This window comes from Panicum virgatum, chromosome 5N, assembly GCF_016808335.1.
Source record: "Panicum virgatum strain AP13 chromosome 5N, P.virgatum_v5, whole genome shotgun sequence".
Lineage (NCBI taxonomy): Eukaryota > Viridiplantae > Streptophyta > Magnoliopsida > Poales > Poaceae > Panicum > Panicum virgatum.
The window spans coordinates 47,787,531-47,859,619 of record NC_053149.1 but is presented as its reverse complement, the minus strand read 5'-3'; the positions used below and the strand labels follow the sequence as shown (position 1 = coordinate 47,859,619).

The 72,089-nt window shown below is 44.9% G+C and overlaps 3 protein-coding genes and 1 pseudogene across 3 annotated transcripts in view; 1 reads left to right on the top strand and 3 right to left on the bottom strand.

Moving 5' to 3' along the window:
* Nucleotides 1–15,618: 15,618 nt before the first annotated feature.
* LOC120675722 (transcription factor PAR1-like) lies at nucleotides 15,619–16,607 on the top strand. The gene has a single exon (XM_039956930.1). It carries the CDS (start codon nucleotides 15,729–15,731, stop codon nucleotides 16,248–16,250), a length of 522 nt encoding a protein of 173 aa, XP_039812864.1. The 5' UTR covers nucleotides 15,619–15,728; the 3' UTR covers nucleotides 16,251–16,607.
* A 2,493-nt stretch (nucleotides 16,608–19,100) lies between these two features.
* LOC120674873 (oligopeptide transporter 4-like) lies at nucleotides 19,101–21,739 on the bottom strand. Its single transcript, XM_039955976.1, has 2 exons — nucleotides 21,687–21,739; nucleotides 19,101–21,547 (listed from the first exon to the last, which is right to left on the bottom strand). Exons 1-2 carry the CDS (start codon nucleotides 21,737–21,739, stop codon nucleotides 19,201–19,203), a joined length of 2,400 nt encoding a protein of 799 aa, XP_039811910.1. The 3' UTR covers nucleotides 19,101–19,200.
* A 3,383-nt stretch (nucleotides 21,740–25,122) lies between these two features.
* Nucleotides 25,123–36,799, bottom strand: LOC120673595 (annotated as a pseudogene).
* A 33,901-nt stretch (nucleotides 36,800–70,700) lies between these two features.
* The window catches only part of LOC120674872 (ABC transporter G family member 28-like), a 9,171-nt gene continuing 7,782 nt past the window's right edge, over nucleotides 70,701–72,089 (bottom strand). The window contains exons 11-14 of the mRNA XM_039955974.1: nucleotides 71,921–72,089; nucleotides 71,681–71,829; nucleotides 71,111–71,400; nucleotides 70,701–70,979 (exon numbers count right to left, since the gene is read on the bottom strand). The exon at nucleotides 71,921–72,089 is cut by the window's right edge and continues 311 nt beyond it. Coding sequence (XP_039811908.1) covers nucleotides 70,701–70,979; nucleotides 71,111–71,400; nucleotides 71,681–71,829; nucleotides 71,921–72,089 — 887 coding nt within the window. The remainder of the gene's footprint in view (nucleotides 70,980–71,110; nucleotides 71,401–71,680; nucleotides 71,830–71,920) is intronic.

Genomic DNA, 72,089 nt, shown 5'->3' with positions numbered 1-72,089 from the left:
GAACAATCCCTATCAAGGCTAAGATAAAGCATCTACTACACCACTGGATCGTCCAACCCGTTTGCAAGGCCTAACCTAACAGATATTGCGCCAACTCTTAAGAATAAGAGCAAACCATAACAGATCAGATCTACTAGACATAAAAGAAGCAGGGTGTTGCCTTTACGCAGCTAGCTCTATGCAACAAGAACTAGTATAAGATGATGACATGATTGCGTAAAGACAACATGATATTCGTAGAAGATAAACAACAAAGTACAATAGATCTACTAAAAGCCATGCTACGAACATCAAGATAACTAATACTACTCGCCATAAAAAACGCTTCAGTACGAGTAATACCAAGGTAAAAGCGAGAACAACGCTGCCCTGATCTCGAGAAGCGATCAGGGCAGCATGGCGCTTACTTGGATGAAAACCCTAGGATTAGGGGTGGCGATGCGCCGAGAGTTGTTGTTTGCGAGACGTGATGACACTCTCCTTTATGAATAACATAGGGTACATATTTATAGTCCGGAGACTTGAGAAACAATTTAAACTAATCTTGTCCCGATTGGACTCTATCTCTAATCTTAAACTAAATCTAAGATACATGGCCCATGTGGCCCAAATGCTCATGCAGGAGCCGATTTACAAGTTTTCTTCAATCTTCTGCTTCAAGCCCATCTTGCTTTCGGCCCATAAATTAATCCTGTTAATTTATGACGATAACACATGCCTCCTGGTTTTGGCAATGATAGTTCCAAAACCAATCCGTCGCTTCATCTTCCCGTTAATGCTCTAAACACACTGCAACCACCAAGGAAGACGCAACGTCTCTGCAACTGGCTCCTCATAGAACGTGTAACTGCCGATCCGTCTTCCATCTTTTCGCTATTTAATCTCACCCCGAATCGGCTCTTCTTCACAGCGAACTGCTTCTTCCTCCCAAAGCCAGTAGCACAGAAAACCCCAATCCTTCACCAGCCATGGCCATCTCTTCTTCCTCTGGCTCCAACTCTTTTGGAGATTCCTCTTCTTCCTCTTCCCCCTCTTCTTCTTCCCTTTCCGCCTCCTCCATCGATCCTATCTCAGAGAGCCGAGAGCCGACTCCCGAATGGGACCCAACAGCAACCTATGAGGCATTGGCTCCTCTGCACTGGGATGTAGAGGAGTTCGACTTCGGGATTGCCTCCGAGGTGGACGAGCCCGAAACTGAAGGAGAGGAAGACCTCCTGTTCCTTTTCCAAGGGGAACTGGAGAGCAGCGAAGACGACGCCTTCTCCTGGGAGGGAGCCGACTCCTCCGAAGAAATCGGCTCCTCCTCCAGGGACGACACGGCGGCAGGAGAAAACCCCCACCAATTCCTCAAAGCCCCCATAGAGGGGAGCGAAGAAGGAAGCAGCGGCAGCGGCGGGCGAAGCAGCAGCAGTGCCGAGGACGACGGCAACAGCAGCAACGACGACGGCGATGACGACGACGATGACGACGGTGGAGACGCACTGTCGCGAAGCCCGAAGCGCCGTAGGCATTCAGATACCTACGACTGGTAGATGTAGGTAGCATCGTAGGGGTAGGATCACATAGCCGAAGGATTAATTCCTTTGTAAAATCGGCTTTCCTTGTAATGAACTTTCCATTAATGAAATTGACTTCCCTAAATTATGTGTGTCTGATATTTACTTTCCAAAAAGCCGATGGCAACGCATCAGGCTTCTATAAATATTCAAGAGCCGACGGAATTCAAATTAGAAGCAACCAGCATAAGAGTAGAATATCACTTCCACCTTGAACCGAACTCTTGAATCCGAGCACAATTCGAAAACTAAGCTCTACAAATCCGAGCAAGAACTCCCCAAGCAGTCGGAATTTGAATCAGAACCCACAGCAAACAAACCCCAAGTCAACGGATCTAAGCCATGGCAAATTCTGCAGCTCAGACAACAAATTCTACTGTCGATGATGCGGCAATCTGCGGCCTGAAGGTAATGTTCGGCCAAATCCTTTAGTTTTCTTTAGCTTATTAAGCTTCTGAAACTTAAACTCTGAAACATGACACCATATGCATACTTCTTAATTTTTGAACCTCAGGTGTCAGACATCCTTCTGCCACATTCCTCCAATCCAAAATCTTTATGTCTTGGCCCACGTACCCATGAAAACCCCATAGATCTGATCTCTTGTGAAGCAAATAGGATCCCTTTCGTGAGTCAAAACATTGATTTGAACCTCTGGGCCGACTGCTTAAGAGCCTGGCCTAACCCCCCTGAGAGTTGGATTACATGGTACAGCAGAGTAGCAAAAGCTCACATGCCCTTGTGGCAGGATTTGAACATAGCCGATGCACTTAGCTTATCATTGTCTCCACTTGACAAGGATGAAAATCTTCTGAAAACCATCGGCTATTTTTGGTCTGATGCTTTGAACTGTTTCTTCTTTGGTCATGGAACCATGACCCCTACTCTGCTGGATGTCACCATGATCACTGGCCTAGACATTAGTTCTCTTAATCCTGCTGCTCACAAAATGGCAGAAGTCCCCTTCAAACTTTCTTCCAAGGTTAACTGCACAAACTGGGGCACTTACATGAATCAGCACAAGAAAACAAAATGTCCAGTGACTGAGAAGGAACACACAGCCTTCTTAAATATTTGGCTAGAGCATTTCATCTTCTGTGGTCTTTCTTTAGCTCCAACTAAGAACTATCTTCCCTTGGCCTATCACCTGGCCCATGGTAATCACATCGACCTAGGTAAACTCTTCCTTGGAGAAACCTACAGATATCTCCATTTGATGACATCTAACCTGCTTAACCACAAGAAACTGAGAACTGGAGGCCCTTGGTGGTTTATTCAGTTGTGGGCACAACTATACTTTCAGCACCATATCCCCGACTTCCAAGGCCTGACCAAGAACTCTTTTCCTGATGAGAATGGCAAACCAATTAGATGTACTAGCTACGGCCAAGGTTTATTTAGTCTCCCTGGCAGTAAACTAAATTCAGCAGATGTAGCAAATTGGTTCAGAATCTTCTACAAAGGACTAGATAATCCTCTCTTTTTCCCATTTACTGAATCTGAATCATTTGAAAACCCAACTGCCCTCAGATTAGATAACTTTGCCGATGACAACAGCACTCGGCATCTGTATTCTTTGATGATTCGACCTGGCTTCCTCCCTGTTGGCATCAGCACTTTCAATAGAATTATCAAGCCAGGTTATGAATCTTACCAACCAGTTATAGCAGCTCGATAATTTGGCTTAGGACAGGTCCCTCCCCACTTCCATGTTCACCACTTGGTGGAGAGCAGAGCCGATCTGTCTGATGGTCTCACCAGCTCAAGATGCTACAGTATGTTCGATGACCTGCACATTCCAATACCAGCCGATCTGTCCTTCACCTCCTCATCAATCGGCTTCAGCACATGGTGGGGAATGTGGAAAACACATGTATTCAGGAAAGCTCTAGGTCCTCGACTGCAGCAGATTGATCCTGAATATATAATCCCCGAGAAAGAGGTACTGGATTTATGCATTTTGCTCTTTCTAGATCATCCATCCTTCCACTTGTCTAATTCTTACTCACCCTGTTTGCAGCAACAAGATGGTCCAGAACCTATGACCAGCAACGGGGAGCCATTCCACTTTCTTCCAACTGCTCCTAATGTACTCTTCTGCAAAGGATCACCAACAATGAAGAAAGTGATAATGACTGTTCAGCCAGACTTACTTCAGTCGGCTTCCAAATGAAGACAAACTTCTGCAAGCGTTGCCCCCCGAGTATTGACCAAGAAACAGAAGATGATCACGAGGCGAGTGATCAAGAAACCAGTACCAGCTTCTCCGAGTCCATCAGAGTCCAACACCAACCAGGCAACTCATCTTTCTCAAACTTCTTCTTTATTTCATACATATGTACTCTGGTTGACTGTAATTCTATTTCCAGGACGCAGCTGAAGAAATCCCCAATGTAGAAAGCCTGGAACAACATGAGATGGCTGCAACTCCTGATGCACTGATGGAGGCAAACGAGGAACAAGCCGATACAGTCGATGTTCTTGATGTCAACACAAGCTCTAACAGGACGATTGCTCCTGAACCGCCCAACGCTTCCTCTTCAGAACAGGTAACATTACAAAACCAATTCTGAACCAGCCGATAGCTCCATAAATGCATCTTGCTCTAACTCCAGATATGTCCATAGAGCTTTGATATTTCAGGTTTGCTTTCCTTCGACCCGGCATCAATGGGTCTGACTGTCCTTGGAGCAGAAACACCATCTTCGCAGCAATCGGCTAATTTGGCACATCAGCTTCAACTTATCAAGGATCTACTATCTGCCCCACTCACTGCTCTAGTTGGCGATTCCAGTGAAATAAAGAACATCTTCGAGCAAAGAGAATCCCAACTCCCGGAGCCATTGCAAATCAAGCTTTGGCCAGCCAGCAACCTTCCATTCTTTCGGATAGAAGTGAATAAAGTACAACAAACGATGGAAGCACGTCGCTCTCAAACTTCTCTGAAAGCTGACATTACCCAAAAGTGCAAGGCCCTCAATCAGAAGAAGGCAACTCTAGATATCAAAGCTGATGTGTCTGCCAACATGAACCGACTCGACCTCCTGAAGAAAGAACTGGCGGAACTCGAAGAAAAGGTTCGTACCACCAAGAAACTCATCCAGGCCGAGGAAGCTTTGATTGCAAACTTCAAATAAGAAACCCAGGAAATAGCCGAGCAGATACAAGTAGAGTTTGCAGAGATAAGCACCTTGAGTCGGCAGATAGTAACAGGCGATGACAAGGATGACGAAGCAATCATAGCACGAGCACATACTGTCCGCACAGAAGCCATCCACGCCATAGAAGAATTCCTGAACCAGTAGATAGGCTCAAGAAACAATTAGTACTGCCTGTTAACCTGAAACTTGTAACTGTTTTTAAAAATATCTTAAGTCGATGGTTACACATCGGCTGTTCGCTTCACATATATATTTTTACTAGCCAACTCAAAGTGTTGGCTTCTTCTCTTTTTTTTATTATTAATGTTATTGGCCAACTCAACGTGTTGGCCTGTCATGATCACAGCCAGATGGATCTCATCGGCTCTTGTTACTCGCCTTCCCACATGCTCGGGAAATACTTCTTGAGATGTTGACCATTGACAGCAACAGGAAACTTGACGCCGTCCAATTCCTCGAGCATGTATGCATTCCCAGGCAAAACCTGATCAACCTTGTACGGCCCGTGCCAAGTTGGAGACCACTTGCCATACTTTTTATCTTTAGTCCCCAATGGCAATACTGCCTCCCAAACCAAATCTCCAACCTGGAAATTCTTTGGCTTGACCTTCTTGTTGTATGCGCGAGCAACTTTAGCCTTATTTTCCTTGATCTTCTCCAGTGACCAAAGGCTTAGCTCTGTCAAGTCCTCCACGTTATCGTTCATCAAGGCTGCATACTGTTCAGCAAATAAATCATTCTGAAACTCAACACGCCTTGATCTAGTCGTAACCTCCCATGGTAGCACAGCATCTTGGCCGTAGACTAAATGGTACGGCGATGTCTTGGTGGATCCGTGACTTGAAATACGATATGCCCACAAAGCTTCTGACAACACCTCATGCCAGCGCCTAGGATATTCATCGATCTTTCTCTTTATGAGCTTGATGATGCTCTGGTTGGATGCTTCAGCCTGTCCATTAGCTTGGGCATAATATGGAGATGATCTGATCAGCTTAATCCCCATGTCATCGGCAAACTTCCTGAACTCCTCCGATATGAAGACCGATCCTCCATCGGTCATAATGGTTTGAGGAATTCCAAATCTGTGGATGATGTGCTCTTTGACAAAGCTGATCACATCTCTTGACGCTACTGACCTCATGGGCACTGCCTCTACCCACTTTGTGAAATAATATGTAGCAGCTAAGACCCATTAGTGACCCTTGCTAGATGACGGGTTGATCTGACCAATCATGTCCATGGGCCAACCCCTGAATGGCCACGGCTTAATGATAGGATTCATTACTGATGCTGGCACTATCTGAATTCTGCCAAACCTCTGACATGCCTGACATCCCTTGTAATATTTGAAACAATCTTCAAGCATAGTGGGCCAGTAATAACCCGATCGCCTAATCAGCCACTTCATCTTATGAGCCGATTGATGAGTACCGCAAGCTCCTTCATGAACCTCATGCAAGAGCCGATTTGATTCTGAAGGTCCCAGACATTTAAACAGTAGTCCTTCCAAGGTCCTATAGAACATGTCATCCCCTATCAGAACATACTTCATGGCCTTGAGTCTTATCCTTCTGGGTGCCCCCCGAGCCGAATCCTTCAAGTAATTGAAGATATCGGCTCTCGAGTCTCCGGGTTCTAGAAACTGAACCTCCACGTCGACTCCATCGGCTGTCTCCCTGTTGCCAGAAGCCATCTGTGCCAAATCATTGGCTTCTTTGTTCAGAGTCCTGCGTATCCAGTGGAAATTGATGTACCTGAATTGTGACATCAACTCATGGCACTGCATCCATATCGGAAAAAGAGCCTCGCTCTCACATCTATATTCCTCTGTGAGCTGAGAAATCACCAGCTTTGAATCTCCAAAAATTTCCACTGCTTCTTCACCAGCTTCGAGGAGTAGTTCCATCCCTTTGCGAACGGCTTCATATTCCACCAAATTATTGGTGCATGGGGCAGTCATTCTGATGGAAAAGGAGTAAGTCGCCCCACGAGGCGAGACCAACAGAATTCCCACACCGCATCCATCATCACAAGCCGATCCGTCAAAAAACATAGCCCAAGCATGAATAAATAATGCATCAATATCAGTGCTGATCCTGTCTGCAACAAGATCCGCCAGTGCTTGTCCTTTGACCGCTTTTGCAGGCTGATACCGAATATCGAACTCTCACAATGCAAACATCCATTTTCCAAGCCGGCCTTTCAGGACAGGAGCCGACAGCATGTGATTTATGACATCCGATTTGCATATGACAATAGTTTCCGCCGAGAGTAAAATATGACGAAGCTTTGTACATGTAAAGTATAAGCAAAGGCAAATCTTTTCGATTTCAGGATATCTGGTTTCGGCATCTAACATGCGTCTGCTGAGGTAGAAAACCACCCTTTCCTGGTCGTCGTGCTTCTGTACTAACAACGAAGCAATGGAAGTGTCACCCACAGACAGGTACACGTAGAACGGCCTATCTTGCTGAGGAGGAACCAATATTGGAGGCTTTGACAAATATTCTTTGATTTCATCGAAAGCTTGCTGCTATTCTGCCCCCCAGCGAAACTCATCATCGGATTTGATCTTCACTAAACCCATGAACGGTTCGATGCGTCCAGACAGATTAGAAATAAATCGTCTGACAAAGTTAATTTTACCGATGAGCTTCTGCAACTCTTTCTTCATAGTAGGTGGCTTCATCGTGACTCTTCAGGCCGATCTCGATTCCCCGTTCATGCACCAGGAATCCCAGAAATTGACCGGCCGATACTCCAAAGGCACATTTCTTTGGGTTCATTCTGAGCCCAAATCTTCGAGTCCGTTCCAAAACTTGACGCAAATCTTCTAGATGCCCCCCGGCTGACTTGGATTTGACCACGACATCATCAATATAAATTTCTACCAGTTTGCCGATGAGATCATGAAAAATATAATTCATGGCACGTTGGTACGTGACATCGGCATTTTTCTGTCCAAAGGTCATAACCAAGTACTCGAACAAGCCGACCACGCCTGGTACTCTGAATGTGGTCTTGTTCACGTCTTCTGGGGTCATGAAGATCTGGTTGTAGCCGGCATTACCGTCCATAAAACTCATCATTTTGTGTCCGGCAGCTGGGTTAATCAATGTCTCTGCAACAGGCATCGGGTATTCGTCCTTCGGCGTCGCTCTGTTGAGATCTCTAAAATCGATGCAGACACGCCATCGGCCATCCCTCTTTTGTACCGGTACCACGCTAGAGATCCATTCTGCATACCGGCACGGCCTGATGAACCCAGCATCCAGCATCTTCTCCACCTCTTTCTTGACTTCTTCTAGGACTTCGGCCTGCATCTGACGTGCTCGTTGCTGAAACGGCCGAAACCCCTTCTTGAGCGGGAGCCGATGCTCGACGATGCTTCTGTCTAGACCGGGCATCTCAGTGTAGTCCCATGCGAAACAATCCCGGTACTCTTTCAGCAATGTAATCATCTCCTCACGCAAGACCGGATCCAATTTCTTGCTGATAAATGTCGGCCGTGGCTTATCCCCAGGACCGATGTCAACTTCTTCCAAATCATCAGCTGACGTGAACCCGTATCCGAGCTTGCCGTCATCTGAAAAACCAGCTGCGAACGCAGGCGAGTCCTCGTTATCCTCAAGATCAGCGACAAACATAGGGAGATGACAAGAAAAATTATTTGGCCAACCGCACGGGCTGGCCGCTTTTATGACTCCATTACCATTTGAAACCAAATAGTCGATGAGTGGCCAACTGCCAGAGTAAGCCATCGTGTGTACATGACGTAACAATTCCGAACCCACACAGGATTTTTCTATTTTTTGGGGCCGGTCGCTGGGACCGGCCTCTCTATCTCTATTACACCCCGTAGCATGCCAGGATATGTCTACTCTGTGAGGCTAGTGGATAAGACCAGCCTCAGTCCGTTTTTTGTGGCCTCGATCCGATCACAGTCTTCCAGGATGATCTCTGAAATCGGCTCTTGTCCTTCTGTGTCCCAAGCGTTCTTGTCTGCGAGCGAGACCTCACTGGAGTCGTCTGCAGGGACCACCTCAACTTCATCGCCATCCCATTGGACGAGATACTGATGCATTGTGGAAGGGATACAACAGTTGGCGTGAATCCAATCCCTCCCGAGCAATACCGTGTACGTACTTTTGCTGTTGACGATAAAGAACGAAGTCGGGATCGTCTTGCGGCCCACTGTCAACTCCACATTAAGAACCCCTATTGCCTCTGATGGTTGTCCATTGAAGTCGTTGAGCATCACATTGGTCTTGATCAGATCGGCAGAAGAACGACCCAATCGGCGCAGCACAGAATACGACATCAGGTTGACTGCGGCGCCAGTGTCGACTAACATCCTGTTCACAGGCTTGCCATTGATGAAGCCCTTGAGATACAATCCCTTCAAGTGCTTGTAGCTCTTCTCCTTGGGCTTCTCGAAGATGATCGGCTGTGGGCCCAGATCCAGCTGTGCGATGGCCGATTCTTCCGGTTGGGGTGCCCGAAACTCCGATGGGAGCACGAACATCATGTTCACATCAGCCGATGGCTTCTCATCGGCTTTTGTCTGCTTGGGGCGCCACTCTTTTCTGGGAGGGCGCCTTTCCTCCCTTCGCAGTTGCCTGACTTGCTCCGCGAGATCCGAACGCGCCTTCCTCAGCACGTCAAGGTACTTTGCTTCTGCCTCCTCCAGATTGTGCAAGCGCTGCACTCTGCGCTTTTGCGAGCGATTAAGCCCGTCAGGACACCACCGTGGACGATGGTACCTGTCTTTTTCTTCTGGCTCGGAATCACCCCTGGTTGGCCGCCTCACACAGTCATCATGATGTGTTCTGGGCCCTAAGCGCCAGAACACCGATGTCTCATCCTGCTGGTGTCCTTGAGGCCTGCACTCCAAGCAATCATCTATAGTAGGCAATCGGCTCATGCCGGAATTCCAACAGTACCTGAAGAACGGGCAATGCCAGTGGTCGCGTATAGACTGGCGTCTCCCCAGTGTCCTTCCTGTGCGGTGCTCGTACTCATCCTCTTCTGATTCGTATCGGCGGCGCAACTTGTACTGGTACTGGTACTTTTCTAGAAGCCGATTAGAAGCTGGAAGCTGGTTGCGGATGTGACGCACTTGCTCTTCTGTCACATGCTGCTATTCCAGTTCGCGTTGATCCTGCGGCTGTTTGCCAGAAGCGGCCTCTCTCCTCTGCTTGTCATGGCGGCGTATGGGTCCCACCATGTTGATCTGGAATGCCAAATCTTGGCCCTCGGATCCGAAATCTGACAGCTCTACCACGTTAGCTTGTGGGAAGGGCTTTTTGTCAACCTTCATCGTGTGTTGAGCCAGGATTAATCAGCCTTGCTCGATAGCCGATTGGATCTGACGACGCAGCTCCTTACATTCACCCGTGGAATGAGTGAACGAGTGGTGCCATTTGCAATACAGCCTTCCTTGCAGCTCTTGTGCCGTCGGTAGCTTGTGATTCTCTAGGAGCTTCAGCTGTTTTTCATTGAGGAGCAGATCAAATATCTACTCTGCTTTGGTCACGTCGAAGTCGAAGCCCTTCACAAGCCCCTGCTATTTGACCCACTTGCACGGGACAGGATTTGCCCCCCGAGTCCACTCTGCCACGGCCACTACTTGTTCCTCGCCAGAGTCATCAGATTCATCCACCTGGGCCATGTTTACATGGCGCTTGAACTTGTCCTGGTACAGCTCAGGATGGTAGTGTTCATATGCCGTAAGCTTCTGCACCAGGTGCGCTAGAGATGTGAACTCCAACTGAAAAGCCGCATCCTTGATCGGCTTAGCGAGCCCCAGGACAGCCAGATCGACTGCCTCCTTCTCTGTGATGCGCGATGAGTAGCATCGGTTCTTGACCTCTCTGAAGCGCTATATGTACTCTGACACAGTCTCTCCTTGCTTCTGCCTGACTTGGGCGAGGTCAGCAATTCCAGCTTCAGCAGCCTCTGAGTGGTACTGGGTATGGAACTGATCTTCAAGCTGCCTCCAAGTTCAAATCGAATCCGGAGCCAATGATGCATACCATCCAAAAGCTGGGCCTGTAAGAGATTGGCCGAAGAACCGGACCCTCAGAGGATCCGATACTGAGATCATCCCAAGCTGGGTTAAGTATCGGCTCACATGCTCTATGGAGCTGGCTCCTTCTGACCCGTTGAATTTGGTGAACTCAGGGAGCCGATACTTGGGTGGCAATGGGATTAAGTCATAGTCACTTGGATACGGCTTGGAATAGCCGATCGCTTTCCTTTTGGGCAGGATGCCGAACTGGTCTCTCAGTATTGCATTGACCTGCTCCACACTAAGAACTCCTGGGGCCGATGGCTCAGCACTCGGCCCAGTAGCGTACTTTGCCAGCCACGCCTGTTTCTCCGCGTCCGTTCCAGAAGCTCCTGGGTTTACCATCTGCACCGAGCGTGTTGGATTGACGCTCTCAGGGATGTAGGCGTACGTGTAGCCGTGCGGGATCTCCTTGGGTGGCTCGGTGAGGAATTGGCCTTCTCCAGGATCACCGTCGATCATGTAGACGACGTAGATCGGCGAATTTTGTGGTTTTGGAGCCGCAAATGAGAACGGCAATACCGGTCTAGAATGCAGTGCAGCTTCCTCTGTGTGACTCCCCAGGGTTGGTCCCGATGGAGAGTATTGGTTCTTGATTATCTCCTGGATGACGCGATGCGCCATGCGCTCGAGCTCGAGCTCGTTCATCAGGCTCTGAGAGTGCCGATGAGGCGTATGGGCCACCATGTAGTTCACCTCCTGACGCAGGGCTCTGGTGCGCTCTTCTGATGGCACAGACAGATCTACGTTGTCGAGAGCGCCTTCTGGTGAGAACCCCTTCCACCTGATGCCATGGTTGCGGGTCCTCTCAAAAGAGCCGATGAGATCGGCTTCCAGCAGAGCTTTGATCTCATCATACTTCCTCTTGTGTTCAGGAGAGAGCTCTTCATACGTGACGGGCTTGGGAGCGGGTTCTTAATCTGGAGCCCCAGGCATTGTTGCAGTGGACGTTGTTGCCGAGAAGGGTCCCACCGGGCGTGCCAGAATGTGTTATCGGTCGAAACCCACCGGCGAGCAGCGACAGGCAACACGAAGAGCCGGGAGGTCGCCGGGGCGCTGGCAGGCACTGCTCCCTCGTCGACGGCCCGCAATTCCGTCATGCGCCCGGAGATTCCGTGGAAAGCCGGGCGTGCCACCTGACCTATGCCCGATCAGGAGGGTGCGGACGTGCTCCAAACAGTTTCCTGCATACAAAGACACGTATAAACGTAAGTCCGAGCCGTGGTCGGCTCCCCGGGACGACTCTTGCATCGGCTTTAAAGAGCCGATCGAGTCCCGGTGTCGGATTGGATCTGTATCTATCCGGATATTGATGAATAAAGCAAATAACTATAAAGCTGCTTCAATTAAATCTAATTAATCTAATCCACGATGGTAACAGCTTCACTGCAAGACCAGAACATCCTACACGTGACTGGGCCTAAAGAATATAACAGACAACTAAACCATAACCCAAAACAGAGGCCTAAGAACTAGCAAGAGCCGATTCCCGGAACAATCCCTATCAAGGCTAAGATAAAGCATCTACTACACCACCGGATCGTCCAACCCGTTTGCAAGGCCTAACCTAACAGATATTGCGCCAACTCTTAAGAATAAGAGCAAACCATAACAGATCAGATCTACTAGACATAAAAGAAGCAGGGTGTTGCCTTTACGCAGCTAGCTCTATGCAACAAGAACTAGTATAAGATGATGACATGATTGCGTAAAGACAACATGATATTCGTAGAAGATAAACAACAAAGCACAATAGATCTACTAAAAGCCATGCTACGAACAACGCTTCAATACGAGTAATACCAAGGTAAAAGCAAGAACAACGCTGCCCTGATCGCGAGAAGCGATCAGGGCAGCATGGCGCTTACTTGGATGAAAACCGTAGGATTAGGGGTGGCGATGCGCCGAGAGTTGTTGTTTGCGAGACGTGATGACACTCTCCTTTATGAATAACATAGGGTACATATTTATAGTCCGGAGACTTGGGAAACAATCTAAACTAATCTTGTCCCGATTGGACTCTATCTCTAATCTTAAACTAAATCTAAGATACATGGCCCATGTGGCCCAAATGCTCATGCAGGAGCCGATTTACAAGTCTTCTTCAATCTTCTGCTTTAAGCCCATCTTGCTTTCGGCCCATAAATTAATCCTGTTAATTTATGGCGATAACATATGGAAACCTTGGTAAAAAAAATCACTAACCCCTTTATGCTTTCTCACAATAACCACAAGGACTAACTGGAGTTGGTGAGCAAAACAATGAACATAATAAGCTGAACTATTTTCTCTCATGATCAATGATTGCAAGCCATTAAACTCACCTCTCATATTGCTAGCACCATCATATGCTTGGCCTCTAACTTGCTTCAAACTTAAGTTAAGCTCAGCAAATAGTGCATCAATGGAAGACTTGAGATGGGCTGAAATTGTTTCACTTACATGAACAAGTCCAACAAATCTTTCTTTCACAATTCCATATTTATCTACATATCTCAAGACCACAGCCATTTGTTCTTTCCAAGAAACATCTCTTGACTCATCAACTAGCAAGCAAAAAACATCATTCCCAATTTCTTCTAGAATAGCATGTAACACCTCCTTTGCAAAACAATGCACAATGTGCCTTTGTATTTCAGGAGAAACCAAAAGACTATTTTCTGATTTTCCTTTACCTGTTGCCTTTTTTAAGACTGGATTTTGCTCCGCTGCAAAATCACGAAATTCCCTCTATTTAGAGAATCCTTTGACTCATCATGGCCTCGGAAAGGCAAGCCTTGCTTTGCTAACATTCTAGCGACATCAATAGGACCCATTCAGTCGAATCATATAGTCCCTCTTAGCACTTTCATTTACACCACGGAAAGCCACATTAATGTGTTGTCTTGTTTGCAATAAATCATCACACTTCTTCATTGCTAGATAGTGCGAGCCACCAACATCACCCACATGTTCTCTGAGCCTTTGTTTTCTGTGAAAACCATTCCAACCATTTTTCACAAAAGCTTCATATCCACCATCCTTCTTTCCTCTGAATAGGAAACTAGAAAAAACAAAACGCTCTACCTGTAGATTCACTGTATTCAAGCCAACTTCCAAACTCATCGAACCAATCTGGAATAAACTTTCTTGGCCCTCCTCCAATATTTGTTACAGGAAAACTATATGTACGAGGTTGACAAGGCCCTTTTTCCAAGTACTTTCTTCTCACCATTTCTCTGAGATTAGGATGGTAGTCATCAATTTGTTTCCGCAAACCTGGATCATATTTAATCTCCTCTTCCCAGTTGATATCATCCAAACACAGATTGCTAGCAATGTTGGCACTATCTGTCTCTGGCACTTTTCTTTTGAAAAATCTTTCCATCGATTAATCTGTATATACACTGTCCAGTAAATAACTTGAGAAAGAAAGAGGCAAATATCTACAAGAAATAAATAGAGATTAAATAACTTGAGAAAGAAAGAGGCAAATATCTACAAGAAATAAATAGATAACAGCTTTATGTACCTCTGCAACTTCAAGCAGCGCTCGTACGAGATGCAGGCATGCAGCTAGCCGCTGGCGGCTGGATTGCAGAGGTGCTCCATAGCTCCGTTGGCTGAGGCACAGGAGTCGCCGACTCGCCGTCTCGCCGGATCGCAGAAAGCAGAGGCACAGTGCACAGGCACGGATGGGATGGGAAGAGAGACCGTCGGCCGCCGCCATGACGGATGCGCGCCTCGAGGGAAAACGCGTATACGCACTGTACTTTTCATCTTGCTGGCTTCCTGTGATGGGCTCAAGTTAACTGGGCTTGCTGCTTGAGCTGGGCTGTGGGGGTGCAGCATATTGGCCTAAGGGGGGGTGCATATAGGGTCAAAATCTGATGGTAATAACTTGTTTTTGGATTTGGTGGGGGGGGCGTGAATCCTATACATCTTCCACAAGATTTTTTCTTATCCAACTTCCAGTGTTTGAGATTCGTGCAAACAGCTATAGCCCTTGATCCAACTAAACCCTAACTTCTTCTCCCTCCCTCCCTCCTCCTTTCTCTCTCTCCCCAGCTCCTCCCGCGCGCCGCGCGGCACCGGCGCCCTGCAGCAACGCTGGCCGTGCTCCACGCACAGACGCCTTGCGTGCCCCGCAGGCCCGCGCGCCTCCGCGTGCTCCGCCGGCCATGCGCCGCGGCGGCCTTGCGCGTCGCACGCGCCCCCGCCGACCGCCGCGGGCCACGCGCGCTGCTGCGGGCCCCGCGCGCCTCACGCACCCCCGCGGCTGCCGCGGGCCACGCACGCCGCCCGCACCCCGCGCCGCCGCCATCCGCTGGCACCGGAGAAGAAGACGGAGAAAAAAAATATTTGTGCAATATTTTTAAAATTGGTTCAACATTTTTGAAATACTAGTTCAACATTTTTGAGATGTTGGTTCAACATTTTTAAGATGTTGGTTCGACATTTTTTTCAGTAAAATATTAAATGAGTCATCAGTTATATTTTAATAGACTTTATAGATAAATTGTTTATTTATCTTCCGGGGGTGCATCCGCATCCACAGGCCAATACGTGGCTTCGCCACTGGGGCGATCGGTGGTGCATATTGGCAAATCCTAGTACGATACCATACCATCTCCCGGCTACACGTAGCCGGTTGACTAGGCAATAACAGGCTAGCGCCGGGTTGGCAGTGGCAGCTAGATGCGCGGAACGAGGTCGCCGCGGCACCCACATGCCCCCGTTCCCATCCCCAGCAAAACGCCGTCAAGCCATTAACCCAAGCCGCTCTCGCCTCTGAGCTGGTGCTAGTGCTACTGCTAGTAGCAAAACTCTCCCTTTCGCCTCGCGCCCTCGCAAGCTATCGCGGATATATAAAGCGGATCGAGGCATCTCACCTAGTCATCGTGTCACCACCACACACCCGTGCGTCGATCCGTAGCTGCCCACGGGCGGTTAACGGTCATGGAGCACCACGCTGCGATCTTGGAGGCCGGCGGCCAGGAAGGGGTGGAGCGGCGGAAGCAGCAGCAGCAGCAGCTCGTGCGCGAGCGCGGCCGGCGCATCAAGGCGGCCGCGGAGCTGGGGCTGGCGCGCTCGTCGCGGGGCCGGCAGTGGGGCCGCGCGCTGGGCCGCCGCGTGGGCCCGGAGGACGATGCCTCCTCCCCCTTCGAGGTGACCTCGTCGTCGACGATGGGCAAGCGCGAGGCGCAGAGGAAGGCAGCCTCGGCGGCGGCGGAGGAGGAGGAGGTGGAGGAGGTGGCGGTGGAGGAGAAGGTGGCGCTGCTGCGGCGGCTGGTGCCCGGCGGCGAGGGCATGGCGGTGGAGGGCCTGCTGGAGGAGACGGCCGACTACATCGCCGCGCTCAAGGCGCAGGTCGGCGTCATGCGGGCGCTCGCATGCCTGCTCTCCGGCTCCGGCCTCGACGCGCTGACGGTCCCGGAGAAGGCTGCCGGCGGCCTCCTCAGGCCGGAGAAGCATCAGTGAGAAGGAACAGCAGCAAGCGTGTCCTTCCTGGCCTCTTCTTCCGGCTAGTGAGTAGTGACCCGAGCTTCGTCGTCAGGTTCGTCTCCGCGCGTTTGGGCACCTGCCGTTTGGAGCAGCCAGCGCAGCTAAGCTCTTGCGGTGTGGGTGCTTCAATTCGTCGTGTTCCTACTACCTGAAAATGTCACGGCATTTTTGTTTGAGAATTGAGAGGATGGAGAGAATCAGAGAAAGGAGCAGTGGATCCAGCACGCTGGTCCTAGCGAACTAGGCTGCATCAGTTGATCAGTTGATGGGAGCATAGCATGTGGGCTGTGGCTCGTGTAAAATACTATGAATTGCAGGAGTACCTTTTCTTCATGCTCGGTGTTTTCGAGGTACTTTTCCCATGTGGAGGATATAGAGTACTAGGTTGGATCTTTTCGAGAGAAAAAAAAAAGAGTAGTCTATGGTTGGCACCAGGGATCCGTCTCTTTTTAATTCAAATCGGATAGGTTTTTCTTTCTTTTGAAACGATATTTAATTCAGATAGCTCAAATGTGAAAGAGAAATTAGCACCAGTGACCCGTGTAGTGCTTCTAGCAGCAGCTCTAGCAAGGTGTACATGATAAGCCTCTTCCTTTCGGGGGGAAAAAAAAGCAAGCCCGTTTAATTTCAGCATCGTTTTGCAAACGTGTCGAGTGAAGCAGCGTTGGGTGACGGCAACGCTTGCTCATTCACAGAACGAACTGTAGGTCGGTACAGACAGATGCTGCTGCGATTCACGCTGTGAAATCCCTGTAGCAGCCCAATCGGCAAGTTGCCTCTAAAAACGTTACGGTGGTTCCAAAAAGATCCCTTGCCGGTCAAAGTCATACATCATTCTTAATCTTCTTTGACTTTTTTAGTGGGTAATCTTCTGTCTCGATTTCTAAGAAAGAACAAACAAAAATCGTTTCCAAAAAAAAAAAATTCTCAAGTAGTCCAGCATGCCAGCAGGCCCAACACGCACTGGCACAAGAGCCCAGCCCGTGCTTAGCCTAGGTGTGTTTGGTTTTTTAAGTTTAAGTCACTCGTCCCGTCATATCGCATGTTTAAACACTAATAAGAAGCATTAAACATAGACTTATTATAAATCTGATTTCATAAGTCGTGACTTAATCACGAGATGAATCTATTAAGCATAATTAGTCCATAATTTGATCACTAATTGCTATAGTAACCATTCACTAATTGTGCATTAATTAAACTTAGTAGATTCATCTAGAGTTAAGTTTGCAACTTATGCAATTACTTTTATATTAAGTTGACATCTGAACATTCGAATTTACATCCGAACATTCGATGTGACAGCGACTTAAAAAACCAAAACAATGCACGCCTTTACACATTGAAACTGACTCTAGATCATGTATTTGTGATCCAACAGGTAGCTCTGTTATCGTCGCACGCATAACTGCTTTCGCGAGGCTTGTTTTCCCCCACGCTACAGTAAGGAGCGGGCGGACTCCTCGGTGACTCGCCTCCGGGGGCGGATCCTGTGCTTCGCCCCGCCTCTCCGGTGGCTCTTTAGCACTCGAGAGGAGGGGGAAGCAGGATTTACTTGCCAGTATAGATAGTAGGGTAGCTAGTTTCTAGTGTGCTGCCATTAGAGTTGCTTGCCAGCTTTAATGGCGGCAGAGCTTAGGCTTGCAATGGAGGTAGCGCGGCCACTTTATCAGCGAATAAGTGTCCTCCAGAGCTTCCGCGTCTTCTACGGCGACGTTTCTGGAGGATCTGATGGCTTTTTTGTTTCCTATTCTCTTCTCAAGCAGCGGTGGCGGTGACAGCACCGTCTCGGTGGAGGGGTCAAGGAGGTTCTTGCCTTGTGTCTTTGCTGCGTTGGAGCTGTTGTGCTTCCCCAGGGGGAGCTCTCTTTTCCGGGTTGGCGAGTTCTTCGCCAATCGCAGATTTTTCTTCCGATGGGGTCGTCTGGGTTGTTCATGGTGGCTTCATGCGGATGGAGGAGGGTTTCCCTACGGGAGACCTCTGTACGTGAGTCATCGGCCGGCTGCACATCGATCCGAATGGAAGGTGTGTCTTCTGGCCTTTTGGTTCGAGGATAAAGGGGCAGCTTTGGGTCGTGTGGATGGAGTGGATAAGGCTCGAATATCTCACGACAGCATCCATCGTCGTCGACGAGTCCCTATCCATGGGCGATGGAGCTTGGGGCGCGTCCCCTGCCAATGCAGTCTCAGTGGTTGCTTGATCTTACTATTGCTACTTCCAGAAATTCGTGGAGATAGGGCTTCTTTTGACTTGGGGTTGGTGGCGAAGATCCTCCGGCGATGGTTGGCGATAGCAAAGTCTGGAGGATTCGACCGACATAGGTTTTAGGGCTTAATTTGTATTTTCTTTTTTCTTTAGGGACCTCTGTGCAAAATGATCGACACAGCTGTCTTCTATGTCCTTCTCAAATTCTCGAATGTACTTTAACTTATAATACAGGTATGTTTGATAAAAAAGGTTCATATATTTGTGCACATATTCATGCACAATAGCAGTAGGTATCTGTAAGGATTCGATGTTTATTAAGTGGAGTATTTCGAAAATTTCTTTACAACAAACTAAAGAGTAATAAACCAACCTGGTAGCTCGATGCAAGTATCCACCCAGGCTATGAAGAAGGTAAAAAGAAAACAAACTGAAGTACTCCCTCCGTCCAAAAAAAAATGCAAATCTCGCTTCCCAAGAAGTCAAACACTTTTAATTTTGACTAAACTTATAAAAAAATTACTAACATTTGTGTCTCCGAATTGATATAGTATAAAAATATATTACATGATTAATCTAAAAATACTTATGTTGTAATTTATATATATTAGTACTATTTTGTATAAATTCAGTCAAAGTTGGAATTGTTTGGCTCCTTCGGAAATGAAATTTACATTATTTTTTTTGGAACAGAGGGAGTAAAGCAGTAAAGCTACGCTGGTTACAGGACGACAGGGCAAACGCTGTCAGGGCCGAGATCCACCCCTCTCGCCGTGTGGCACGACGCGAGCGGGCAGTGCTCCCCGGCCGTCCCCCACCAGCTGATGTTCCGGTTCTCCATCGACAGCGCGAAGTAGAGCAGCACCCCCATGAAGGCCACGCCCGCGTCCAGCGCCGCCGACAGGATGTAGTTGTACCGCTCCCACCACCGCTTCCGGTACCGGAACACGAAGAAGTTGAAGGCGACGCCGATCAGCAGCCACGAGTTGTAGTTCACGGCGGTCGCCGGGGGCATGCTAGCCGTCGCGCCGATGAGCACCGGCAGGTTGACCATCCGGATCCAGCGCCGCGCCGGGAACGCCCGGTGCAGCGCGTACACGACGGCGGGGCCCGCGGCGCCGGCGAGGAAGAACCAGTTGAGCGCGCCGTAGTTGCCGAGCGGCCCGAAGATGCGGCGCGGCCCGACGAGGCCCCAGATCACGGACGCGTCGAAGAAGACCCGGTCGCTCGGGCACGTCCCCGGGCTGTCGGCCGGGAGCAGCGTGTCCTGGCAGATGTTGGGGACGGAGCCCAGCAGCCAGTACGCCACCCCGAGGTTCACCGTGCCGGCCACGACCGTCCCCACCAGCTGCACCAGGAACGTGGACTTTGGGGGTATCTTCATGTAGTGCCCGAGTTTGAAGTCGGCGAGGAACGACACGGCCTGCGACATGCTCATGTACCCGTACACCTTGAAGCAGACGTTGGCGATCGGCTTGCCCGGGAGTATCAGCCCGATGACGTACTCCGACAGGACGTTGAGCCCCGGCGTCTGGTTCGTCGTCGCCGTGATGACGCTGATGGGCAGCGGGAACACGAAGGCCATGGCGCAGGCGAAGAGGAGCCCCCACCAGGGGAGCTGCACCTCCTTCTTGAGCACGGTGCAGAGGACGAGCGAGACGGCGGTGGACAGCGCGAGCAGCGAGTGGAACCACCAGCCCGGCGCGTCCTCGTACTTGGTCATCAGCCTCGTGTGCACGTCGGGCTTGTCGTTCTTCTCCTTCCGCGAGGCGCGGAACCGGCGGTAGATCTCCTTGCCGTGGAACAGCGCGACGTGCGTGACGGTGGCCGCGATCGCCGCGAAGCTGAGCCCGTACGAGAGCGCGAAGAAGGTGCTCATGTGGATCCGCCCCTGCCGCTGGTACGCGTCCATGTCGATCTCGAACCGGTCGTTCACGATCGCGTTGATGTCGTAGCCCTCCCCGCTGAACGCGAACATGTGCGACGAGAAGATGGGGAATCGGCGGGCGTTGTACAGGTCGAGGCCCCAGTAGGCCGCCGGCACGGCCACGTACATGAAGAGCAGGAAGCCGGCGAGGATGTTGGCGGTGGCGAAGAACGGCGACACCAGCGGGCTGAAGAGGAACGACGACACGGCCGTCCAGTCGAGGGTGAAGGCGCCGAGGCCGAGGCCCCTCATGCCGGAGCCCAGCTGCTGCGCCGTGACCGACTTGGAGAAGATCCAGCATACCCAGGACACGGACGTCAGCGTCGGGGCGAGGTACCCCGGCACGGCGTACCACAGGAAGCTGCCGGCGAGCGCCACCAGGAAGAACTTTGCCCGCGACGTCCTGCGCGACGACGAGCCGCTCTCGGGCGCCAGATGGTCGTCGTCCTCTTTCTCGTGCAGCGCCCGGAACAGGGACACCTGCACGAGGGTGCCCGGCCACCACATGTGCGCCGGCTCCACGACGTACCTGCGCATGAGCCCCGCCCAGCCGTACCCGAGCACCTGCGTGGTGGTGATGAGCAGCCACGCGGCGAAGAAGGAGATGGAGCGGCGGTAGAAGGCGCGGATGATGTCGACGATCATGACGGCGTAGGCGGAGCCGTTGCCGAAGGCGCAGCCGGCGTTGGCGAAGATGGAGATGAGCACGTGCTCCTTCATGTTGAAGGGCCCCGGGTTGAGGGAGAACTCCCCGCCGCCGAGGAGCGCGGGGGCCCGGAACCTGCGGGCCGGCAGCACGCGCGCGAGCAGGTGGCCCAGCGGGAGCGAGGCCACCTGCACGGTGATCTGGGTCACGACGATGGGCTCGGTGCGGTAGGAGAAGAACTGGTTGAGGAAGCTCATGAGCACGCAGGAGAGGAGCCCCAGGGTCCACATCCGGAACGTCCACACCGGCAGCGTCGGGTCGTCGGTGGGCGTGGTCATGCGGACCTCCTCGATCCGTCGCCGTCCTCCGCCCCGCCACCGGGGACGATCATCCCGGTCCCGGGGCCACGCTCGACGTCGTCGGCTACTATCTTGACCATCGTGGACGTGTGCGCCGTTGGTTGCGGAGGGTCTGGACGAGACGACGTGGCCATATCTATATATATATAGGCGCTGGCGGTGGCGCAGAGTGTCGGATTGAACCCGAGACGGACTTGGGGTGTCGGCATCGCCTACTCCTCTGAATCCGAGATGACAACGCGGCAACCTGCATAGCGTGCAGTGTCCGAGCTGACCTGAATACCTGATCGTTGGGAGTTGGGACCGGTATCCCAACTCTCTCCTCCATGGATTGCAGTACAAACGTACTAGAATCTGCCAGCCAGGTTCTCGCAATGGAGTTTGTTTTTCTAATCACATTGAGTCCGATCCATTTATCTATTTGCTTCACTACAATTGTTGGTATCATTTTTTTCCCAATGATAATTTTAGAGTAAATTGCACTCACCCTACAACAACTTGGCAGGTGGGTGCAAATTGGTCCAACAACTTGTAAAATACTCAATTTAGTACAATAAGTTGACAACTAGGTGCAGATTAATCCAACAACTTATAAAATATTTAATTTAGAGCGATAACTTGGTAAATTGGTGCATTCACAGTCCAAATCTTACACGACAATGTATTTGCTAACGTTAGGTCACAATAAACAGTAAACAGTATATTCACGTGAGAATGTATTATTTGACCGGCAATGGATGCCAATAATTTTATTCTCAGAATAAATTAATTATAGTTTTATTAAAAATAATACATTATTTAACCGCCATTACAACAGCAACATATTAAGCACAGTAAATGAACGTCAATAATTCTTAAATTTAATAAATGGAAAATATTGATGGTGTAATTCTAAATTTTTTTATTAGTTCAAATTCAATCAAATTTTAACGAAACACTGAAACACCATTAGCATCACTGAAACACCGAAGTCGATAAGAGAGACCCTGAAACCTTAGGTTTCTCCTGCGCTTCTGCGCTCATATATTCAACTATGCTTTTGTTTGTTTCTGTTTATTACTTTATTTAGCTCATTTTCCATTCTAACCAATATAGGAGGCTTTAAGAATATATGTACCAAGCTCATAAAAGGTATCAATAGTTTGTATCAATATATTGATTTTCTAGCTTAATCGTGCATATAATCAAACATATCGAAAACAGTGAGGTGATTTTTTTCCAAAATTGAATATCAAATTAAATAGTTTTAATCAAAATTAAATCACTATAAAAAATAATTATGTAAAGACATAATATTAATTTCTAAACACTGAGGGTTCTTATCTTGGCCAAATACATTGCCAGGCACGTGTAGCACAAAAATCAATGGACCAATAATACTTAATAATTTGTTCTAACGTGAATATACTCTTTATCGAGATCTTGCGTTAGTTACATTGCTGTGTAATATTTGGACTATGAATGCACCTATTTACCAAGTTATCGCATTAAATTGGGCATTTTACAAGTTTTTGAACCGATTTGCACCCACTGTCAAATTATTGCATTAAATTGAGCATTTTACAAGTTGTTGTATGGTGGGTGTGTAACGAACATGGCACCATTTATGCTCTTCAGTCGGTAGCACCGGAAGAACCGACGCATGAAGCACCGGTGCATCCGATGGTTGTCGGAAGATCCGATGCCATGGTAGAAGGGAATCAAAGCCAAGTCAGCTTATGGACACCGGATGAACCGACGGGTCAAAAAGGGGCATCGGTGCATTGGGCGTCTTATGTTCCAGAGACGATGTCAAGAGCCCAGGAGAAGTTTCTTCAGCACCGATTGAACCGGTGAAGCATCGGTGTATACCATCGGTGTAATGACGTCAGCTGCCAGGAGAAGATCCTCAAGTACCGGATGAACCGGTGATGCATCGGTACAAAGCATCGGTTCAACCGGTGGTCACTATGTCAGCTGTCAGGAGTTCAACGGCTACTTCTGTTTATGAGTGACCGGAAGAACCGACGCTACCCCGCCAGAGGCATCGGTTCTTCCGGTGATACGCAGATTTTCTGCTGACCGTTGGAGCAACGGCTACAAGACTTGATGGCCTATATATACGCCTCACCCCGGCCATTTGAAGATTGCTAGAGTTGCTGGACATCCCACACACACCCAAGAACATCTCCAAGCCATACAAAAGCATCAAGATCATATCCTTAGCCCTTAGCACACTTTGAGAGTGTTGTGTAAAGGATTAGCTCTTAGAGAGTAAGATTGCAAGGCTTCAAGCCTTTGTGCTGTGGTTCTCTAGTGAACCAAAACAAGAGCTTGGTGCGCCGGCACCTTGGAGCGTGAAGCTCGCCGGCAACGTCATCGACCCTCCGACTTGGTGTGGAGCGGCGACGACATCTTTGTGCGGGGGACGTGGAGACCCCCATCCTTTGTGGAGAAGCTCCTTAGTGGAACCCGGGGCCAAGGTGATCGTGATTGTGTTCACGGAAGAGACTTGGTGGCCGAGTAGCAATACTCTTAGTGAGTGCTACAACAACGTGGATGTAGGTGTGACTTTGTGGCTAACCGAACCACGGGATAAACACCCGCGTCAAGAGTTTGCTATCTCCTATCCCGCTATTTAAGCTTCCGCATTTCATACTAGCAATTTGTGTGCCTTTACTTTTATAGAATAGTTTCTTGATAGGAAAGGCTATAGGTTGCTAAACTCTTTTGGGATAGGGGTTTCACACTAGAACAACCTAGTTGCACATCTAGATAGCATGTTTTAGTTTAAGTTTTGTGCAAACTAGTTGGAGCCATAGGTCTAAGTTTTTAGAGTCTCTAATTCACCCCCTCCCCCTCTTAGGCTAGAGCACCCGATTCCTTTCGGGGTGCAATTTACTCATAATTTTACCGTCGACCGGAGGTTAGACAACGCACGGTCGATCCGACAGCTCTCTCTCCCTCACCCACCACGTGCATGGACACTACAACTACTTTATCCCATTTATTATCCTGCTCCCGTTCGCTCTCATCCACACATTTTTCTCCTTCCTTCCCCATTCTCTTTCCTCTGGAGATGACGCAGAGTGGCGAAAGCAGCAGCAGCGAGCGTGGTGACGGTGGTGCAGCTGCTGAAAATTGAGGCCATCCCAGCAGCGGGCGGTGACGGGAGGCGAGTGCCGGGGGGGGGGGGGGGGATCGGCGCTTGGTTGGGACAAGGAGGCGGCGCCATAGGCGAGTAGCTACGCTCCCTCACGGCCTATGACTCTCGCGGCGGCACATGGTGGGGGAGAGCGCGACGGCGAGCAGGGCTTCTATATTTGCATGGCCGCCAACGGTGGACGGGGGTAGTTTGTTTTTTTGCTTTTCCTTCCAAAAAATGTACAACGAAACAATTTTTATGGCGCAGTTATTTTTCCATTTTTTTCTTTTTCTGGACGCAAATCTTTTTCCCCCAAATTTTTTATTTTTGATGAAAAAGTTTACAAAAACTTTTTACTTGAATTTTTTCTTGATTTTGGATGTAAAAGTTGTTTCTTCAAAAAAGTTTCTCAAAATTTTTTCTTTCAATTTTTTTCTCATCAAAATTTTCCCAAGTTCCTCTTCAATTTTTTTGAAATTTTTTTTATCATAAAACAACAAAAAAGTTACTAGAAAAGGGAAAAAAAGAGAATGGTCGGAAGATCGACAGTAGAGAGGGCTTCCCTAGGGTCGACAGTAAATTAGCGAGACCTCAATTTTTTGATGTACCTCCATCACGATTCACGAGCGAGTGACTAGATTTGTTTCCTCCACCAAAAATAGGAAAAATCACCTTTTATTGTTGCCAATTCATCGGTGGATACATTCTGTTCTAATAAGCTTCTAGTACAAGAATGCCAAATGCCTAACCAATGAACCAATATCAGGCACTACTATTGCTTGAACAGATTCTAGCTAGCAACTTAGCGCAAACGGCGGATCGGCGAACGTCCCGTTCAGCACCCCTGGCGCGATGATGCTGTATGCCTTCTCTGTCAGGTGCATGCCGTCCCAGTTGGCGAAGCTGCTCGGGTCACCCCAGACCTTGGCCGTGCTGTTGCACTCCATGCCGGTGTGGTACCGGCCGGCGCCGCCGCAGCACGCGGCAAGAGGATCACCAATACCTGCCCAGCCACCAAATCAGATCGATCGATCATATGTTTCCAAAAAAATTCTAATCAGATGGCTTACAATTAGTTGCGAGTTTAACGTGGGCGGATTGAGATAAGTACTGTAGAGGTCGCAAACTTACACTAGCTAGCCAGGTCCATACTCACCGAATCTGGCAGGATTCTTGACAAGTTCCATGGCGGCGCCGTAGTAATCGGCGTAGATGAGCTTCACCGGGGTGGTAGAACCTGAGCCGGGTGACCTCATCGCTAAGCTCCTGGTTGTGCTTGTGGGAGACCTCGTTGAGCCACCTGAGGCATCCGTGCTCGTCGTAGTCCCTAGGGTTGTCGCTGCGGTACCTGCTCAGGTACGACGCCAAGCACCCCATGGGGAAGATGTTGGGGATCAGGAACGGTTTCGCACCATTCTCTAGAACGAACTCCTCGGTGAAATGGCTTATGTATGTGACGACATCCGGAATGATATCTTCGATGTTCTCAGCGGGCCTGCCAGCGCTGAACCACGAGTCGTAGTCGTCGGCTCCAATCTGGCCCATCACGACGAGAGACTCGCGTAAGAACTGTCGCTTGTCACCTGAGATATATGTGTACAAGAATTGGTCAGTGGATAATATATATATATATATATATATATATATATATATATATATATATATATATATATATATATATATAATAAGAGTGTGTTTAGATCCCAAATTTTTATACATAAAAACATTACATCGAATGTTTGGACACATGCATAGAGTACTAAATGAAATCTATTTACAAAACTTTTTGCACGGATGGGCTGTAAATCGCTAGACGAGTCTAATGAGCTTACTTAATCCATGATTTGCAACAGTGATGCTACAATAACGGTTCACTAATTATGGATTAATCATAGATTAATTACCATCATTAGATTCATCTCGCGATTTACAACCCATCTGTACAAGAAGTTTAGTAAATAGACTTCATTTAGTACTTCAAATTAGCAAAATTCCATGCCCAAAAATTTTGGCCACAACATCTAAACACGGCCTAAGTCAGTTTGGCTGCAGATATTCACTTGTGAATGGTTGAGATCGGGATTTTTCTTAATCTAAAAAATATATATAAGTCGGTTTGCCTTATTTAGCACACGTCAAATAGACAAATAAACGTTCTTATATGAGATTTAAATTCTTATATATGCATTCTTCGATGTATTGTCCGGACTTTGAATTGTACGGAGTAGTGTTACCGTCCCCGGGAGCTATCCGTTGCTGCATTCCATCGAACCAGCCCATTTGCACCCCTAGAGAGCAGGGCGCCGCCACGGAGTCATTCCTCGTGTAGTGAACGCCTCTCGCCGTGGCACCAAGCACGGCAAAGTTGGCACCATGCGGGAACTCTCCCGAGTCCTTGTTTGGCAGAATCGGCGGCATCAGTGGCAGCTTGAGCGCCTGCGGTGTAAAACAACAACATGGTGCATGGTGAACAAAACGAGAGAAAGATTTGAAGGAAAAAAAACCGGCGTTTATTTTGTTGATAATAAGGGCCTTAAAATGCTTCAGTGACATGTACGTATAACTTTATTGGAAAAAAAAGGATGTAATGGCACAAGATTTACTCACCGTAGAAATCAATCAGGACACGGCCATCGCAAATGCGGCCTGTTGCATTCTTGAAAAACGTCATGCCATAAGGGGGTTCCTTGTACTTGGACGCGGCCTTGCCGGCCAAGTGCACGAAATTTCCGGTGTCTATGATGGAGTCGCCAAAGCTGAAGATGCGTTTGTAGCAGCTGCACAACCCTACATGGGGATTGAACAGGAGCACAACGAGCGCGAGGATGATGGCCCCTGGCAAGGAATGGGGTCCACACTTGAAAGTGCTCATCATCTTCTAGCAAGCAACACCGGCCACCGCTACTTCTTTCGAGTGTTCTACAGATGAATCATTGAATCTCTATGACCAATAATTATAGTGCTATTGAATAGTGGTATATCTCCAGCCCACGGATAATTTATTGAGTGGTGTATCTCTAGCAGCCTACCGTTTCTTCGTGATCGAATGCATGAAAAACATTGAAAAGCAAATAATACAATTCTTGCTAACATTTATGGAAGATTTGTTCAGTGCCAAATTTATGGAAAATATCTTCCCAGACCATAATATGACTGTAAAGATATGGAAGAGGGATTCATTTCAGATCTGAATAGATGAAAGAAATCACAAATGCTTGCAACTTGCAGGAAAATTCTACTCCATCCGTTCGAAAATGTAGGTCGTTTTGGCTTTTCTAGATTCATAGTGTTTGCTATGCATCTAGATATAATACATGTCTAGGTACGTAACAAAATATATGAATCTAGAAAAGTCAAAACGACCTACATTTTAGAACGGAGGGAGTAAGATAATAGCCCGTTAAGGATCTAGCCAAATCCTATGGCAGAAACTCCGATTCACCCGCCTGACTTTTCCAATTTTACACATGCCCGTCAGCCCATTTGCCCGCAAGATCTTTCAGGTAAATATCTTGAGAGAATTGCCTATTTGAGACAAGAAATAATAAGCATTGCCTATTTGATACCCAAACTCAAAATCTTTCCCATATGTGTCCAACTTGATTTTTTTCTTTCCTATACGACACTAGTAGGGTGCACGTGCGGCACCGCACGTGTTTGACGGATAATATTGCAGAAAAATGAACACACTAAATTTTAGTTGCAAGAAGCAGTTTAACGAAACTATATATGGCGAAAATATGCAGTTAGGTCAAAACATTCATATCACGATATATGGTTCAATTGCTGCAGCGGTGAAGATTCGCCTCAAGGAAAACACGTCGGGTGATGGTTCGGCCACCGGAGATAGCCTAAGATAGTAGGGGTGCCCCACATGTTTTAAGAACCACGTTATGAACAGAAATTGTGTGAAAACAAGTTAACATGCACAACATGCAGCTGGTTTGCCCGCATGTGTTTTAAAAAATCTACTAAATAAGTATTTATATCTATAAAATATCTAGTAATTTATAATTTTATACTTGTACTAAAGATGTTCATACGTCAAGAATGTATCTTCAAAAATTCTAATAGATAAAAATTTTAGCGTAAGTGCAAATCAACCACGTAAGACCACAAGTAAAGTTACGAGTACAAACCACTCGAAAAAATGTCATGACTAATGAGTACAAACTAAAACATATATACATGGTGTATTGTGGCTTAAATAAGGTCAAGTATAAACCGGAACATAGGGTCACAAATACAAACCAGAACATACATAAAATGTATTGCGGTTTTATTTTAACAAAATGTATTGTGGTTTCTGTTAAAAGAATTCTACATAGGGAATGTTTTTAATATTCCCAAGAAAAATTCGATTGATCCTACCCCTCCACGGCATCTACAATTACAAACACCCCTGATTCAGCAAGTTCCTAAGCAAAGATAAACCAGCACTGTAGAGAAAAGTGATAGGATAATAACAAAGATTATGACATAACATAGCATTTGTAAGCAAAGATAAGTAAGCAAGATTTTTATAATTGTTTTGCACATATTTTGCATTCACTAATAGTGATCATTTCAAATTGATTCCATACCCAACTAATTCTTTTACGATTGAGTTTTGGTTCAGACATAAAGTGTAATGTATTTGTTATTACTGTTACATCTTGCCCTGGATGATAATTTTTTATCCTCCGAACACGTCATCTTCCACATCTATAAAAAAACATGAAAAAAATTTCTCTTCCCCAAATAAGATTCATGTTTCTATTAAAACAATTGGTACAAAAACAAGACATATTCCCCCCAAATAAGACTTCTCTTGCACATCAATTAAAGCAATTGGAACAAAAAGGGTAATGATTCTGATATATCAATAAATCTATTGGGAATTGAAAACAAAATTAAAGTTATTAAAGATTAGAAGCTGTTCTCCTAACTGAAGCAAAACCTGTACTAAAGAGAGTCTGCACTATGCTTGAATGTTACTGACATGAGAACCACATTTGGCAAAATTGCACATGCTAATTCCTAAAATTGCTAATGATCTCTAGCACACACACAAATCGTACATGTATATAACAAGGGTTAGGTACGTAGTTGATTTATAAACCAAATTCCCACAAGAAGGGATCTCACGTGGTTCATTTTACCACAAAGCTCATATACTGCTCATAGCCACAGGGCAAATAAAGCTTCCTCTCTTTCTAGAAAAATAAGAAGAGTGCTAAAAGCATGCAGATGTAGGGCTACCAGTTTAGCAACCAGAATGCAGATCTAAGTCATATGTGCAAAACCTAGCTATGATAAATCTGCGCAGCATCACAAAAAGACGCAGATTAGGACTATCCAAAGCGAACCTAATGGTAATATTCAAGAACGAAAAAAAGAATGCAAGGTATTTCGTTCCTATTTTATTCAACGTGGTGTGCTTGGAGAGGGACTTTAAGAGTTCTTTTTTTTTGACACAACAGACCAGCGTAAGAATGAACAACAGCTTAAACAAATCGGAAAAGAAGAAAAGAGAGGAGCTAGAAAATCACTTTTAGCTTGATTATGTGATTTACCTTGCTCCCAAAGTGTTCTTTTTTTTTTCTTGTCAAGCACCTCAGTCCTGCTGCTCTAAATCTGATTGGAACAGAAAGGGGCATTAGACAGACCAAGAACTCTTACAACCATAGCATGCTTATTAATTCATCAATTAGCATATCAGTGATCATAATGAACAAAGCATACCTCTTCCTATCTGGTTCAATTCTCCTTCGTGTGCTTGCAGCTTGTAAAGCCATACCCCCCCCTTCTTCAAAACATGGTCCATTTGATGAAAACAGTTAGCTTTCAGTGATGGAGGCAACCATCAATATTTGGTACAAACATGGTCATATTTGCATTCAACTTGGCCATATCAGCCATGCATGCACCTAGAATTGGTACAAACAAAGAATATTATTAATATAATGGAATAAAAAAGGAATTTAAGCCTGATTCAATTGTGTGTTCCTTGAATCAGATTAGCGCAACTTATTATTAGTAAGATAAAAAATCTTAGGTACCGCAAAATTATCATTTTGGACAATTAAGAAAATATATCATGTGCAGAATGGGATCTTAAGTTTTCTTCCCTCGCGTAGACCATCGCACCTCTTGCGATGACCCCCCGGCCCCTCGCGCCGCTTCCCCCCACGCGGCATGCCGCCGCCCTGTGCGCCACCCGTCGTGGACCTCCGCAATGCCGCCGGCGAGGGAGGAGCGCCGGGGGCGGGTATGGGTGCCCGGGGAGGGGAATCTTTTTTTTGATGGAAGAGGGGAGGGGAATCTAGGGAGGAGAGAGAAGAGGCACCGTGTAGGGGAAGGGAGGGGGGAGCAGCCCGTGATTGGCGGGAGGGCGTGTAAAGCGCCGGCCGGTGACAAAACCTTTTTGTTTTCGGCTGGATCCTCTAGCGTGTCACGAAAATGAGTTCACCGCCACCCTTTGTCATACTTTTTGACTTACATATGGGCCTTAATGGGTGGTTTGTGAGTAGGGGTAGACTACTCTTGGTACATGCTAATTTCAATTGTTTTGGATCCTTATAGTATAGATAGATATGCAGAAATCCAATTCAGTATTGGAATTCCAATGCAAATAAACAAAACATTATGATCATGGCGGATTCGTCAATAAGATTCAAAATCTACATGCTCGACCATGATATCAATTACAATGTCTTATATTAACCATTACTACTATGATAGACCAAAAGTCTTGACAACCAAACAATAGCACAATTTAATTTTTTGTGTTGTCCAGATCATCCAAATGATGTACCCTTGGCGACAACGCACAATTAGAATAAACACCATGATGAGTAAGTTGCACACCCTCTGCATGTCTGCTTGATATATTATAATAACTGCTGCAAAATGAGAGAAAAATTAAGTAAACAATTTTTGAGAGAAAACTGTTCTAAAAAATTCAAGAGAAAACAAAGATATCCCAAAATCTTAGAGATTTGTCTACCAATCATAATTTGCATTCATACGTTTATATAAATACTACAGTTATTTTAGACAATTAAACTATACACTAATAATTCCCTTTATGAAAGTAAATCATGAATAAAAATGCCACAATTTTGTGCATCACTGGGACATGAACTCAAGCAGATAAAATACAAAAAGTATGTCACAAGTGACAAAGGTACAGATGTATATTCAGTCATTCAGCAGGATAGACAACCACACAAATAAATACCGCAAACTTGGTACGAACTTATTTTCAGAGTATATTCTTTGATGAAGAATCTTAAAGCAAACTTGCAAATATTTAATTTTCCTATCTCTGCACATAGCCGTGGGACATCTGATTCAAGTAAAACAGGTTCTGCTTCTACCAGCTCATCGGACATGTGCTTCTAAAGGATTAAGTAAATAAACAGGCACACATACTTCAAATTTGCAAAGGAAAAGCTCATGGAAATCTGTTCACCTGGGCATCCCTCCTACATATATGTTTAGTAGATCATGGTAGGAAGATACTTCTCCATATTCTTGAATTCTTGATCCAGGACAGACCATCATCCCTGCCCTAACTGCTCAACAAGCCTTCAGAGGTGCACTAAATCAGCACTGATAGAATCCAGCCATGAATATAAAAAAATGCAGACCTGTTAGAAATTTTGAATAGTACACACCCTACTTCTGCTGATCATTGGACCGCAACGCTAAAAAGAAGAAAAATAGGAGGGAAAAATATTGCAGCTTCCAATGGAGATGAAAAAATATTACATAGAAGGAGCAAGCACCAAGCAGCAGCTATGTCAAACTTAGCAGGCAACCATACTGTATAAGAAACATACTCTCTCACATATTTTGGGCTTTCTAACAATCGTAGGCCAGAAGCAATTATCCCATTTCTGATAGGATTGTTGCATTTTAAACAAAGGAACATGTTCAACCAACACAGGGTATGTGCATGTATCTGCAAAATAGGAACAATTACCCCTTTGCTTATAAAGAGAACTGGTATAACCTTATTCGGAATCTGCATTGGACAGTAATAACCAATTAATTGTAACCATCGTTTGGACTATTAGGTGCTACAACATAATACGCCACAATTTTTTATTCATGCACCATTGTTTCATAAAAAAATTAGAAATGGCATTATATCTTGTAAGGCAAAGTTTACATCAAACTATATCATGCAGCCCTACATCACTGGAAAATTCTTAACAGACCAGTTTATTAAAAAAATGCTTCAGCAATCTTTCATGTACTGCTTGAGCAATTTTTTGATAGCAGTTCATATAATTCATAATTTATAAAAAGAATGCTGCTCAAATCTTATAGTAACAGATCAACAATAGATTCCTTGACAAGCAGGAAGAAAACAGACAAAAAAATAGTGATGAACTCAGTGAAGCAAAGTCTCTTTCCTCTAGAAAAGCCAGTAAAATACTTTAGGAACAATTTAAAGGTTATAGCTTATACTTACTGAATAGCAGCGGCTTTTCAGAAGAGCTGGAGAATCAGTTGCTCAGATTTCAGACATGCTTGTATTGTCCCGATTAAATATATCCATAACAAAATATTTTGAAATTCAATTTCTGGAGGAAAAATACCAAATTTCTGGTTCAGATTGTACACCCTGCAAGGAACAAAAAAAAGATGTAAGTGAATCAGAGGGGGGATTTATTGGTGCAAAATATGATTCATTACTGTTCCTAGAAACAAAAGAAACAAGCCCAAAAGAAATGATTCAAAATTAGGATGTGATGAACAGCTCTCAATATTACTCGGAATATTCTTGAAGACAAAATATTCTTTAAGAAAATGATAAGGCATCTATGTGCAAAAAGAAAAATTTAGAAACTCACCAATGCTTGTTAGTAAACAAGGCATAATCCACAAATATAGAATGCAAATAGATTTACCTGATCCTTTTCTAATGTACAGTTATACAGTTATTTTTTAGCTGAACCTTTCAGCTAGTTTTTCTCACATGTAAAGGCTCCTTAGCCATGCTGTAACCCACCTGAGTTCTTGCTGATTTTATCGCCTACCATAGTACCCCACCCTACAAAATTTTGGCAAATGGTGAAAAATGGATTCAGGGGTCAGCTTTGAGATCACAAGGGATATACAAGGTGAGATCCCTTGGTGTATGCTCTTTGCTGATGATGTGGTGCTAGTTGACGAGAGTAGGGCAGGGGTTAATAGGAAGTTAGAGCTGTGGAGACGCACGTTAGAGTCGAAAGGGTTCAGACTTAGTAGGACCAAGACCGAGTACATGATGTGCGATTTCAGCGCGACTAGGCATGAGGGGGGAGACGTTAGTCTAGATGGGCAAGTGGTGGTCCAGAAGGATACGTTTCGGTATTTAGGATCGGTGTTACAAAAGGATGGCGACATTGATGAAGATGTTAGGCATAGAATTTCAGCTGGCTGGTTGAAATGGCGGCAAGCTTCTGGCATCCTTTGTGACAAGAGGGTGCCACAAAAGCTAAAAGGCAAATTCTATAGGATAGCAATTCGTCCGGCGATATTATACGGTGCTGAATGTTGGCCTACAAAAAGACATGTGCAGCAACTGAGTGTAGCAGAGATGCGGATGTTGCGGTGGTTTTGCGGGCACACAAGGAGGGATAGAGTCCGGAACGAAGTTATTCGGGATAGGGTCGGGGTGGCACCAATTGAGGAGAAACTTACTCAGCATCGGCTGAGATGGTTTGGACATGTCCAACGAAGGCCTCCTGAGGCGCCGGTGCGTAATGGGATCCTCGAGCTAGTCGATAATGTAAAGAGGGGTAGAGGTAGACCTAAACTGACGTGGGATGAGTCGGTTAAGAGAGACCTTAAGGATTGGAACATCTCTAAAGAGATAGCTTTGGATAGGAGCGCTTGGAGACTAGCTATCAATGTGCCTGAACCTTGAACTTATTTCTTTCGGGTTTCATCTCTAGCCTACCCCAACTTGCTTGGGAAAAAAGGCTATGTTGTTGTTGTTGTTGTTGGTGAAAAATGGATTTGAGACGTGATTGCGCAATAAAAATTTATTATGAGCATCAGGTAAGCGCCTCTAAGGTGAGAATAGCAAAGGTCGTAAAGGAAAGTAATACCATAAATGGTAATTTTGATATGTGATGGCAGTATCACCCATTGCAACACCCTCTTCTACCTAGGCATTCAATGACCTATCACATGCTACTGGTTGGCTTGCAAGCTATTCCATTGGTAGTTAAAAAAATTCAAATGAAAAACACAATAAAAAGTACATCAAGGTCAGGTGAGCGATAGAAAAGGGGATCTCCAGCATCAACCACCACAACCAGCTTCATGGCAGAAAATAAATCAGTCAGTCTTTTGCATAGTAAAAAACACATCACAGAGCATTACTCTTCAATCAAAATATCATGAACATGATGCAGGTTAGCACAGCAACACAATCTAAGTAAATCATATAAAATAACACAACAGAGTAAGGTCTTAAATTGAGATAAAGTCATGTTTATTCATGTTTTGAGCAGAATATCATCGGCAAGAATTCAGTAGTTCTACATTAATCTAAGAACTCTAAACATAAATTGTTCCCGTGCTTGTACCTAGTTGGAAGTATGGCATTTTAAACCTGAACAATAACCCATTTCCAATTTGGAACTAAAATATCACCTTGTATATTTTGGATGGGTGAAAATTGTGGCAAACATATATAGGACTGTCATACAGCTCAAACCCCACCCCATTCTTTCTCACAACATAGCATATACTAAATTTTTCTAGAGTAGTAACATGTTAAAATGTGTATATTCAGGAAGTATATCTCATTCCAGCAACCTTCATAATTTCAGAATGCAGGTATATATTCTAATTTTTAACAGTGTCTGCATTGATAATTCCAAGCAGCCTATAATCAGTTGATGATGGCACCTGCAAGTTTTGATTGCAGTTATGATACTATCACTTTGAGGTATTATACAAGAGACAAGTTAGGCAAGCAACAAAAAAAACTGTACCCATGTCCAATTAGAGCAGAGCAGCATGGTTGCACTCAAAAATAATACTGAACTGTCCTGCATCATGTAATGAAAGCTTAACTTATAAGCCCATATTTCTCTAGAAAAGAGTGTAGTTGCAACAGCCAAGTCATGCCTCCCAGAGAAACAATGATTAGTGCTTCTGAATCCTGTAGATATTTTGCAAATCAGTTCCTGAAGTTTACTTTTTGTTACTACAAGCAGCATGACATAAGTAGATCTTTACTATCCCTCAACAAGACATGGCTATTTCAGACACAACCAAAGGTACCTCAATTAAAAGGCTAATTAGATAGTTTAAGATTGTACATACCCTCCATAATACTCCAAGCACTATGATAAATTAAAGCCTAGCATGGCACCGATTGGATACAACAAAGACATGCCTAGGGACAAGATTCTTATCAGAATGCGAGAGATTAATCCACATGCTGGAAATAAAAGGAAAAAATAGTGAACCAGAGAAACAATGCTAGAAAGCTAACCGGGATTTAAGACCACGAATCAGCCATCATCAGATGTTGAGCTCCTCGATGTTTACCAAGATGCATTAACTCATTAATTAGCCAGCGACACTTACATGCAGATACAAAAGAGCAGAGATGGTATGCAAATCAAGAGAGCAGAGAGAGGGTCAATGGGTTCAGATCCGCTTACGATTCGCCATGGCTGCTCGTTGATTTGTGCTCGGAAGCGGCGTAAACGCCGATGCGCTGCTACGAAGGACCACAACAGCGGTGGTGTGACCCCAACACCAGATCTCGATGTAGGTGCTCAATTCCATGCCTGCACTGCCCCGCCCTTGGCCCGATTGGAGATAGAACTCGACGACGATGGGCGGATCTGAGGGCAGGATCTAGGAGGAGAAGGGGGGGGGGGGGTACTTTGGGTGACCGTGGATAGGAGGGGAGTCGAGGGATCGATGGGAGACAGGGAGAGGAGGGCAGCCGTCGGCGTAGCCCCAAGGTGCGGCCATGCCACCACGCCGTCGACGAGTCCTGCACGGAAGGAAAGGAGTGAGGGTCGAAGAGCGAGAGCTCGGCGATGGCGGTGGGGCTTCCGCGACGGCAGCCGCGCGTGGAGGATCCGCGCCGGGAGAGCGGCGGAGACGGCAGCCGCTGGAGGGCGAGAGCGAGGCAAGGGAGCAGCGCGATGGCGAGGGGGAGGCGCCGTCGAGGGCGCGTCGCGAGGGAGGGAAGGGGCCGAGATTGGTGGCGGCGGCGGCGAAGGAGGAGGATTGGCACAGGGGCGGGTGTAAGTGCATCTAGGGCTTAACGGCTATTGGTGAGTTAATGACAATATGATTAAAGGACTAATGATTTTATTAAAGTTGTCATGAGCAGGGATTTATTTGCAAATCAGTTATTGGCTTTAGCTCATGTGATTAAGAATCAAATAAAAGAAAAGCATGATTGTTTAAAGTCAAGCATATTGTGAAAGAAAGCAGGAGACAAGTATTCATAGGATATTATCAAATGGTCTCTATTTATGGCTTGGCACATTTGAGGTACAAATTGTTGGAAATATTATTACAAGACTTCATGGTTTGACAAACATAAAATGAGACATATACTTGTAAGCAAGATTTATTTGTCTCATTTGTGGAAGCTTGCAATGCATGGAATATGGCTATCATTCATGACTTCAAAGCAAGACAAGCACCTCATGAATTAAGAAAGAAACAAGTGTTCATGTGCTAGTTGATGGTTTCTAAATATGGCTTGTCAAAATGAAGCATGCTTTGTCTAAGGAATTTAAGGTTCATGATTTACAAAGCAAGACAAAAAAGTGAAGACATGAGAATAGAATATGGAATTCATTGTTGATGTGCAAAGCTTAGCTCAACATGGCAAGGGTAAGTGATGAAGAAACCAACCGAGATGATTAGTGCGAGGGACTAAGCAAGCTTTTGTGGAGCGACGACTCACCATGTGTGCGAATTGCTATGGTGAAGTGCTAGTATCCGTGGGATGTTCGAAGGATCATATCCAAGTCTTGTTGTGAGAAGCAATGTAATGCATCAAATATCACATTAGGGTGACTTGAAGATCCTAGAATAGTTTTGCAAGATATATTGGGACTCTAAGTCACTAGCTCAAGTATGGATTTGCTCAAAAGAGAAGATCATGCAATATTGGAATCCCTAGTTCTAGAAAAATCAAAGTATGGCAAATATGAAGTGATTCAAGACTCAAGTGGATGGATTGTGTTTTAATTTTAACCTTGAGTATAGGTATGTCGTACTATCAAGAAGGATGCAACATTGATATTTTGACTCGGTCAAAAGTGCTCATAGGTAACCCATGTGAGGATCCTGAGAGAAAAACCCTGAGAACTAACTTAGAAACTCTTGAATGATCAATGCATGACTTGATGGATCAAGTGGAGGCTCTTAAGGAGATTTTGGGTTTCTCTGGCTCAAACCGGTCTGACCGGTCGGGGTCCAACGGCTAGTTTATTCAAACAGACCGGTTTGATCAGTCTGTACTGACAGTATAACGGCTAGTTTTTGGGAGATGGGTATTTATACCCCTCAGCCCTCTCTTGTGAGGGTTGCTGGTTCCTTGCTTTCATTTGAGCTTCTTGAGGCTTCTTCTTGACCAGCTAGTCCTCCCCAACACTCTTTGTGAGTTGTGCTAACTAGTTTTCATATCTTTGGATTGGGTTGAGAGATTGAGTGGTTGTGAGATTGTTGAGCATTGTGAGAGCTCCATTTCGAGCCATTGAAAGCAGCCATAGCTTGAGCACTCTTGATTTCATCAAAGATTCATTCTTGCATTTGTTACTCTTGGAGGCTTGCCTCCTAGACGGCTAGGTGTCGCCGGCTAGCTCCCAACGGTGTGGTGAGCAGTGGCAAGTTTGTGCGGACGTGATTTTACCCCCTTGGTGGAAAAAGATCAAGATAGTGGAAAGGAGGAAGTGATTGAAAAAGACCCAACTCAAGGGATCGAGTTGCAAGAGACTCACGCCCAACAAGTTTCTCAACGGAGACGTAGGATTCACGGTGGTGAATCTGAACTTGGGGAAACAAATCCTTGTGTCTTCTTTGTGGTTTGCCTCACTACTCATTTCTCTAGCTATTACTTTGTGCTTCCGCTTCAATCTACTCGGTGGTGGTATTTTTTGTGTACAGGGACTAGAAATATACTTGACATCATCTACAAGAACACTACACCAAGTTACATTTGTTCTAGAGCAAAAGAGGGGAGAAACTCTGATCTCGGGCAGGTTCTGCGTGTGACCGGTCTGACCGATTGGCCTCTGTTTTCTGCAGCTAAGTGTTTGGCCGGTCTGACCGGTCGGCCTGATCGATCTGACCGGTCTGTGTACTAACCTGTGTTTAAGTACTGAAGTTTGCAGAAATTTAAGAACCCCTATTCACCCCCCCTCTAGGCGACATCCAAGGTCCTTTCAATTGGTGTCAGAGCTTCGGTCTCCGGATTGAAGCTTCACCCCTTGGAGAATCGTGATGTCGACTACTTGTGATGTACCGTTTGAGCCGCTATCTTTAGATGGCTCAAACTACTCTTCTTGGTCAGCTCACGTAATTAATGTCTTAAGGACCATGGGTTCTTCTTTTGAGCAGGTTGTTGATGAAAGCATTCTCCCCGATGACTTTGACAATTTGTTCAAATTGTCAAATGAGGAGATGAAGTGCTTAGTCAACAATCGTCGTGTCGTTAACCTCTTGTTTAAGAATATGGACAGAGAACTTTCAGATATTTTACACAAGGATGACAAGTTGAAAATGATACGATGCGATGCTCATCATCTTTGAAAGTTCATTGAATCAATTTGTGAAGAAGATGATGAGGATGATGATCAAGAAAAGGAGGAGGAGTCACTAAAGGAGTGTACTACAACAGCAACACATACTCATCCTCTTGTGACTCCCTCGGAGGAACAAGGAGCCAAATCTGCCGGGTCTGCTGGTTCCCAGTTGGAACCGGTCAGACCGGTCCATGTGACCGGTCTGACCAGGAACCAGAAGAAAAAGAGCAAGAAGTGCTCCCGAAGGAGATCAAGACAAGCACAAGCTTCAGAGATGTCGGCATCTTCCAGTAATGTTGATTACAAGTGCTTGGTGGCCAAAATCAACGAAATGGCTAAGGAAGATGAATTTCAAGTTAGAGTCATCAAAACTCTAACTCAAGAACTTGAAATGATCAAGCAAGAAAAAGCTTCCTTGGCTCAGAGGTATAATGAATTGTCCAATGATTATGCTAACGCTACTAACTCCTCTATTTGTGTAGCATCATTGGAGAAAGAAAATCAAATGCTCAAGACTCAAGTTGAGAGTCTCACTAACAAACATGTGGCTTTACAAGGCACTCATAAGGAGCTTGAACATTCTTATGAGAAGCTTGCTGAATCACATGCTTTGCTAGACATTGCTCATGAGGTTGTGATAACTTCGGTAAAATCTTGTCAACCTCTCTCTCACACACATGCACACACTCACAAGTTCAAATTTCATTTTCTTGTGATAAATCGTGTTGCTCCCAAGCAACAAATTCTTGTGTCGAGCATGTTGTTGCAGAGTCTTGTGATGACCTCATTGCGGAAGAAAAAGATGAACTCAAGCGAGAGGTCAAAGAACTCAAAATTGAAATGATCAAGTTGAAGAGCAAGGGTCACGTGCAACCTTCTCAAGATAACTATGATTACATGGTGAAAAAGCTTGAGAAGGGTTCAAACTCCACTAGCTTTGCTCCTCAATAAAATCAAGCAAAAGAAGAAGGTCTTGTTCAAATTAATAGGTTAAACATTCAACCCAAGAACAAGACAAAGCTCTCAAGAAAAGAAAAGCAAAGAGCAAGAACTAGGATATGCTTCAAATGCAAAGAAAGGGGTCATCAAATTGCAGCATGTCCTATTCAGCAAAGTGAGGGCAAGTCTGACTTGACTGGTCAGATCGGTCATCCTAGACCGGTTAGACTGGTTGGTGCTCAGGGTGCCCAACATCACCCCTACAAGTGCAATCAATTTTCAAACTCTTTGGTGAAGCCCAAAGTGAAGTGCAAAATTTCAAGGACAATTCAGAGTCAAGCAAAGCTAAACATCGCACTTTCTACACATGTAGAGAAAAGGGGCACTTGGGTAAAGATTGTCCCAAAGGTAAATCACCCAACTCAAACCTTGTCCATTATAATTTCACTAAGCTTAGGAAGGACGAAGCCGGTACTTGTGCTATTAGAGTGATAGACACTCCTCGAACTAGCATAAGAGCCATTTGAGTTCCTAAGCATCTTGTGGCTAACTTGTATGGACCCAACAAGGTTTGGGTACCAAAAGGTACTTGCTAAAGCTTGTAGGACTTTGGAGATGCTTAGGAAACTTGATTTGTGGCTAGAAGATGACTCAACTTAGAGTAAAACCAAGTGTGAAGCTACTTTGCATATCTTAACTCCAATGGCATCTCAGTATTGTGTGCTAACTGTCACTTGAGTCACTTTTAGTTCTTTGTGAACAAAAGTGTATCATTGATTTTGTTATGATACATTTGAGAGTGACTTAAGTTCTTTTTCATGTTTTAAAATCTTTATGCCATATGGTGCTTTTAATGTCTCTCTTGTAGAGAGTTTGCTTTGTGTTGAATTATAGGAATCAAAGGTCATATCATTTGCTTTCAACAAGACAAAATCTCAGAAGAATTACTCTATTTGAGATGACATATGAGAGAGACACTATTTTACTGCACAGGGGCGGATCATCCAGAACCACCCCGGATGATCCGAGTGTACAGTGATTTTCGGTACTGAGCAAATCCGGATGATCTGGTCTTCCACCGGATGATCTGGACCCAGACCAGTCTGACCGGTCTGGAGGACCGGTCTGACCGGTCTGGCCCAGTGCTACATCTATGTGCATCCCAAGCAAGACTTGATGCTATGGATTGATATTTGAAGAACTTTCTTACTTAAAGCACAAATTTGGGTACATTCATAGTGACAGTAAGCAACTCAAGCACAGTTTCAATATTTGTAAATTATTTATGTGCTTTGACCAAATTTGTGAATGAGCCTCCTCATGTTCTTTATTGAATAAAGTGACTCTTAACTAAGGTATTTAAAATCTTAGGCATTATTTAAGGGGGAGCTCACTCTCAAATTTGTGTCACTCGTGGGACTAACATTTTCTTCTAGTGAACTTGTAGTCTCAATAAAAAGAAATAGAGAACTCTCTCATGGAGTATGCTTTGTTGTACTAAAGGATAAATGGTAACCTAATCAGTTATTTTCGATATTTGTGTCACTAACCCTTGCATAGCTACTCTCCATAATATAGTTTAAATTCCTTGAGTTGGCCTCTTGTGACCAAATTAGTGCATATGAACTTGTTTTCCACATACCTTCTCTTGTGCACTAATAATTGAGGAATTTAGCCTATATTGTGAGGTTTCATCTTTAGCGATCCAAAACCCTTCCACACTAAAAGGATCACGAAAGTGAAACTAGAAGCATGTGCAATAAACTTTGTCTCCTTTCTTGATGAAATGATTGTAAAATCCAATGAGAATAAAGGAAGGTGGGATCAATGATAAATATTGCACAATGCTTATCTAAATGGCAAAGGTATGTTTCATAAACTTAAAGTTTCTACCTTTGTGCATCTAGGCCACTCCTCTTGCTAGTGTGTGCATTTACATGTCTTGTGTGACATAGGATAGTTTCCTTTCAAAAGCTCCACTAGCATGATAGGGAAGCGTGAGTGTATAGGATATAATTTGATTCTTGGTCTTTGTGACCCAATTGAGCCATTTGTGACTATAGTTTTCCTTGAATTGATTGTTGGCTAGTCACAAGTGGTAAAATTAACTCAAGTCCATAAAATTCAAATCTATCTCCTCTATTCTCTTGGAAGTATCAAGAAAAGGCTTGGAATCTTGGATTTATGATCTATATCCATCAAGTTATCTATCCCAAATCTTATCCCTAGACTTCTTCTAAGAGAAACAGCCCTTGGACTTCAATTTCCAGCTGCCAGGGGCCGACCGATCTGACTGGTCAGCCCGACCGGTCTGACCGGTCAAGCCTGGCAGTTACTCTTTTCCCCCCTCATAGGCCAAACAGTAAAATTCTCATCCCATTCATCTCTCCACCGACGCCACTTCATCTCTCTCTCTCTCCCACTCGCGCACAAGGTCCCTCCATTGGCGATTTGGAGATTCAACCAAGGAAAAGGAGATCCCTTTGTGGGATTTGGATCACTTCACCGGCCTGACCGCCCTCCTAGGCCGGTCCTTCGATCTCTCCTTCGAAATCCCATTCAAAAGGTACCCTATGGCTTGTTTCTCATCGATTTACTTGTCTAGGCCATAGATTCAAAATCCCTTTGGTAGAACATCTCCTGCAACATCCTGGAACCTATTCCTAGAAGATCATTCATTTTCATTGGGTATTTTGAACGCATTCACGATCTAGGGTTGGACTGGGTCGACCGGTCTGACCGGTCGCAATGACCGGTCTGACCGGTCTGCCCAGTGGAACCCTAAACTATGAATTTGTGAAATTTACTCAACACATCTTATCCTAGGATTGCTCTTTATCTCATATATATATCATCCTTGATCAAATCTTGCCCTTAGATTGCTATTGAAGCCATTGGCTCGTTTCTGGGTGTGACCGGTCTGACCGGTTGCACAGAACGGTCTGACTAGTCTGCCCAGAACAGACCCAATTGTTTCAATTTTGTTCCTAATCGATTCCATCAATGCAATCTGTTCCTGTGGTCTTATGTCAATATTCTTTGAACTCAGGGACGCTGTATGAGAGAAGAACAAAGCGCCGCTATGATCAGTCCAGTGATGTGCACATGGCAGACGCAGATGAGGGTGGTTCTAGTCACCCAGATGCAGCCAGCGGGAGGACATTAAGGCCAAGTCCAAAGAGGGTAGCAGACTTTGTGGCTGGGGATAGTGGTAGTGGCTCCACATCTAGTGATGAGGATGATGTGGAGGACTCACCATTCAGGGTTGAGCCGAGACATGGCAAGGCCCCAATTCAGGAGAATAGCAGCGAGGATGAGGAGGCAGCCCCTGGTGATGATGAGCATGATGAGGAAGATGATAGGCAGGAGGAGGACCTCAGCTTTCCTACCATCAGAGATCCTATCAGGTTTGGCCGTGGCAGATGTGTGGATTACTCGGCCAGTGGGATGACTAGGGAGGTAAAGAGGTGGAGGAAAATTGATCCATACTCTTTGGAGAAGACCTCTACTGATCCTAGGTTCCACACTAAGGAACAACAAGATTTCTATGAGTTAGTGATCATCAGAGACAGAAAGATTGCTGTTGATGCTCAGTGGGTGGATTGGAGAGGCATGGATAGGGCAAATGATTCGCTGTTCCAAGAGATCATGAGTGAGTGTGAGAAGAAGAATATCAAGGCACTCATGGGATTTCAGAAAGATTGGAACAAGGAGGTAATTGCTGAATTCTATGCCACAGTGTATTTTGGATACATTGGTGATGAGAGAGCTATATTCTGGATGACTGAAGGTAGCTACTACAAAGCCAGATTCACTCAGTTTGTCCGTGTTCTTGGGCTTGATAGAAATGATGCAAATATGCCCAAGATCCACCTTCAGCCTGTGCTCCAGAATGAAGATATGAGATTCATGTATCCAAGGAATGAGGTGGGCAATGCAGGAAAAGTGACCGGGATGTACACCTACTATTCCATCTTGAACCGGTTGCTTAGAAAGACCATTTCTCAGAGAGGAGGGAATCCGAGTGACATTTCTCTTCATGCAAAGAACCTGCTTGCTAGACTGAGGCCTGGAGGAGAGGATTTTTGTGTGGCAGATTACATTTGGGAAGAGATCAAATATATTTCAGAAAATCCCCAAAAGATCTGTGCTTATGCTCCTTACTTGATGGAATTGATTGAAAAGGCCACAAAGACCAAATATCAAAGTGATGTAAAGCATGAGCCTATTCGTCCTAAAGTGCCCAAGCACAGGAGAGAGCCCTCACCCCACAAGTACTTTGAGAATGAAGAAGAAATTGAAGAAGAGGAGAGAGAGCAGCCACAGCAGCAGTCACCTGCTGCACAGACTGTGACCGGTCGGCCCAGAGGCAGCCCAGCAGCAGGCAGAAGGCCACCTCTCCCATGAAGAAGCTGATAAACTTGTTTGTTGGGATGTGCAAGAGCCAGAGGGATATTGAGGTTGAGCAGCAGAGGCAATGGACGACTAGTAAGAAGGAAAGAGACTCAGTCAAATTGATGCACAACGCAATGAACCTTCAGCCACCTCGCTCACCCATCTCACCTTCACCTCCAGAGGTTGAGATTCCCTCAGTAGATGCAAGGATGCAGGCCTATCATGATGCTGGTTACTTTGAGCAGTATGGCCACATGTTCTATCCAGACTTTGGAGCCGCATCCTCTCCTGCACCTGGAGAAGGGGTCATTGGGACGTTCACGTCTTTTGGAGGAGCGGGTACCTCTGGATCAGTTCCATACCCTCCTCCTTCACCCTTTGGTTTTGACACTCTTGGAGCTCCAGGGACATCTACTATGGCACCCCTCTATGGTACTCAGCCAGAGGCTTCTCGTCCTTCAGCAGCGGAGGTCCTTGCTCAGTCCACAGCTGCCGCCATCTTTGGGTCTCATCTTGTTGTACATGATTGGGATGATCGGACTTCCTCAGATGCCACTGGCAATGGGGGAAATGGGCAGTGATTTGTGCCAAGCTACTTCTCCCAAGACCCTTTATAGTGATAGATGACAAAGGGGGAGAAGAATAAAGATTAAAGCTTCAGCTTGGCAAAGGAAAAAAGGAGAAGAAGAGGACAATTTTCAGAGTTTATGTTTTCTGTTTAGGACAGACCGGTCTGTGTTCGGTCTGGGCTTTGTAACTCTGAAAATTGTAAATAATTTCGTACTTTATCTCGTTTGTGGACTTGAGACTTGTAATGTGTGATACTCTGTGTAATGCACCTTTTGAAATTTATTTAAGTCAATTTATGCTAGTGTGATGCTCACTTGTATGATGACCTACTGTTTTTGGTGTCTGTCAGGACAGACTGGTCTGACCGGTCTGTTGGACCGGTCTGACCAGTCAGCACTGACAGAACCAGAATTTCTTTTCTTTTGAAATAAAGTGAATACTCTTGTCATATGCATCACCTATAGTACTTTGTAGGCACACATACACTGTTGCAACCCATGAATTCTGAAATATAGGGGGAGCTCCTATTTGTTTAAATATGTGAAGCACATATTTAGGGGGAGTTCATGATATATATGAGAATTTAAAAGATTTTATTTGATTCATTTGTAAGCTTTAATTAGGGTTGTCATCAATCACCAAAAAGGGGGAGATTGTAAGTGCATCTAGGCCCTAATGGGTTTTGGTGAGTTGAATGACAACATGATTAAAGGACTAACGATTTTATTAAAGTTGTCAAGAGCAGGGATTCATTTGCAAATCAGTTATTGGCTTTAGCTCATGTGATTAAGAATCAAATAAAAGAGAAGCATGATTGTTTAAAGTCAAGCATATTGTGAAAGAAAGCATGAGACAAGTATTCATGGGATATTATCAAATGGTCTCTATTTATGGCTTGGCACATTTGAGGTACAAATTGTTGGAAATATTATTGCAAGACTTCATGGTTTGACAAACATAAAAGGAGACATATACTTGTAAGCAAGATTTATTTGTCTCATTTGTGGAAGCTTGCAATGTATGGAATATGGCTATCATTCATGACTTCAAAGCAAGACAAGCACCTCATGAATTAAGAAAGAAACAAGTGTTCATGTGCTAGTTGATGGTTTCTAAATATGGCTTGTCAAAATGAAGCATGCTTTGTCTAAGGAATTTAAGGTTCATGATTTACAAAGCAAGACAAAAAATTGAAGACATGAGAATAGAATATGGAATTCATTATTGATGTGCAAAGCTTAGCTCAACATGGCAAGGGTAAGTGATGAAGAAACCAACCGAGATGATTAGTGCGAGGGACTAAGCAAGCTTTTGTGGAGCGACGACTCACCATGTGTGCGAATTGCTATGGTGAAGTGCTAGTATCCGTGGGATGTTCGAAGGATCATATCCAAGTCTTGTTGTGAGAAGCAATGTAATGCATCAAATATCACATTAGGGTGACTTGAAGATCCTAGAATAGTTTTGCAAGATATATTGGGACTCTAAGTCACTAGCTCAAGTATGGATTTGCTCAAAAGAGAAGATCATGCAATATTGGAATCCCTAGTTCTAGAAAAATCAAAGTATGGCAAATATGAAGTGATTCAAGACTCAAGTGGATGGATTGTGTTTTAATTTTAACCTTGAGTATATGTATGCCGTACTATCAAGAAGGATGCAACATTGATATTTTGACTCGGTCAAAAGTGCTCATAGGTAACCCATGTGAGGATCCTGAGAGAAAACCCTGAGAACTAACTTAGAAACTCTTGAATGATCAATGCATGACTTGATGGATCAAGTGGAGGCTCTTAAGGAGATTTTGGGTTTCTCTGGCTCAGACCGGTTTGACCGGTCGGGTTCCAACGGCTAGTTTATTCAAACAGACCGGTCTGACCGGTCTGGGGACCGGTTTGACCGGTCTGTACTGACAGTATAACGGCTTGTTTTTGGGAGAGGGGTATTTATACCCCTTAGCCCTCTCTTGTGAGGGCTGCTGGTTCCTTGCTTTCATTTGAGCTTCTTGAGGCTTCTTCTTGACCAGCTAGCTCTCTCCAACACTCTTTATGAGTTGTGCTAACTAGTTTTCATATCTTTGGATTGGGTTGAGAGATTGAGTGGTTGTGAGATTGTTGAGCATTGTGAGAGCTCCATTTCGAGCCATCGAGAGCAGCCATAGCTTGAGCACTCTTGATTTCGTCAAAGATCCATTCTTGCATTTGTTACTCATGGAGGCTTGCCTCCTAGACGGCTAGGTGTTGCCGGCTAGCTCCCAACGGTGTGGTGAGCAGCGGCAAGTTTGTGCGGGCGTGATAGTGGAAAGGAGGAAGTGGTTGAAAAAGACCCAACTCAAGGGATCGAGTTGCAAGAGACTCACGCCCAACGAGTTCCTCAATGGAGACGTAGGATTCACTTTTGTGAATCTGAACTTGGGGAAACAAATCCTTGTGTCTCCTTTGTGATTTGCCTCACTACTCATTTCTCTAGCTATTACTTTGTGCTTCTGCTTCGATCTACTCGGTGGTGTTGTTTTTGTGTGTGCAGGGACTTGAAATATACTTGACATCATCTACAAGAACACTACACAAGGTTACATTTGTGCTAGAGTAAAAGAGGGGAGAAACTCTGATCCCGGGTAGGTTCTGCGAGTGACCGATCTGATCGGTCTGTTGAACCGGTCTGACTGGTTGGCCTCTGTTTTTTGCAGCTAAGTGTTTGACCAGTCTGACCAGTCGGCTTGACCGGTCTGTGTACTAACCTGTGTTTAAGTGCTGAAGTTTGCAGAAATTTAAGAACGCCTATTCACCCCCCTCTAGGTGACATCCAAGGTCAGCGCGTGCGGCGGGGAAGGATTTGGTGGGAGCGGCGTGATTGACGAGCGGGGATTGACCGCGGGTACGCGCGGGCGGGTAAGTCAGGCGCTGGTGACAAAAAATTCGCTACCCAGGCGGAATTGCACTGCCCAGTGCGACCAAATGTGTCTGCCTCTGGTTTGGTCAATTTCTTTTTGCTGACATGTGGGCCTTAAAGGGGTGGTCTGTGAGGTGGGTGGCTAGGTTAGTCTTGGTAATGCTACTTTCTATTTCTTTGGATCCTTATAGTATTGACTACCGTCACTTCCGTTACCGATCACCGTTAGAGGGTCCCGGGTGGCTACACGTTAGTCTCTCTTTTTCCTCTCTGTTTTTCTCTCCCTTTCTCCACCTCTCTCTCTCTCCTCACTCGCTCGCTGCCGGGGTGTAGCTCAACGCGCGCCGCCAGCGAGGTCGGCCCTTAGAGGTTTAATGGTGTGCGGCGGACCTGGTGCGTGCGATGGGACAAGGCAGCAGCAGCGGCAGAGGGCCGGCGGCATGGGAGCGGCGGCACGAGTGCGTCCCAGTGGCTGTGGCGGCGAACACACGTAGCTAGCTCGAGCACGAGCAATAGGAAGCCGAGGCGAAGCCATTTTTGGCATTTCTCATTGGAGAATGGGGCAGCGAAGAGGTTCTCACCGTGGCGTCTAACGGCGGCGCTGGGCGGTGCTTGCGACCAGTGGGGAAGCACCTCTAGTGGTCGGCCGGTCGAGGCGACGGGAGGGGGAGGTCGGCGGGGTCCAGCTGTGGCTCCTAGCGTGAAGAATCGGCTAGAGATGTTGTGGTGACGGCGAATTTGGCCTGGCGGGTGGAGCTGCCCTGCTTTGGCGCCGAGGCGGGAACGGGTGGCGACAAGTTCGGGCGTAAGGGCCGCGGGGTCGGGCGCCAGGTGGCAGCGAGGAGCATGGTGAGCAGCTCGTCGCACTCAGTGACCTCACGGTCGCCGCATGCCCTGAGCGCGGCAGTGCCGACGTCGGCCTTGGCGAGCAGGGCCCCAAGCGCGGCGGACTCGATGTCGGTGGCAGCAGCACGAGCGAGGAGGCGCCTCTCGGCCTCCATCCAGGCGGCGGTGGCTGGTGCGCGCGTCCTCACAGCAGTGCGCGTGGAGCTGCTCTTCGGCGGCGAGCAAGAGAAAGAGGAGAGAGAGGAGTAAGGAAGAGAAAAATGGAGAGGGAGAAAGGGAGACTGACGTGTGGGCCTCCCGGGACCTCTAACGGGGATTGGCAAAAAAAATCAAATTGGAGACATATGGGAAAGATTTTAAGTTTGGGTGTCAAATAGATAAGGCTCATTATTTCTAGTGTCAAATAAGCAATTCTTTTCTTTACCCGTGCCTATGCTCGTCATGCACTCATTGGGCTGGAGGCTTGTCGGCGGCATCCAGAGCTAGCCAAGCGACAATGGGAAGGGGTGTCAAGCACTGAAACTGGCCGATCTGATTTCTTTGAGGATTGCAAAGAGATTTTCGTTTGGTTCTACACATTGTAATTTCATTACGGCCGATCGGTTATCCTTTAACTAATATATAAGAATAGCAACACAAGGACAGGCAGTCTTGTGGTACGGTATTAGATGAATTGTTAATCTTCAATCACTTTGTGCCCCATGATGCTATCCTTTTCACCATTATGTTCATGGTAACTACTTTCTACTTAATCCGGTCTTTCCCATCCACCTAGGCCTCATTGATTCACCTGGACAAACTTACCACCTGCACACATGCTCATTTAAACAATTAAATATACATGTGTTTTGTCATTTATCACCAAAACCCACTTAGGGGCCTAGGTCACTTTCAATCTCCCCATTTTTGGTGATTGATGACAACCCACATGTAGCTCATTTGATAAACATAAAACTGTAAGCATCTAGCATATAAGAGCTCCCCCTTAACGTATGCCATGAATTTGAATTTCACAATTGACTTAACATGTCAACAATTTGCATACGTATCAAGAAAACAAGCAACTCTTATATGTTTTACAGTGGGGTGAGCATGTGAGTGCAAAAGAAATCAAGTGATGCATATGACATGATATCCACACAAAAGAATTGTGAGTTTGCAGCAGGACCCGGAGACTCCGGCCATGTGCCCGGAGACTCCGGACCAAGAAGTCCGGAGTATCCGGCCTATAGCCCGGAGTATCCGGTCCTCTGCACAGATCACAGAAAACAGTCATCACAACAAGTCTAGTTTTAATACAAACTATCACAAATTTTCTTAGAGCAAATTTAAACATTAGCTAAGCACAGAGTAGCACTCATTACATAATATCTTACACCACATAGTCCTTACAAAAGAGTTCAATACGATCACAAGGTTCGATAACGGAAAGGACATAGTTCGAAACGAAAACGAAAAAGAGTGCGACACATGCCCAACATAGAGCGACATAGTGCGATACAAGCCCAAATGAGTACAACATAAATGGCCATTTCACTCCCCCTTTGTCATCAAGTGCCAAAAAGGGAATGAAAAGCAACAAGAACGTCTTCTACTCATCATCATCTTGGGCGTCATCCTCGGTGGTGTCCTCATCTTCATCTGAGTCTCGGTGCTCATGGTAGCCTTCGGGCTCCTCTTCTTCGGTCTCCACATCTTCATCAAAGATCTCTTGCCCACTAGGAGGAGCACGAGAGGAGGAAGTAGTAGCACGGCGACGGGGAGAACGAGGCTGACGGCGAGCACGAGGAAGTGGAGCATGAGCAGCTGCAATGGCGGCCTCATCGGCGGCATCCCACTCCGCAAAAGGGTCATCAAACTCTGGTAGATTACGATGTGATTCCAAGGGAAGACCTAGATGACCTCGAATCTCATTGATGGACCTTGTGTTCTCATGCACCTCATGTGCAATGTTCCGGCACATCCCAAATAAGCTGCGAAGGGCCCTCTTCATGAACGAATCATGGTGACCATGGCGAGAGGAGGAGGTGCCCCTAGAAGGGGAAGGTGTCGGATCAAGCCTTGGGTTCCTTGTGGCACCGTCATGAAGTGGAGGAAGTGGAGGTGCATCACCGGAACAGGCACGAAGGTGGAGTGGCTCATGCCTGCAAGTCTTCTGGAAGGTGACCTTGGTGACCCTCTCAATCATATACATAATGTATGGTGCAGCAGGGAGTGACTTCTTTGCCTCAACCATAGTCCTTCTCAGCTCATTCCAAATGAAATCCATGATGCAAAAGGGTCTACCACCCGGCAAGGTGCGATTAAGAAGATTGACTGCATAGTACCTTAGAGCAGCTGGATAGTGGCTCTGAAGAACTGATTCATTGTGTAGTAGATAGGCAAAAGAGTGCTAGCATTTCCCTTCTGAGCCCAATATGGATTGAATAATAGCTGTGGCAATTGATATGGCTTGAGTTGCTGCTCAACATGAATGGGATCACGCTTCTCATCCTTAGACCCTAGACCAAGGATCCTAGAGAAGGTCATATAGTCCACACAATACTTCGCTCCCTCAGTGGTCCAGTAGAATGCTATCTCCTTTTCATCATAGTATAAAGAAGAGTGAAATTGGGCTAAGATTTCTTCATTCCAATTATACCTGAATCCCATGATGTCATACAAACCCATTCCCTTGCACTTGGCTATTGCTTCATTGAAGAATGGATCATTCATATCTTCATAATACTTCCAATCCACATACTTGCAAGGCACAATGGGTGCATCGGGCTTCCTCATACAAACGGTGGCATAAAAATCTGAATGGAGCTTGCACCAAAAGCGCCTTTCAAGGCTCTCACACTTCTCAAACTTGTACACTGGTTCTTTGCGAGCTTCTCTGAGAGCCACATCTTGCTTATAGTAGTCTCTGGTCATCTCCACTGCAAAGCCTTGGACTTTGCTGGGGTCGTGCAAGCCTTGGACACCCCGGATACTGTCGCTGCTCAGGAGAGTACTCTACTTGTAGGTGAGGTGGAGTGCGAGGACAAATAGCATGAGAAACCCCTGACCTTGTTGGATTGGGGCGAGACGGAGGTGCCAATGGTCTTCCTTGCATGATATAAGGAGCTTTCCTTGGCCCCTTAGCTTGTGAGCTACTCCCGGCGGGCTCTTTGCCCGGTCGATGACGAGTACGCAACTCACGTTGCGGTGGATTCGGAGGAGGCACTTGCGCTTGAGCACTAGGATCATGGCGACACTTTGTCCTCCTTTGCCTTGCTTCCTCATCAAACCCACCAGCACATGGTCTCACCATGTCTAGAGATGATAAACAAACCAAAGATTAGGAATGGATGGGCTTAGGAATGAAAAAGTTGTGCTGGATAGTGGTCAGTCCGGAGACTCCGGGTATAAGCCCGGAGACTCCGGCCCAGAGGGTCCGGAGTATCCGGACAACCCTACCCCGAAGCTCAAAGATTCAAGATCAAGAATTTAACCATGGGATTGACATGAAATTTGAGGTATAGGTTCCTACACATGCTAGAAAGAGATTCCCTAAAGGTTAAATCTAGAAACCTATGACATTGATAGATCGAGCGATTCAAAGTTCAAAGTATCTTTTGGACCGTTGAGAGCGCGGGAACTTCAGATCCAAGGTCTCCCCGGAGATTCCGGAGGGGAAAGCAACCTTCCTTCAAGGAATCACTAGTTTTTGATGGTTGGAAGGTGAAAATCGCCTCTAGGGCGATTGTGGAGGAGAAGGGGAGAAAAGGGGCGGCGCCGGTGGTAGAAAGGAGAAAAAGAATGGTTCACCCCGACCCCGCAGTAATTTATACCTAGATTTCACTATCCGGAGTATCCGGCAACAGGGCCGGAGTATTCGGACTGTCCGGATTTTCCGGTCCTTGGGCTGGAGACTCCGGCTCCCCCTGAGACTGAGCAAGGAGTGCAAAGATAGGTCTTGATTTTGATGGAATTTTAGAAAGGATCGAATGGTGTGAGACCACACTACTTAGCTTAAGACCAGCCAGCAATCAATCAAAAGGAACCATGGTCTTAAGTAGGTAGAGTGAAAATCCAAATCTTACAAAACAAACCTTTCACACTTGTTTGGAATTGAAAAATTTTCTTTCCAAAAGTTCCTATACTAGTTTCACATAAGTATGTACAAGAGTTCAAGCAAGGTTACGAGAATCCAAAATATTTAGCTCACTCCTCAAAGCACAAAACCTTTGCTCATCTAGAGGCTTAGTGAAGATATCAGCAAGTTGCCCGTCGGTGCTTACATGTTGTAAAACAATATCTCCCTTAGCCTCATGATCCCATAAAAAGTGATGTCTTATATCTATGTGCTTTGTTCGGGAGTGTTGCACCGGGTTGTTAGCTAGTTTGATTGCACTCTCGTTGTCACACAAGAGAGGAATCGCACTAAAATGACAACCAAAGTCACTCAAAGTTTGCTTCATCCACAAGAGTTGTGCACAACACGCACCGGTGGCAACATATTCGGCCTCCGCCGTGGACAAAGCAACTGAATTTTGCTTCTTAGAGCTCCACGCTACCAAAGACCAGCCAAGAAATTGACAAGTCCCGGTAGTGCTCTTTCGATCTACTTTGCAACCGGCATAATCCGAATCGGAATAACCAAGTAAGTCGAAAGATGAGCCTTTGGGATACCACAAGCCAAGGTTAGGAGTGAAAACTAAATATCTCAAGATTCTTTTAACCGCCATCAAATGGCATTCTTTCGGATTAGCTTGAAACCTTGCACACATGCACACACTAAGCATAATATCGGGCCTAGATGCACAAAGGTAAAGGAGAGATCCAATCATGGAGCGATATACCTTTTGATCCACGGCCTTTCCATCTTCATTGAGATCAAGATATCCTTGTGTAGGCATTGGAGTTTTGATGGGCTTGGCATCTTCCATGTTAAACTTCTTAAGCATATCTTTGGTGTACTTAGTTTGACTAATTAAAGTGTCATCCTTGAGTTGCTTGATTTGAAATCCAAGGAAGAAGGTCAACTCACCCATCATAGACATCTCGAATCTCTTTGTCATAATCCTACTAAAATTCTCGCACCAAGTTTGATTAGTAGAGCCAAATATAATGTCATCGACATATATTTGGCACACAAAGATATCTTTATCAACTTTGCGAGTGAAGAGAGTAGGATCGACTTTGCCTATCTCAAAGCCTTTCCTTAAGAGAAAATCCTTAAGGCATTCATACCATGCTCTAGGTGCTTGCTTAAGCCCGTAGAGCGCCTTATGGAGCTTGTAGACGTGGTTTGGAAACTTTGGGTCTTCAAAGCCCGGTGGTTGCTCAACATATACCAATTCGGAGATTGGTCCATTAAGAAATGCGCTCTTCACATCTATTTGATATAGCTTGAAATCATGGTGAGTAGCAAAGGCAAGTAATATACGAATTGACTCAAGCCTAGCTACGGGAGCGTAAGTTTCACCAAAATCCAAACCTTCGATTTGCGTGAATCCTTGAGCAACCAACCTTACCTTGTTTCTTGTAATCACGCTATTTTCATCTTGCTTGTTTCGAAAGACCAACTTGGTTCCTATGACATTTTGCTTGGGTCTTTCTACTAAGGACCAGACTTCATTCCGAGTGAAGTTGTTCAACTCCTCTTGCATGGCCATCACCCTATCCGGATCATCCAATGCTTCATCTACCTTAAGTGGCTCCAAGGAAGAAACAAACGAGTAATGTTCACAAAAGGTAGCCAAACGAGAACGAGTGGTTACCCATTTTGTTATGCTTCCAAGGATGTTGTCCACCAAATGATCCTTTTGAATAGTATGATGTACTCTTGGATGTGGAACATGTGTTTGTTGTTGAACTTGTTGAGCCTCTTCTTCAACTTGAGGTTGATCTTGATGATGAGATGGTGATTCTTGATCCATGTCCCGGATACTCCGGTCCTCTTTCCGGTTAGACCGGATTTGAGACCCGGAGTCTCCGGCTTGGTTTCTGGAGTTTCCGGAATGCGCTGCGGAATGTGTTCCTGATGTACTTGGAAACACCATCTCATCGTCATCTTGATCTTCTAGTTCTTGAGGCTTTATCTCTCCAATGGCTAGCTTCTTGATCGCCTTGCTTGATGGTTCCTCCATGCCTACAACATCATCAACTTGCTCCCCTTGAGAGCCATTAGATTCATCTAATGTCACGTCACACGCAATCTCAACGCAACCGGGGGTTTTGTTAAAGATGCGATAGCCGTGAGCATTTGAGGCATAACCAAGAAGAAAACCCTCATCTACTTTAGGAGCAAACTTGGAGCTTTTGTTTTTCTTATTTAGAATGAAACACTTACTCCCGAATACCCTAAAGTAGGATACGTTGGGCCTTTTACCAAGGAGAAGTTCATATGCCGTCTTGTTCAAGATCTTGTGGAGATAGAGGCGGTTGATTGCATGGCACGCCGTATTGATTGCTTCCGCCCAAAATTGATCCGAGATCTTGTATTCATCAAGCATGGTTCTTGCGGCTTCTATGAGTGTTCTATTCTTCCTCTCAACAATTCCATTTTGTTGAGGTGTATATGGAACCGAGAACTCATGACCAATTCCTTCTTCATCAAGATATTCTTCTATGTTGGTGTTCTTGAACTCGGTGCCATTTTCACTTCTTACTTTCTTGATCTTGGTCTCAAACTCGTTTTGGGCTCTCTTTGCAAATTTCTTTAATGTTTCTTGCACTACACTTTTATCATGCAAAAATAATACCCAAGTGAAACGAGAATAATCATCAACAATGACAAAACCATACTTGTTACCACCAATGCTTATGTAAGCCACCGGCCCGAAGAGGTCCATATGTAGAAGTTTAAATGGCTTGAGGGTGGTGACGATGCTCTTTGATGGATGAGGAACACCAACTTGTTTTCCCGCTTGACAAGCACTACACACACGATCTTTCTCAAAGGAGACATTTGTTAGTCCTAGGATGTGATCCCCCTTTAGAAGCTTGTTGAGATTTCTCATCCCAACGTGAGCTAGTCGGCGATGCCATAACCAACCTAAGCTAGACTTTGCCACCAAGCATGTGTCAAATTGAGCACTCTCTTGTGAAAAGTCCACAAGATATAGCTTTCCCTTGAGCACACCCTTGAAAGCAATGGAGTCATCGCTTCTTCTAATGACGGACACACCCTCGTTAGTAAAAAGACAATTGAAGCCCGAGTCACAAAGTTGTGAAATGGACAACAAATTGTACCCAAGAGTATCAACTAGAAGAGCCTTTGAGAGATTGAAATGTGAGTTTAGAGTGATTTTAACAGTTCCAAGAACTTTTCCTCTTTCATTACCGGCAAACGTGATGTAGTGGTCACCACTTGACTTTGTCAATGAATCAAATATACTCTTTTCTCCGGTCATATGATTTGTACATCTACTATCGATCACCCATGTTGATCCACCGGAGGAGTATCCCTACAAAACAAAGTTACTCTTTTCTTTTAGGTACCCAACAATACTTGGGTCCTTGAATGTTAGTAACAAGCACCTTGGGCACCCACACACAACTCTTTACTTTAGTATTAAAAGTGCGGTGACCAACAAACCTAGCAACCACTTTACCACGGTGGTTCCTAGTTAACACAAAATCCGCATAAAAGGATACATGTGACGCCGGGTCTTGTGTTTGTGACTTGGTTTGATTCTTGAACTTGTCTTGCCTTGAAGAGGATGCAACAATCTTGGCACCCTCATCACATGTTGTACCTCTCTTGATGAACTTGACATGACTAGATGTTTGATTCTTCTTTTCTCCCTTGCGGATGGGAGTAGTCATGTTCACAAGACCTCCATTTGCTCCCAAGGCGGCGGTCTTGTTATTCTTGACATATGGGATGGATTGTGGAATGCCTTGCTCATTCTTCCCATGTCCTTTGCCTTTCTCAAATCCAAACTTGCTCATATACCTTGAGCCAAATCCCTTTGAGTGCTTCTCAAACTCACCTACCCTTGAGTCGGGATTTGCTTTGGATGATTGCTCACTTGGATCTTGTAATAATTGGGTGAGCCTACTAATTTCCTTTCCCATGGCATTCATCTCAACATGGATAGTAGCACAAGTTTGAATGTCAACATTATAACAACGTGCACAACCATTGCTTGTTGATGGAGTGGATGAACTAGATTTCTCACTAGCTTTTGAGTTGCTTTCAAGAGTAGTGTTGTGTTCAACCTCAAGTGCCTTGTGAATGGCTTGTAAGCTTGTAAAGCTTTCTTGAAGTTTCGCATTTTCACTTCTCAAGTTAGCATTTGTGTCCTCTACCAAGGAGTATTTCTTGGTTAAGTCATTCACCTTTTTTTCACTAGTGAGCGACTCTCTTACCTCAAGAAGAATGCTATCATTGGTCTTGAGTGAGTTCTTAATCCTCTTGTTCTCCTTCCTTTCCTAGGCAAGGTCCATATCAAGAGTCTTAGTGGTTTCTCTCTCAAGCCTAAGCAACTCCTCTTGTGATTCAAGAGTTTCCTCTAGCTCATCCACTTTCATCATTAGTTTCATTATTTTAGTTGCTCCTTTTTTACCATATTGACTAATTAAACTAGCAACTTCATCTTCCTTATCTAATTCATCATCCGATGAGGTTGGAGAGTTTACCTTCACATTCTTGGCCATGAGACATATGATTGGATCTTGATCTTCATCATCGGTGAGATCTTCAAATAGTGAGGTAGAATGATGAGGAGTGACCTTGAATGCCATGGTAGCAACATCTTCTTGTTCGGATTCACTTTCTTCTTGTGAATCCCATTATTGACCAAGATGAGCTTCACCGGCCTTTTTCTTGTACCTTGGTCTTTCTTTCTTGGAAGAACCTTCTTTGTTTTTCTTCTTCTCTTCCGGACAATCCGCAATGAAATGTCCAAGTTTCTTGCACCCAAAACAAGGCTTGTTGGATCTTCTTCTTGGTTCATACTTTCCCTTGTTCTTGCCATAATTCCAGAAGTTGCCCTTTCTAAAGACTCTTCTAAAGTTCTTGATGAATAAAGCAATTTGCTCATCATCAAGCTCATCATCCTCTTCATGGCTAGATTCTTCATTCTTGGATGATTGAATTTCTTTCTCTTTTCCCTTGGAGCTTGCTTGCAAAGCTATGCCATTGTTCTTTGCCGCTTGCTCTTGAAGCTCGGCCAAGTCTTGATTGATCTTCACTCTTCTAAGTTGATCATGGTGAGCTTCAATTCTTCCAAGGACATTTTCGGCGGTGAAGTGCTTGAATCCACATTCGGCTCTTATCAAGCTAGGTAAAGTGACATCCCTAGTCATGTAAACAGTCAAGAGCTTATCCACAATCTCACGATCACCCTATTTGTCACCACTAAGTGACTTGATTTGATTGGTGATCTTCTTCATTCTATTGTACATTTCCTTGACACTCTCATCCTTTCTCATAGAGAAGAAGCTTAGTTCATCTTCTAGTGTCTTGATCCTTGATTCACGAACCTTTCTTGAGCCTTGATGATTGACTTGGAGAGTGTCCCAAGCATCTTTGGCGGTTGGTGCATCCTCTACCTTGTCAAACTCCTCCGGACTCACGGATGTGTGAAGGATATTCAAGGCTTGGAAGTTTCTTTGTAACACATATTGTTGCAAAGGTGTTGGTGTTTCATCTTCATCTGGAATCTCACATCCAACCTCTACAACCTTCCATAAATCTTTGTGAATTGCATTCAAGTACCCAAACATTTTGGTTTTCCATTGGTTGTATCCGGTTCCATCAAAGAAAGGAGGTTTTCCCATATGAATTGATGCACCATGGTCACTAGGAAGTTGGAATGTATAATCATGAGACACACGGTGATACTCAACTTTCTTCTTGCTCTTTGATGACCCACTCTTGCTTGATTGGCGAAATGATCTTCGCTTGTGGTCGGAATCCGAGTCATCACTTGAATCTATCACAATTTTGGAGCTAGCTTTCTTCTTTTTGCTCTTCAATTTTTGCTCCTTCTTCCATGCCTTCCATTCTCTATATGACAACTCATCATCACTTGATTCCGAGTCGTCTTCTTCCTTCTTGTTTTTCTTCTTCTTTCCATTTGAGTCGTTTGACTCATCGTGCTTTTCATTCTCAGATTCTTCATCTACCTTCTTGTTCTTGTCATCTCCCGTTGGATCAACATGTCCTTTTGGAGATTCTACCCCCAACATCTTTGATTGTTCTCCAAGCGGTTATGCTCAAATACGGAGTTCCAGGCTCTGATACCAATTGAAAGGACCTTAAGATGCCTAGAGGGGGGGTGAATAGGCAATCTGTAACTAAAACAACACTTAAAAACAGTCAGTGACAGAGGCTGCCCGGAGACTCCGGGTATAAGCCCGGAAACTCCAGGTTTTGGGTCCGGAGTATCCGGAGCTCAAGCCCGGAAACTCCGGGTAAGAAACTGCTGAAGGTAAATGCTTAGAAAACGAGAGGGAAAAGTAGATCGATGTATAATACAAGTACCAGGGGTTCCTATAGATGAAGTTCCACAAGTTGATTCGCCCTAGAAATTTGTAAATGAGTAGATCAAGCTCAAACCCTAGAAAAGAGTTCTCACAAGCAAGTGGTAAAGAAATGAAGTAAAAGACACAAGAGAGACAATAATTTGTTTCCCGAAGTTCACACCCAAAGGTGCTACGTCTTCGTTGAGGAAGGATTCAAGAGATGGCACTCAAGAACCCCTTGACTCCTCTCCCAAGAGCGAGATCACCTCTCAAGCCCAAAGTCACTTACTATGGATTCCTCGGCGAGGAATGAAGCTTACAAACTTCTTGAGTTGCTCACAATCTTGGTTGAGCAATCACAATCACGCCTAGCCGTCTAGGAGCACAAGGCTCCAAGAGTAACAAACTTGAAATCCGTGGGCTTGACCAAATCTAAGTGCTCAAGAGATGGGAATGAGGCTCCCTAGCACTAATCCTTGCTCTTGCTTGACTCTTGCTCAAATCTCCCAAAGGAATCACTCAAGAATGAAGAAAGGGTAGTGTGAGAGCTCTCTTTTGGCTTTGGAAGTGTTCAGCTCATCAAATGGGCAAGAGAGAGAGCTGAAAGGGTATGGAGGGGTATTTATACCTCTCTCTCTCTCTCTCAAAAAGGGCCATTGAGGACAGGGTTACTCGGAGACTCCAGGTATAAGCCCAGAGACTCCGGGCTGGCTTGGCTTCAGCTCTGGAACAGGGCACCCGGACACTCCGGAGTATCCGGGTTTGGGCAGGAAAGCACTCCGGTTTTTGTTCTGTTGTTCTTTTGAGTAAAGTTTGTGGCTCACAAAACTTTTTCTAGGTTCTCTTGAGCACAAGATCTTAATCAAAGCCTTTGAATCAAGTCCCTCTTGATAGTACGGCGTTCCTATACTCAAATTCCAAATATAAAAACTACTTTCTTGAATATGATTGAACACCGCCTTTTCATTCCTTTTTCGAGGGGTCATGCATCGTTATTTGATTCACCTGTACAAACTTACCACCTGCACACATGCTTATTTAAACAATTAAATATACATGTGTTTTGTCATTTATCACCAAAACCCACTTAGGGGCCTAGATCACTTTCAACTATAACTCCAAAGTTCTACTTCAGCTACAATGATGACTATGGTGTTAGCACAACATTCAATGTTGCTGACCTAACACCATACTTTGGCCTGGAAGAATCAGAGTCGAGGACGACTCCTTTTCAAGTGGGGGAGGATGATGAGGCCATCTCAACTAAGCAAGATGTAAATCAAGCACATGATGTGGAAGATGTCAACCAATCAAGAGAACAAGTGAACATTAGACCAATTACACATAGACGAGCTAAGAAACTACAACAAGCGGTTATCTACTAAAAGAAAAAATGAAAGTATTTATTTTCTAACTTGAGTTTTGTTGGATTACAACTTTATAGTGAATTAATTTATGAATTATTATCATCACAACAACTTATGCATGTGCATTTCATATAGATATAACTACTCTCACTGACGGAACGTACGAACTAGTGCTCGAGTCTGAGAGTGAGCAGCGCGAAGCCCAAGCTAAATTAACTGAATATGTTGAATACCAAAACCAAAGTTCGGAAGAGCCTATGGCTAGCTACTCCCCGGAAGGCAAACCATGGAGCATCACCTATTACTTTTAAAATTATGCAATTTATTACTCCTATCTACTTATGCATCTAAGTTTATAGGAGTTGGTTGAAACCTCAGTTGCATGATCCTTGATACCTATGACATGAACACTAGTATGTGTAGGTCGCTAGATGGCTATGCTAATGGTTCGATAGAAGTCGAGTGATTTCCTATCACTCGTGAGAATTATAGGAGTTGAATGTCTACTACATACGGCAACTATAAGATCTACGGGCGAAGTTAGGGTATGATGTTCATGGTTGATACCCCGTCTGTTTAGTGAAAAAGATGCTAAGGCTGCATTGTGTGGTAGTGGTGGTTAAGCGTTTGAACGTACTAACCACATGCCGAGAAATATGTAATCGATAAGTTTAAGTACCTAATTGGCCCGGGGAGCAGACTTTCCCTCACCCTCTTTGAACTTTGTTGTCATGCGCGCGCATGCGGGTGCAGAGTCGTCGCATTCTATAGTCGAGGAGGTAACCCTGATCCACAAGTAGAAGGAAAGGGGAAAAGTTGCATGGGTGACTAGGTTCCCATACGCACGTATTTAGGTTTGCCTTGCAAAGTTAAGAAATTTGATTCGGATCATCTATTTCTTGCCATCATTGAGACTGCTCGACCCTTTTGCCACATAGTGTAAGAAGTGAAACAAGGATGATGGTCAATATTGTTGGATGATGAAAGGTAATTTGTTCCACCATGGTTGATTAGAGATAGATGCTAATTTAGAATGGTTAATTGAACTAGAATATGGAAAGCTAAGCTATGAAATTAAGAACTTAGTCTTTGTTGCTTTTAGGCAAAACACACCACTCAAATCTAGGAGTCGACTAAGTATGTAGCACTAGTCGGGTAAGTCTTGCTAAGAATTAGTATACTCAGCCTTACTTGTGGCTCTACTTTGATTTCAGGTGAGGCATTTGATGACATGGTTGCTAGTTTGACTTGACCGTGAACTCTTTCTCCGGGTTGGTTAGTGGAATGGGATACGACTCCGACCAATTATGATAACAACGATTGATGTCATGTACACGATTCATCATGGCATCATGTATCATCGACTAGAACTCGCTTCTTTATAAATTTCAAACTTGGTTCGTAATAATTTAGTTTAAGACTCTGTGATGTAAGAATTTGTGGAATGTTGTAATCTCTGAACTCGCCTTTGTGCGGGTTTATGTTGCTTTGTTCGATCCGAGTTTCAATAGTTAAATCGGGATGTTACTCGACAGGACTGTCGGATTACTCTGTTTGAAGTGCGTGTTAGCCGAGATTACCTTTATGGTGATGGTTAGCACACTTGAGTCGGATTAATTCGGGCGGTTCTGCCACAGTAGCCCGATGTATTGGGACTTGGTATGATCTTGTTATACTACTGCTTCATATGAAACCTTGAGCTAATCCTTTGATAGTTTTATATACTAGAGTTAAACCATTTTAAAGCTTGTGCTTTACGGATGGTGATGTGAACATAATCCTATTCTTCAGGGTAGTTTGAGTTTGTATAGTCGGACTCTAACCTAGGCCTGGATATCGAGTCAGTTCGGCTCGTTATAGCTCACCTCGTTAACACACCGGCTTGGCTCAGTTCGTTATACAAACGAGCCAGCAGACTAGCTCAGCTCGGCTCACTAAAAAGCTCGAGCTAGCTCATGTGGCTCGCGAGCCAAATCATAAAACCATAGTACAGGGACATTATAAAAGCAAGTGAGCAACATACTTAGAGTACTTATAATTTTAACAATGGAGAATATAATCCATCCATCGATTGATCCACAATTTCACAAAGTTTTTGTCCAGCCAGCCCACCACAACCTGACGATGAGTCCACAATAGTCATACTAATATAGTTTACACATCACCTATTCATCCATACAAAATTCGAGAACAAAACAAAATAAGTGGTGTCGACTGCTTGATGGTGTGGTGTATAAGGTTAGGGTTTCACGATTGGGCTGGGCTGAGCTGCCGAGGGATGTATGGTCAATTGGTCATATGGGCCGAGCCAATTCTAGTTGCTGACTTGAGAATGAGCTTGGCTCGTTATGACTTGTGAGTAGCTCGCGAGCCAGCTCAAGCTGGCTTGATATAAACCGAGCTTGCTCATTATAAAACTAGTCGAGCTCGAGCCAAGCCATTAACGAGCGAGCTAGCGAATTACGAGTATTTTGTCCGGCCTTACTCTGACTACAAGTTCAACCATGATAGGTGTCGAGTGAGTGCCTGTGGACGGAGGCGTTCCGCCAAGGTTAAGCTAGAGGACATCAGCTACATAGTACTTCGTTAAAATTTGCTCTCTCAACACTACCTGGGATACAAGTAAGGTTCTAAATGTTTCTTACAGAAAATCTACAAGGTAACGATCATGGATTTTAAGTGCTCAATTCAGTGCCACTCCATATGCTATCTTTTAAATTTTTAAAGTAACATGGTTGTTACATCAAGTGAACTATATCAAGAAAATGTCACACAAGTTGTACTGGATGACCAGCTAAGTACTCCTTTCATCCTAAAATAAGTGTTGTGTTAGAAAATTTCAGATGCATTACTCATTCTAAGAAATGACTTTGTTACCCCTAATTATTTCTAACAATCGTGATTGAAAATCATATTATTTATTTGGTTTTCTGGATCCTCAATGTGAAGCAGAGGATGGGCAGCCCTTGTTCATACGATAGGTACCGGATAGCTCAGTTCGAGAGAGGGCGGGATAGTTCTATGCATCCAGATATCCAGCCTTCAATGCAACATTTGGAAAGGATAGGAAACCTGGAGGATGATCACTTGACAAGAGTGTTGACATTTCGTGATGCCGACTAGTAAATTTATGCTGCGTGTACAATTGTATGGCCTTGCTCTCTTGAGGACTCGGGATTTATAAGAGGATCTCCAAGACTTTCCATCAAATGATTTCTCAAAAATAGGAGGAAATCAAAATGTGCACCTAAAGAAGTTCACAGGAAGTCACGACTCCTGGCACAATTTTGGGCAACTAATCAAATACTAGCCATAAAGTTGCACTCAGTGGCTCGGCCAACTGCCACTATTTAGCAATGGCAGGCAACCCATCTAAGACAACCATTGTCGATAAGCTCCTAACCTTTAGTTTACCATCTGCTCTCTATGTTGTCTTCAATAGAATGCCAATGAAATCACTTTTATGCTCTAAGGTCAAGAAGTTTCTTAGCATTTATGCTATGGGGCACAGCGAAAGCATTCAACCTTCAAGGACTAAGCCTAAGGCCTATGGTCCCTCATAAGAGAGAGAGGGTGTCTACATCTTAGGGAATGAAACTCCAAAGTGATGCCTCCAAGGAGGATGTAATGTGATGACACCATTGCTTGATCTAACGAGAGATCTTGATGTTCATTTGGAGAACCCATTAAACGGAGAAGGGTGGTTGGGATGCCACAATGATAACTCCAAGTAGGGGAATGGCACCTAAGATCATCGCCAATACAAAGCCTTTAATTTCATTTTAGATGGCTACACATCACCTCCTTTGAACCTATTGCAAGGTGGTTGCGAGCTATATGTAGTCCTAGGGCTTAAGACGAAGTGAGTTGCATTTGGCTTCTTCCACCATCAATAGCCAACAATGGCAGTAATCGGTTGAAGTGGTTGTTAGTGCTGGGGAGGTGGAGTAGTTAGGGAGGCTCATGGGGAAAGAATAACCCTAAATCTCTGTTCTTCGCTAGAGAAGAGCAATGCCTAAAAATTGAAAAACAACATATATACCACAAGGATTTCACTATCTTTTCTTTTCACTGAACAACTTGTTTATGTGTCTATATCTACATGGATGGCTTCATCCTAACTGCGTGGTAAAGAACACATACACAACGTATGTATTGTTCTTCTATGTGCTACATGCCATAATGAACAAATCAGCTGCTATGTTACATATACTAGCATCTCTGGACTGATAAACCCATAGACAAAAACTAACAAAGCTCATACTGATCAAACTACATAAACCCATAAGAGTGTTAGTATTAATCTCCACCAGTTGACCCAACGGCAAACTGGGCCCTTGACTCGCGTCCTAATCGGGGACGCCCAGCCCAATAGACGGCTGGTGGGCCCCCGTCGCGCAGTGCCATATATAGAGGAGGTGGGGACTGCGGCGCAGGTCATGAGGTTTGTCGCCGCCACTATTCCCACTGTCCTAACCCTAATCCGATCTAGAGAGGGGGCGCTGAAGCGACGGGAAGCCGCCGCCACAGCACCACAACGCCATCGTCCACCTCGACTCCGAGTTCGTCGTCATCAAGCCCCGACGCCATGGGGAGCTTCATCAGCCACTCCGGCGCGTCGACGGCGGCGCCATGGCAAACAGAGATGTCTACCAGCAAGGTTAAAGTGTTTACTCATTTGATCTACTGCTAGTTGATCCTGGAAATGCTAACATTGGTATCAGAGCCAATCTATCAAGTAGATCGATTTAGGAAAGAAAAGGATTCGTTCACGAATCGAATGGAACAGAGACAAAAGGAAGAATCAATTCGATGCAAATCGAAGAAACACAGTCAAATCCCAACCCTAGCAAGAAAGAGGGGCCGCGGACCTACCAGGGTCTTGCCGCCTACCACCGCCATTGCACGGCACAGATCCACCCGAGGCGCCGGCGCAAGACCGCGGCACCCCTTGTGAGAGAGGACCGCTGATCCCGGCTGATGGCGCCGTGCACGTGCGGGCAAGGGCACCGACGCGGAGCTACTCGACGGCAGCGCCCTCACCCTCCGGTGTGAGCGCTCGCCGGCGAGGGGGCCCGCGGCGGTGCTGCACCTTCCTCCGGCTGCCACGGGTGGCCGCCACTCCGTGCTCGTCTCCATGTGCACTGCGCGAAGAGGAGCGGACAGGGGGGAGAGAAGAAAGAATAGCAGCTCGGGGTTGCCCGACCATGGCAAGGCCAAGGAACTGCGGCCGGACCGCCGGCCGCACCGGGCGGCGCGGCGGCAAGAGGTCACCGGAGCCGCCGCCGGACTCGAGCTGAGAAAGAAGGGAGAAATTATGGCAGCTAGGGTTACGGGGGTGAGAACCGGCCACCGGGTTTTGTTCCCGCGAGGATGATGGACGGCCGTTCGATGCCCATCCGACGGCTAGGGGCGCTCGGGCCCAGTTGAACTGGGCCGACTCGGCCTTAAGGCACAGGCGGGGCACTTGCGAGCTGGGGTGCTGCCTGCTGGGCCGCGCGGAGCGCTAGCGGGCCGAGCGAGCAGAGCAAGCCGAGCGGAGGGGAGTTTTTGGGCCGGCTGCAAGCACAGTGCTTTTATGGATTAGATTTCTCTTTTTCAGAAGCTCTTTTTTTTGCATAGTTTAAGATCTCTACTCAATTTTGAACCAACGGAATAAATTGTTTAGAGACTAGATTAGTACAAAGATGCTTCTGGATAAGTGTATTTGTCAAGTCTCTGCTACAAAGTAAAAGTTTCATCCTCTATTTAAATTAGAACCAACAGGACAATTTAAATAGAGGAGTAGAAAGATATTGGTTTAAAGTTAAATTATGGTATTGTTATTTTCTGACCAACATTGATGATAACAATATTATGATTTTATTTTGAGTTTAATTTAAAATGCAAGGTTAAATTTCTGACAAATTTTGCATCAATATGATCAATTTTTCAGAGAATAGAGAAAGATAAAGGGTTACTTCTGAAAAGAAAGAAAAGTTTTCCGCTGCAATAAAGAAAGAAAAGCTTTCCCTATGGTAGAAAGCCGAAAGAAAGAAAGAAAGAAAGAAAGAAAGAAAGAAAGAAAAGTTTTCCGCTGCAATGAAGAAAGACCAGCTCAGATGAGTTTTTCCCTGTGGGAAAAAATCCGCTGTAAGTTTAAGGTTAAGAAAAGCTTCCGCTGTTTTAAGTCAAAGAAAAGTTGTTTTGGCACTATTTTGCCATTGTAAGTGTCCAGTAGAGCATTAGTTTGTTCTTAAAGAAAAGAAATTTAAAATTTATTATGATTTTGTCATTTTCTGACCAAAGTTGATGATGACAGTATTATAATTTTTATTACTGTCATGCGTTCTATTTCTGCCCAACGGTGATATAGAATTGAAAGTAAAGAAAAGTTGTATATTTTAATTTTGACCAACGTTAAATTAAGACATACAATTCTTCACAAGTAGAGAGAAATTAACAAACAAAAGTTGATTCCGATCAACGTTACAGATAAAGTTTTTAGGTTACTCAGCTGTATAGTTGAGGTTAAGAAAGAAAAGTGCTTGTTCCATTCTGACTTTTAGTTGATATGGAAAAGATATGCAACTTATTCGGAAGGTTTTTGGGTTTTTTCTCTCACTAAAGTTTTTGCAATACAGAGATTTGTTAAATTTTCTGATTAAATTGGAACCAACGGGAAGATTTAATCAGAAAATAAAGTATATATGCATGTTTTAGTCATTGTGACCAAAGTTTCTTCGTCCTTCTACAACAGTAAAGATAATGGTTGAAATGAGTTTGATGCATGTTCAATTTGACCAACGTTGAATTAAACATGTGTTACCAATGCATTAAAGTTTATTACCGCAAGTCGGAAAAGTTTTGGCACTTGTGCCATTCATATCCTGCATGGCAGGGAAAGTTTTTGTGATAACTCACGTGCGACATGAGTATCACATAAAAATGAAGAAGTTTGGGAGAGCTTTTAAACTATCCCAGCAATACTCATGCACTTCAATAGTGTCATGTTGGATAGTGACTTGGAAATAGTCGAAGGACAAAAGAAAGTGGTATATGAACCAAAAGTCTAAGATTGCAAGCACGACTTGCAAAAATATAGCTATATGAAGAACTCTGTTGAGTTCTTTGAAAGCATAACAGTAAGAACTCTGATGAGCTCTTGAAATGGAACGAGGAAAAAGCTACTCCCGTTGTTATGCATGACTTGATCATGTGAATAAACCAAGTAGTTAAATACTCCTCGTTCGCAAGTGTTAGAAATAGTTTCGAAATTATGGCAGCAAAGTTTGTGTCATATTTCGAGGGGGAGAAAGATTAGAAAGACAAGAAAGATTGAAATTTAAAAGAAATTTCTCCCATAAAGTTAAATGCGATGCATTTTAAAGCAAGAGTGATCTATTAAAGAAGAATTTGACCGTAAAGGGAGTACAACGGTCATAACATTAATACCCCAACCATAGAAATAAGAAGAGATTCCTGAAAGTTTTCAGTTTCAACAGAAAGAAAAGATAGTTGAGCCTCAAAGCAACTGAAAAGAAAAGATAGTGCTTAAAACACCCTATGAGGCTTGGAAAGACTAAACCCAATCAAAAGCTAGAAGATTTTTCATCTTTACAATAGATGGGATAATCTGAGGGAGTAAAGTATGTCGAGAACTAAGGCTTGAAGAGAAGTGGAACCGTACATTCACTCCGATGTTTGCCTTTTGTCATTAAAGAGCGGCAATAGCCCCAGACAGAAAGCAATATGTCTAGCCATCTATTGTTAAAGGATAAGAAATGTACGTAAGCGAAGAAGTACAAATGAAGGTGATTCCACCTCATTTGGAGAAGTCATGAGAGGCGCCCATTCATCGAAGTGGCAAGAAACCATGGAAGATGTCATGAGGCAAGTTCCAAAATTATTTTGGAACATAGAATAAGTTCCTAACGGAGCCAATACAGTAGGCTATAATGGGTCTACAAGATTAGAATATGACTCCAGAGGGAATTGGAAAGTTGCTAAGCGCGATTTGAAGCAAAAGGCTTTATGCAAAGGAAAAGTTATCATGAGACATTCTTGTAGTCTCATGAAAGGATTCTTTTAGAATCATAATGACAATGGTAGTATACCACTTTTAGAATTGTATCAGATAGATGTTGGAGCAATATCTCCCAACGGAGATTTGTACAAGAAAGTATATTCATGACATAACCAAATGGTTTTTTGTTGTGAAAAGAAAAGAACATTAGGATACTACCTGATGACATCAGATCACAGAATAGTGGTATCTAAAGTTTTGTGAGAACAAAGAAAAGTTTTGGGTTTTAAAGTTAAGGTAAATGCAAGATGACAAATTGCAAATATGCAAAGAGTAAAGATGGGAAATACCTTTCTCGCAAAGTTCAGAGAAGAAGATTATTATAATCTTTATTTTTTTATAAGAAAAATCTCGGTGAAGATTCATTCGCTCTAGGAATGGAAATTCACTGGGATAAAAGAAAAGAGATATTAGAACTATCGCAGAGAGCATACTAGAAAAGGGTTCTAAAGAAATATGGTATGCATGCGAGCAAAGCCTACGCCTGTCTTATTGTCTATCAAGGGTAACAGTTTTGGAATTTTTAGTATTCCAGGAACCGTTATATGATCGATCAAAAGAGAGTGAAATAGTGGTTCTATGTGCTTCAGCTATTGGAAGCATAATTAGTGCTCAAAAGAATTTACCCTGACATAGCGCAAGTATCCGGGACATTTTGGCAGAAGTCCAGTCCAGCAATAGATCACTGGAATGGAGTTATAGAATGTTTTTTTTGTAATTTTGCAAAATATTGTCAGCCTCATGCTAAGTAAGAAATGAACAAGTACTCTCAAAAGATTGTGAGTAAAAAGAATTAAGTTTTGGCGAGATGTTTAGTGAAGCCCACAGTAGTAGCTAACACTCGCGCTTGGAGTTTTATTGTGGAAAAGATCCAAAGCAAAATAGTTATGATATCATGGGTTATGTATACCCAAAGTTTAGCATAATATGAGGCTACAGGACAGGCAAAATGGTTGAGAAAACCTTTATCCGGAATTGATAATGGTAGACAGCAGCAATATACCATTCGAATGTTTTTCACTTCTATGGCAACATGTCAAGTGTACTGCCAAACACTTTGACGGTGCGTTATATGTTGCAAAGGAGAAAATCCAGAATCATATGAAAGCATTGAGCATCAAAGTATCACGCAAGTGCTTGCGGATCCGCTTACTAAAGGTCTACCGCCCAAGTCGACATGGATTTTATGGGAGGCCTATGATTTCTGGATTACTAAAGGGCGCAAAGAAATGTTAAAGTCTTGTTTCAATACAGAAAGGTGTATTGTGGCTGTTAATATGACAGTAAGTGATAACTGTCATGATGAGGCATGCCTTACGTACCGATCTGCACTGAGACGAGGACCAAGAGCAAAGCAAGTAAATAATAAATAGTAAAGAGTTAAGTTCAAGTTGAATAGTTTAAAAGTGTAAGGTGAGATCAAGGGGGGGAATGTTAGTATTGATCTCCACCAGTTGGCCCAACGTCAAACTGGGCCCTTAACTCGCGTCCTGATCGGGGACGGCCAGCCCAATAGACGGCTGGTGGGCCCCCATCGCGCAGTGCCATATATAGAGGAGGTGGGGACTACGACGCAGGTCACGAGGTTCGTCGCTGCCACTATTCCCATCGTCCTGACCCTAATCCAATCTAGAGAGGGGGCGCTGAAGCGACGGGAAGCCGCCGCCACAGCACCACAACGCCATCGTCCACCTCGACTCCGAGTTCGTCGTCTTCAAGCCCCGACGCCATGGGGAGCTTCATCAGCCACTCCGGCGCGTCGACGGCGGCACCATGGCAAACAGAGATGGCTACCAGTAAGGTTAAAGTGTTTACTCATTCGATCTACTGCTAATTGATCCTGGAAATGCTAACAAATAGATCATGCTCATTCATTAGTGCTTTTGGAAGATCACCATGCAGAAGAAAGCCACGCACCGAAATATCACCCCGTTCGCTACAAGAACGACTATGCACAAAATCTTGTCGTTGATGTCATACCCACTATTCAACAGCGAGCCACACTGCGTTATGAGCCATACTCCAGAGTACTTCTGAGCATTTGCAATCACGAATGCTTCCAAAGCCCACTTTGTGTAGCAAAGGTTAGCGAAGAAGGTGTTCTTTTGCTGGGTTGCTATTAGTGTTAGAACAACCGGAAGCAGCGCCGACCACTGTCATCATAATAAACAAAGCATCATTAGTATGTATATATATGTAAACCCCACCAATATCCTAGATGTTGGGGGCGGAGGTAGCTTATGTCTAATAGATATGCAACCAATTTAATAGCTTATCAGCTCACCAGCTGTGCAGAACCAGGCTGGAAGAAGATGGCAAAGGTGTATCCGATTCCCGTCACGCAGTAGACGAGGGCCAGAAGAACAACATAGTTTTCCCAGATTGATGACCTCGGGTTGTTAAAGAAGTAAAACATGGAGAGGTAGACGATTGGCTTAATAATCGTGTTGAAGTGGTCTATTGTATCTTTGGATAAGAAGTATGCCAGTGAGATCATGCCGGATGCTCTCTCCCTCCAGTAGTGTATTTTCTCAAGCGAAAATGATCTTAGGGCCCCAATCTTGCATAGCAGAGCTGCATCCAACAGAAGCTTATTTTGCAAATGAACCTAAAAGTTCTGATTCTTGCTTATAAAGTTCAAGCATATACAACACAATGTTGCAAAATTATCCTCTTTCCATGACAGGTTCAGATTAATTTAGAGTCCTAATTAAGTATACTCACTCAACTTACCAGTTTGATCCGTACCCTTTTTTTCCTACTCTACCTTTAGAGAAGTACGAGGAACGCAGTTATATGGTATAAACATCATATATATGGAATACTCCATGTCAGGATAAAGATAAAAACTTACACACGGCTATGACAGTGTATGTGTAGCCAAGTGCTCCAAAGGACTCATCGCTCACTTTAGCAAGTGTGCCCAGACAGATACCAGCAAGGCCCAGTATCAGATAGCCAACTCCTTGTATTCTAGCCTCACGAAGCCGCTGCTTGCCACACCTGAATAACATAGAATGAGGATGTTAATAAGATTCGTTTACCAAAAAAATAACAAAAGAAGCTAAAGTCTCCACTTGTTAGAATATCTTACCTCCCTAGGTAGTATTTGTACTGCCTAAGGATACCAGGAGTACACCGATTCGATAAGTTTTCAGATGTTTTATTGTAATCATACTCATCTTTCTTCTGCCCAACTATGTCCTTCACATTACCCCAGACTTCACCAGCAATAGATTGCCCAGTGTCACCACCTGAGGCAT

Coding starts and splice junctions, on each gene's coding strand:
- LOC120675722 (XM_039956930.1), top strand. CDS start 15,729: ATGGAGCACCACGCTGCGATCTTGGAGGCCGGCGGCCAGGAAGGGGTG.
- LOC120674873 (XM_039955976.1), bottom strand. CDS start 21,739: ATGGAGGAGAGAGTTGGGATACCGGTCCCAACTCCCAACGATCAGGTA. Junction 21,548..21,686: donor CCCAACGATCAGGTATTCAG/GTCAGCTCGGAC, acceptor ATATATATATAG/ATATGGCCACGTCGTCTCGT.